The sequence below is a fragment of the Zalophus californianus genome, chromosome 13, assembly GCF_009762305.2.
Source record: "Zalophus californianus isolate mZalCal1 chromosome 13, mZalCal1.pri.v2, whole genome shotgun sequence".
Lineage (NCBI taxonomy): Eukaryota > Metazoa > Chordata > Mammalia > Carnivora > Otariidae > Zalophus > Zalophus californianus.
The window spans coordinates 45,401,144-45,473,232 of record NC_045607.1 but is presented as its reverse complement, the minus strand read 5'-3'; the positions used below and the strand labels follow the sequence as shown (position 1 = coordinate 45,473,232).

Below are 72,089 nucleotides of genomic sequence, written 5' to 3'. Positions count from 1 at the left end.
TAATCTAAATGAAGACTTGAATGGATTGAAAAGTAAAAGGATGGAAAGGATATATATAATGCTAATACTCATTAACAAGTTTTAGAGCACTATGCAAAGTACATTTTGCAACAAAGAATATTATTAAGGATAAAAAAATCTGTTCGATAGTGACAAAAAAGTTTAATTCATCAATAGGGCATAATGATAAGCATTTATTAACTTAATAACGAAGCTTTAAGTATATGAATCAAAAACAGATGCAGTTTTAAGGAGAAGTAGACAAGCCCAGTTTCAGTTGAAAACTAACACTTTGCTCTGAATAATTGAGAAAATAATTAAAAAATCAGTAAGAATGGAAAATTTGAAGCACACTACCAACTAACTTGATCTGACATTTATAGAACACTTCAACCAAGTGTGACAGAATGCACATTGTTTTCAAGATCGCAAGGAACATCTGCCTAGACAGAACATATTCTGGACTATAAAACAAGAATCAATAATTCCAAAGGATTCAAGTTGTATGAAGTACTTTCTTTGACCACAACGGAATTAAAGTAGAAGTCAGTAAGAGAGACATCACTAGGAAGTTTTCCAAATATTTGGGAACACAATTCTAAATAATATATGGGTCAATGATGCGAGCATGAGGATGTCCTAGATAGTAAAAACACAAAAGAAATGTATTAAATAACACCTGGGTGCCTCCATCGCTAAGGATCCAACACTCAGAATGACAGAACTCTACCCCATACCCTACGTTTTCTGCTACTGCAAATAGCAATACTCAGGTACCAGCAGAATGCTTTGCTCCCTCCTTTGTTCCATAGCATCAAAACAAAAGTCAGTTGCACTAAAATACCATGTAGGTTTGTAGTTTATACTACTATAGTTTATGTTGGAGAGGAATACTTCAAAGTGCCCCTTCCTTAAGATTGCATTATGAAGTATCATTTTTCAGTATTGCTGTGTATCCATTTTCCTGTTTTTTTTTTTTTTTTTCCCCTGTATTTCTATTCATTCATGATTCTGGAGCTACTTATGAATCAGCACAAAATTTGCAGTAGTTATTCTTGAGGGCTAAAGAACATTTTGCAATATTAAAAAGTTCATATTATTAATTTGGGACATTATAGGGATGGAGGTAATGTGTAAAATATAATACTAATTCTTCACTTGCACAGAATAAAGGACTCATGCAATTAATTACAGAATTGGAAAAAAAAAAAAACAACCCTGAATAAAGAGCAAACAATATGCAATAAAATAAAGACAAGTGAATAATACTTTAGGGACTTTAGCATGACTTTCTTACAAAAATAATATTGTGTGCTCAGTATTCACCAAACATGTTTTTATATTCACAGTGCTCACAGCAAAGCATTTCAAATTTATAGATAGAATAGATATGATTTGGTAGTTTGACATGTAAAAAAATAGAAATAATCACCAACAAGTGGGGCAAATTCAAAATAAATTTACTGATTTAATAGGTAATAAAATATGAAAAAAATACATAAAGTAAAAAGTATCCCTACTTTGACTGGATTGTACCAAAGACAAAAGTCTTTTAGCTAGAGGTTAAAAATATGTTGGAAATGTTTTTTTTTCTCCACTCTTCTAATTAAATAAATAGTAAACAAGTCAAAATTAATGAGTACTTTATTGGTCTTATACTTGTTTTTTAAAGTATAGGCTTAGACTAACATGAACACTGAAAAAAATTTCAGTTTGAAGTATTGATTTGAAGCATTGTCAAGGACAAGTTTATGGAGAAAACCAGGTTGGTAAAGAAAAAAGTTTATCAGAATTTTTTCCCCAAATCATAAGACCCTTATGTCTTTTGTAGAGCATTAATTAAATTTTTACTAAGAGACATGATGGTTTCAACTGTGCTGGTAGAAATTACATCCTTTGGACAAGAGAAAAATGGTAAATATTTAGTGATTCCTAGATCTTCCCAAATATGAACTAATTTGATGAAACCTATCAAATCTGACCTTACAACTACTCCTGGGCATGCTACGAATACTGTCAAAACAATTAGATTTATATTAGACTTTGTGAAGTATACTAGAAGGATTAAGAAAACAGTAAATTCTTCTTAAAAAGTAAATCATTTTCTTTGACAGAAAAACAATTTTTAATTTGCTCTATACATACTTACTTGGTATGAATTGTTGCTTCTAACTAATGCTATTGGTAAAACCTTTCAACAATGGTAAAAAAAAATCAAGTTTCATTATTTCACTTTTTAAAAGATTAAATGTTTAAACACACATAAATTTTAGAAAAACTTGTTAAATCAAAATATTTAGTATGAAATATAAAATAGGATATTTAATTTATATGAGGAAATTAAAACAAGGAACAAAAAGGTTTGCATAATTAAGGAGAGAATACCCAGGTAAAAATACTAAAATTATGCAATACCATTTCTGTCCATTGTAGATTGCAGGTATAGTTTAAATTGAGAAGACCTTTTAAACAAACTGAATGATATACTATTTTCAGTTTTCTTTATATTCCAGCTTTGAAAAATGGCAAAGAAAATTTAAGACATACTGCTTGTACCACTAGGTATTTCTTCAAGAGTTAGTGAAAAACCATAATATAGTTGATAGAGATTTTTTATTGATAACATTAAAATATTTTTAATATTTTTTGGAAATAATTTATGATTCTTCTATAATATTTGGACATTCTATGTAAAATTCTTGATTTATTCTGAAATTTTTAATATTTAATTTTTAATATTTAAATTTTTAATGTTTCAAGTTGCCACTGTCTCAGCTGGGTAAATTTTCTTTAAATTGAAATTAAGAGATAAATTAATATTGACAATTATACAAAAATTTTACCTAATTAGGCAAAAATGTGTCAAATTATGTGAAAATCTCGATTATAATGTCAATATTAGTGATTTTACTAAAGTGCAGGCACTTTTATCAATAAATATACAAGACTTTATTATATTTATATTTTCTTGTATTTCTCATGCAAACATCACTGGCTCATCAACAGATCCCCCAGATGAGACCAGTGATAAAGTTATTCTTAGATATTTAGCCCAAGTTTGTCAAATAAAACTATACATTTACTCGTAGTTTTCAATTTTATTATGAAGGTTTATTTGTCAAGGTAGGAGGAAAACACAGTCAACTGTTCATTATCTTAATTTATGTCTTTGAATATTTACATATAAGTATGTGAGCTCCATTTATACTCTTGCCCTCCTGGGTCCTGCAAATAACAGGAACCGGCTGCTCCTGGTGACCCATGTTGGACTTGGACCATTCATAGAGAAAAACACAGAACAAATATTAAGCCTCTGAGATTTCAGGGCTGTCCATACTGTCCGTTCTAATTAAAAGAGGACCAATAGTTTTCCATTTTAATTAATTTCATTATTACCTTTATGAAATGAGCATGATTGTGCCAAACAGGCACATGATACATACCCTCAGAACTTCCTGCAAGGCCTGTTTCCCATTTAGAGTCTTTGGAAACCTTTAAATCCCACACTAGTACTTGGCACGAACCAGACCCAGTCTGTAGCCCACCTGGTTTCTTTTTGCTGTGCCTTTGGTCTCTGACATTATGAGGGACACCTAGGGATACCCACTCCAACTTTGCATTTCCCTATGGAAAGGAAGACCAAGGAAAGGGCTCAGTTTGGGGATTCTGAGCCATTTTTGCTTCCATTGGGGGTTCTGGGCCATTTTTGCCAGGGGGTAAGGGGCCCAGGAAACCCCAAACAACAGCTGGAGAATGTGAGCTCAAGTGAGTAAGTCCTTTTCACACTGAGGACTCTGTCCTATTGATAGAAGGATCAGAGTTCCTCTGGAGCCCCAGGCTCAGATCCAGGCCCCCTCTTGCCTAGGTCTCAGTGGTTCTGGTGCCAGGCACTGTCCTAGAAAAGGAAATGCAGGGCTAAAATACACATTTCCAGATGTCAAAGAACTTAGATTGTAGTGTGGTTACTGTTTGGAATGTTTGCATGATTTCTATGTAATCCTTTTTGAACAATAACCATTGGAAATGAAAGAAGGAAAATGAAAACATTTTATTTTTTATTTTTTTAAAGATTTTATTTATTTATTTGACAGAGACACAGCAAGAGAGGGAATACAAGCAGGGGGAGTGGGAGAGGGAGAAGCAGGCTTCCTGCAGAGCAGGGAGCCTGATGCAGGGCTCAGTCCCAGGACTCTGGGATCATGACCTGAGCTGAAGGCAGATGCTTAACGACTGAGCCACCCAGGTGCCCCAAAAATATTTTAATAAGAAGATGATAGTTACATAAGTGCACATCATCATTTTTTTTTTTTCTGTTCTTAGGTCATTGATTTGTGTCTTTAATATTTCCTTTGGAATTATTCTCTGAATTAGAATTTTAGAAAAAATGTGGTAAAAGAGTGCCAGGTATGGTATACTCTCAGCTGCTTGATGGAGCTTAGTGCATAGAATTTCTTAGATCAAACTAGGTTTTGAATGAAGGTAGGTTTTGGAGTAATTAGTAATTATCAATTCTTGTATAAAAATATGAATTCAAATAGAAAGACATCTGTTTTCTGTTGAATGAAAGACCTTAACATTTTCCAGATAAATCCTGTCCTTTCCCTGGTTTGTTACTTATCTTTGCTCCATTTTTTTATACTCCTCTTTCCACCACCTCAAGCACATCTGTTTGATTTTCCATATCCAGCTACTTACTTAGTTTCATAATTCTGTTAACTTGCGTTAAGATGTTCCTTTAGAGTTGTACATTTGCTTGGATATATATTTATTCTTGTATTTAAAATTTTGAGGTAATAACTTTTAGGGAAACCCAGCTGAGATATCCTGCCCACTCTGTGTGATATTTGCATTTTATTCCAGGCATATCTATAATAATCTCTTCAGAAAGTGGAATCTATACTCCCACATGAGCAGAGAGTGCTAAATTTTTAATAACTTCCTAAGGGTTTTCATTTTTACTATGATACTTTCAAAGATTACAGTATAATTTAAGAATGAGAAAATGTTAGTGTTTTTACCAGGAAGTGTTAAGCTATCATTACATTCATTTGTCAGTCTTCTATACTTTGATTTCCATATTTAAATATAGGTAAGCTTGTAAAGCTACATGGAAGGGAAGATATCTAAATCTTGGTTTCTTCATTTATGTAATAAAGGATAATGATAGTACTGCTTATAATTTTGGGGTAAGGATTAAATAGAATTTTAGCCCCTGTCATGTAGTTGAGTTCCTGGGTCAGATCAACTATTCAGTACATTTTAGTTACTATTATTAGACAGTTACTCTAAACATAGACAATGATCTGTATTGTCCTTTAGATTGGCTATTTGGAGGTTGGTCACCAGTTAGTATGTCAGATCCCCTTACAGACAAATTGGTTGTTACCCTGAATTATGCCAATAAAGCAGTTAGTTAAAAGTGAAATTTGACAAATAGGACCATTGATAGATTGTTCAGTAATTAACTCTTTTTATGAATGAAAAATACAATCTAGCTATTTTAAGTCAATTAACTTAGGCCCTACTATTCAATATACAAAGCAATTTTATAAGGGAAATGAATGCCGTAGAATAATAAAATATCTAACCATAAAATACTACAACTCAAATGTTCATATTTTAAAAATATTTTTTGGTTCACCATTCTCATTCTTTTTTTTAATACAAATTTTCTTTTTCATTTATCTTATTTTTCTGGTGGATGATATTCCATCCGTTCCATTTTTGAGCCAGATCTTCAGGTTGCATATGAGTTTCTTAAATTTTAATTTTAGTTTCTATGTTGTCTTAATAATTTCTTAGGTCATCTTTTGTTATTTCACTTACACAAACATCTTAGAATTTTTAAAAATCCTTATAGAAAGATTTTCTAAGAATTATGAGATTCACAAACATAATTTTTATTGTGAAAATTATCAATTACACACAAAAGTAAAGAGAATTGGTTGATCAACTTTATATACCTAACACATGGCTATAACAACTGCCATTTTGTCTATTTCTTTCAAGAAATATATATTTTAAAGTATATACTGGTAATATAAATATATGATCAAATACATGAAATATAAACATATAGTGCATCTATGGCTCAGGAAAAATATTTAAAAAAATTCTCTGTGTATCTTTCTTATTTCTTCTAAGACCTCTGTAAAAATTGACTAGTGATGAGCTGACCAGTGAAGAAAAATAACACAACTAATAATTGCCCTATGGCGTTGTCCAGCTACAAATTATATAGTCATCTTCAAAAACTATTGAGCGTATGATTTGTAGGAGTCTTGAGTTAAAGTCTAATTTTCAACCCACTTCCTTGAGCTTGTAAAGAAAAAAAGTTCACCAAATGAAAAGGAAAAATAATCTCTCCATCTGTGTATAGAAGTTACACTCGTGTAAAGAGTCTCCAGTGGGGAAAATCTATTTTACTTTTACTGAATCATTAATGGTATATACCCAACCTAAATATTTATCACAAGAGCATAGTTCTCACTATTTTATTTTAAATGAGGTATAATTAATATACAGTGTTACATTAGTTTCAGGTGTACAATATTTCGTTCAACAGTTGTATACATTTTTGAGTGTTCATCAATCTAAATATACTCTTAATTGCCTTTATTTCACCAATTCCCTCACCCATCCCTCCCCTCTGGCAACTACCAGTTTGTTCTCTGTATTTAAGAGTTTGTTTTGTTTTCTTTGGTCCTTTTTTCAGGCTTTTTTTCTTAAATTCCACATATAAGTAAAATCATCACTTTTTAAAAATTTCTATATTGGATCAGATATCAAAAGAAATATCTCTCAGATATAATTTTTTATATATATTCCAATATAGTTATAATAAATATGGGTCAAATTTGGCATAGTTCTTCCTGGTATCTTTCCAGTGACTATTTTGTTTTTGATACTGGGATCAAACAGTTGATGTTATTATTGTTAGTCAACTTAGATCACTGGGGCTGACTTTTGCTAATTTTGGTGGTCGGCCATAGCAGTAAACAGCAGTATAATCTCCACGAGAAACCACATCTTTTCCCTGCTAGCATTTGTCTGGCACTAAAAGATTTTAACATGGGCCACATGATCTCTGACTGTAATCTTGTTCTCTAGTGATAACAAAAAGATAAATTCATTCAATTTCCTGAAGGACGGGGGTTCATTTGAAAAGTCAGAGTGATAATCACCCCATAAACACCTTAAAGGAAATAGAACTTTAAACACTGAGTGACATTTGTGGAATTTAAGAAATGAAACAGATGAACGTAGGGGGAAATAAAAAGAGAGAGTGAGGCAAATCATAAAATAGACTCTTAACTATAGAGAACACACTGAGGGTTGCTGGAGGGGAGGTGGGCAGTGATGGGGATTAAGGAGGGCCCTGGTGATGAACACTGGGGTGTTGTATGTAAGTGATGAATCACTAAATTCTCCTGAAACCAATTATACACTATATATTAACCAACTAGAATTTAAATAGAAACCTGAAACTAACTAAATACCTTAAACAAACAAAACAGTGAGTGAAATAAAAACTATTAAAATATATATGAGGGCACTTGGGTGGCTCAGTCAGTTTAGTGTCCTACTCTGTTTTTGGCTCAGGTCCTGATCTCAGGGTAATGGGATAAAGCCCTGAGTCAGGCTGCATGCTGAGCAGGGATTCTGCTTGGGATTCTATCCCCACTCTTCCTCTACGCCTCCTCCACTGCTCTCGCTCGTGCACTCTCTCTCCAAATAAATCACATATATATACATATATATATATATATATATATATACATATATATATATGTATATATATACATATATACACACATATATATATATAAAAGTTTTCTACCCCAAGATTGGAAATAAGGCAAGAATATCCATTCTCACCTCTCCTTTACTAGAAATTTTAGAACAATTAAGTAAGAAAATGTTTTTGTTTAAAGGCATATATAATAGAAGGGGAAGAAATAAAACTGTGCCTGTTCACAGATAACACAGTGTCTATGCAGAAAAGCCTAAGGACTCCAAAAACAAAAAAAGACCAAAAATACCAGAACTCTCAGAACTAAGAAATGAATTTATCAAATTTAGAGGGTACAGGTCAACACACAATCAAATTTCTATGTAATAGCAACAAACAACTGAAAAGAAAAACAGTTAAAATTCAATACCATTTACAATAGTGCCAACAAAAATGAAATATTTGAGTGTAAATTTAATGATATTTCAGAATCTCTCTGCTAAAGACTACAAAAAAAATATAAAAGAAGACCTAAATAAATGGAAAGACATATTTTCTAGATTGGAAAGCTCAACATAAAAAGTACTAATTCTCCCTAAATTAATGTGTAGATTTAATGCAATATCAATAAAAACCCAACAGGGATTTTGTAGATATAGACAAATGTGTTCTAAAAGTTGTATGGAAGTGCAAAGAAATGAGAATAAATAAAACAAAGTTAGAGGGCTCATACTATACAGTTTTAAGAATTAATAGAAAATGGGGCGCCTGGGTGGCTCAGTTGCTTAAGCGACTGCCTTCGGCTCAGGTCATGATCCTGGAGTCCCTGGATCGAGTCCCGCATTGGGCTCCCTGCTCAGTAGGGGGTCTGCTTCTCCCTCTGACCCTACCCCCTCTCATGTGTGCTCTCTCTCTCTCTCTCTCACTCTCTCTCTCAAATAAATAAATAAAATCTTTAAAAAAAAAAGAATTAATAGAAAATGATGAGAGGGTTTTGGTAAAGCTATAGAAACATAGATAAGTAGAAAAGAATAGTCTAGAAACACATATTCAAATATGGCCATTTGATCTTTGACAGAGTTGCAGAAGAAATCCCATGGATAAAGGAGAGATGATGTTGAAATAATTGGCTATCCATATGTAAAATAAAAAGGAAAGGGAAAAAAAATAAAAAACCCACCAGAATCTGAACCTAAACATTGTACTTTATACAAAAATCTACTCAAAATGGATCACAGATACAAAAGTAAAACATAACACTTTAAAACATTTAGAAGGACACGTAGAAGAAAATCTGGTGTTAGGCAGAGCTTTTAGGTATGACCCCAAAAGTACAATCCATAAAAATAAAAAAAAATTGCATATCAAAATTAAAAGAGTTTGCTTTCTGAAAGACACTATTAAGGGAATGAAAAGACAAGTTACAGACTAGGGAACATATTTGCAAATCAAAAATTTAGCAAAAGCCTATAATTTCAGAATACTGAAATCCCTTCATCTCAACAATGAGAAAACACAAAAATGGGTAAAAACTTGGACACTTCACAAGAGAGTATATAAGGATGTCAAGTATATGAAAAGGTAACATCATTAACCATTAGGAAAAAAGCAAATTAAAACCATAAATATAGTACTCGACAATCATTAAGATATTATAGAATACTAAATAATTGATTTAAAAGAAAACTTCTTTTCTAACAGAACTTCTCTCAGAATTCAAAAGAGATGATGAAGAGATGACTGCAATAAATAAAAAGATAAAATGATGGAGACAGCTGTATGTAAACTGACAACAGAGCAGATGGAAGTGAAATAGTAAATGAAATAATAAACTACTAAACTAAGATTACACTTGTCAGATGAAAATGACAAGAAAAAAATTAAAAGAGATGCATATCTAATCTTACACCTGTGACACTTTTGAATTTCAAGAATAATAAATCTTACAGTATATTTAGTGTTGGAGGAGTGAGTAGCCAACCTATAAGAAAAAAAAAATCTATGTTGTTACCTTTTACTTGTGATTTTGTTATGTGACAGTAACACATATTCCATTATTCTGGTTGGTCCAAATGTCTAACTGTATTGTGTAGAAGCATAGTCCTTCTCTCTGGTCCCCGTGATTGGTTCTTGAAGGAGGACTTAACCTAGACCAGAATCATTCAGAGAGAGCATGGTCCCTGGGAGCAGTGACTGACTTAGGCTTGTTGAACTCAGAAGAGAACAAACTCAAGACTTTTGATTTGAATGTGCCTAGTGCTGTGATGATGTGAGCCTCAAAATTTCTATTGCCACCTTGCCATCATGGTGTTAATCAGCCTGAGCCTTTCAAGGTGACACAGATCAAACAAAATCATGAAATGGACACTCTGACAGTGTTTAACCCAGAATTCACCTCTGAAGCCAGACTGCTCTTTGACTCTTGAGTTCCATAAGTCAATGAATTTGTTCTTGTGTTTAAGACAACCCAGGCTGGATTTTCTCTTACGCAGAATAAAATCCATCTTGCAGGATCAAACATTTTAGTTTTCATATCTGTATTTCCTTTATTCCTTACAATTAAAAAGAAGTTGATACTTCAAATAATTTTTACCTATTTTTAATAATTTTCAGTATCCATAATTAAGATTGTATTTGTTCAAGAAAACATGATTCTATATTCTGTAACTAAAGTTAGTATTATTTCTTTATAGTCAATATTAATACATCATAATCATTTCTGCTTCTTTACTCTGTGGCAAATATATGCTCTAAACATTAGACTATTTTTTATTCCTTTATGATATTTTGAAAATGAATTGGGGAGGCTTGGCTGAAAATATTCATGCAAATGTTGGTTTACATATACATGGATTCAATTTCCAGATGATTTATTGACTATGTATATTGTATGTCATAAGAATATGAATCACTAAATCTTTTGATATTTCCCCACCATACGGGAGGTCTAATGTGAATCCTTCAAAAGATTTATTTAATGTCTAAAAGTTTTCCTCATTTTAACTTGTTACTTTATGATCTTGTGGTTAAAAATCTATATACCTTCTTATGAGAATTTGCAATAAACCATTCAGTAATTTAAAAATTATATATGAGAAGACAATCTTATATTATTTATAACAAATTATTGCTTAAAATAATTTCATAAATCTATTGCAAGTTACATCAGTGTGTTCATTAGTGAGCAGATAAGCAACACTTTTAAAACATCAATAGTGATTTTTAAAATAAGAGTAATACAATATAGAGCAGACAGAAAATAGAAAGTAAATGTAAATTATTAGGTTAAGTGTCTTTACTCACCAAGCCATTCTGATCAATGGTATGATAATCAACAAAGAATCACTGTTCAGACCAGGTGCCTGGGTGGCTCAGATGGTTAAGTGTCTGCCTTCGGCTCAGGTCATGATCCCAGGGTCCTGGGATCACATCCTGCATCGGGCTCCCTGCTCCTTGGAAAGCTGCTTCTCCCTCTGCTTCTCTCTCTCTCTCCTCCTCTCTCTCATGAATAAATAAATTAAAAAAAAATCTAAAAAAAAAAAAAAGGAATCACTGTTCAGAAAAAACTGTCAGGATGCTGAAATCAAGATGAGAGACTTTGGTATCTAGAACAATGAATATTTTTTTAAATCAAGATTAAGCTACATAATCAGAATAACTTATATGTATAAAATTGAATGTGTATATGATTTTTTTCTAATAACTATTAACAAGAAGCCATCTGGGTATGTTATTTGACATCATAAACTACACGCCTACTTCACTGTCTTTACACAACAGACCACGATCACTCAAAAGTCAAATACCACACAGGGAAAAAAAACAGTAGATTCACCATAAGTGGTTGGTGTAATATTGTAAAAATCTTGATCGCTTACAGACCTATATTCTAGGATTAGAAAAAAAATTTTGTGAAAATATGCATGGATCTTTTTTTATTATTATGTTAATCACCATACATTACATCATTAGTTTTTGATGTAGTGTTCCATGATTCATTGTTTGCGTATAACACCCAGTGCTCCACGCAGAATGTGCCCTCTTTAATACCCATCACCAGGCTAACCCATCCCCCCACCCCCTCCCCTCTAGAACCCTCAGTTTGTTTTTCAGAGTCCATCGTCTCTCATGGTTCATCTCCCCATCTGATCCCCCCACCGTCATTCTTCCCCTCCTGCTATCTTCTTTTTTTTTTTTTTTAACACATAATGTATTATTTGTTTCAGAGGTACAGATTTGTGATTCAACAGTCTTGCACACTTCACAGCGCTCACCATAGCACACACCCTACACAATCTCTGTCACACAGCCACCCCATCCCTCCCACCCCCCACCACTACAGCAACCCTCCGTTTGTTTCCTGAGATTAAGAATTCCTCATATCATTAGGTCACATGATACATGTCTTACTTTGATTGACTTATTTTGCTCAGCATAACACTCTCCAGTTCCATCCACATCGTTGCAAATGGCAAGATTTCATTCCTTTGGTGGCTGCATAATATTCCATTGTGTGCGTGTGTGTATATATATATACACACACACACATATATATACCACCTCTTTATGCATTCATCTGTTGATGGACATCTTGACTCTTTCAACAGTTTGGCTATTGTGGACATTGCTGCTATAAACATCAGGGTGCACGTACTCCTTCAGATCACATTTGTATCTTTGAGGTAAATACCCAGTAGTGCAATTGCTGGATTGTATGGTAGCTCTATTTCCAACTTTTTGAGGAACATCCATACTTTTTCCAGAGTGGCTGCACCAGCTTGCATTCCCACCAACAGTGTAGGAGGGTTCCCCTTTCTCCGCATCCCCGCCAACATCTGTCATTTCCTGACTTGTTAATTTTAGTCATTCTGACTGATGTGGGGTGGTATCTCATGGAGGTTTTGATTTGGATTTCCCTGATGACGAGCAATGTTGAGCACTTTTTCATGTGTCTCTTGGCCCTTTAGATGTTTTCTTTGGAAAAATGTCTGTTCATGTCTTCTGCCCATTTCTTGATTGGATCATTTGTTCCTTGGGTGTTGAGTTTAAGAAGTCCTTTATTGATTTTGGATACTAGCCCTTTATCTGATATGTCATTTGCAAATATCTTCTCCCATTCTGTCGGTTATCTTTTGGTTTTGTTGACTGTTTCTTTTGCTGTACAAAAGCTTTTAATCTTGATGAAGTCCCAATAGTTCATTTTTGCCCTTGCTTCCCTTGCCTTTGGCAATGTTTCTAGGAAGAAGTTGCTGCGGCTGAGGTCAAAGAGGTTGCTGCCTGTGTTCCCCTTTAGGATTTTGATGGACTTCTGTCTCACATTGAGGTCTTTCAACCATTTGGAGTCTATTTTTGTGTATGGTGTAAGGAAATGGTCCAGTTTCATTCTTCTGCATGTGGCTGTCCAATTTTCCCAATACCATTTGTGGAAGAGACTGTCTTTTTTCCATTGGATATTCTTTCCTGCTTTGTCGAAGATTAGTTGACCATAGAGTTGAGGGTCCATTTCTGGGCTCTCTATTCTGTTCCATTGATCTGTGTGTCTGTTTTTGTGCCAGTACCATACTGTCTTGATGATGACAGGTTTGTAATAGAGCTGGAAGTCCGGAATTGTGATGCCGCCAGCTCTGCATTTCTTTTTCAACGTTCCTCTGGCTATTCGGGATCTTTTCTGGTTCCATACAAATTTTAGGATTATTTGTTTCATTTCTTTGAAAAAAGTGGATAGTATTTTGATGGGGATTGTATTGAATGTGTAGATTGCTCTAGGTAGCATTGACATCTTCACAATATTTGTTCTTCCAATCCATGAGCATGGAACGTTTTTCCATTTCTTTGTGTCTTCAATTTCTTTCATGAGTATTTTATAGTTTTCTGAGTACAGATCCTTTTCCTCTTGGGTTAGATTTATTCCTAGGTATCTTATGGTTTTGGGTGTAGTTGTAAAATGGAATTGACTCCTTAATTTCTCTTTCTTCTGTCCTGTTGTTGGTGTATGGGAATGCCACTGATTTCTGTGCATCGATTTTATATCCTGCCACTTTACTGCATTCCTGTATGAGTTCTAGCAGTTTTGGGGTGGAGTCTTTTGGGTTTTCCACATAAAGTATCATATCATCTGCAAAGAGAGAGAGTTTGACATCTTCTTTGTCGGTTCAGATGCCTTTTATTTCTTTTTGTTGTCTGAAATGCTGTGGCTACGACTTCTAATGCTATGTTGAATAGCAGTGGTGATAGTGGACATCCCTGCTGTGTTCCTGACCTTAGGGGGAAAGCTCTCAGTTTTTCCCCATTGAAAATGATATTCGCTGTGTGTGTTTCCTAGAAGGCTTTTATGATCTTGAGGTATGTACCCTCTATCCCTATACTCTGAAGAGTTTTGATCAAGAAGGGATGCTGTACTTTGTCAAATGCTTTTTTCTGCATCTATTGAGAGGATCATAAGGTTCTTGTTCTTTCTTTTGTTAATGTATCACGTTGATTGATTTTGCGGATGTTGAACCAACCTTGCAGCCCAGGAATAAATCCCACTTGGTCGTGGTGAATAATTCTTTTAATGTACTGTTGGGTCCTATTGGCTAGTATTTTGGTGAGAATTTTTGCATCCATGTTCATCAAGGATATTCGTCTGTAATTCTCCTTTTGGATGGGGTCTTTGTCTGGTTTTGGGATCAAGGTAATGGTGGCCTCATAAAATGAGTTTGGAAGTTTTCCTTCCATTTCTATTTTTTGGAACAGTTTCAGAATGATAGGTATTAATTCTTCTTGAGAAGTTTGGTAGAATTCCCCTGGGAAGCCATCAGCCCTGGGCTTTTGTTTGTTGGGAGATTTTTGATTATTGCTTCAATTTCCTTAGTGGTTATAGGTCTGTTCAGGTTTTCTATTTAATCCTGGTTCAGTTTTGGTAGTTGATACATCTCTAGGAATGCATCCATTTCTTCCGGGTTATCTAATTTGCTGGCATAGAGTTGCTCATAATATGTTCTTAGAATTGTTTGTATTTCTTTGGTATTGGTTGTGATCTCGCCTCTTTCATGATTTTGTTTATTTGGGTCATTTCTCTTTTCTTTTTGATAAGTCTGGCCAGGGGTCTATCATCTTGTTAAATCTTTCAAAGAACCAGCTCCTAGTTTCGTTGATCTGTTCTACTGTTCTTTTGGTTTCTGTTTCATTGATATCTGTTCTGATCTCTATTATTTCTCTTCTCCTGCTGGCTTTAGGCTTTATTTGCTCTTCTTTCTCCAGCTCCTTTAGGTGTAGGGTTACGTTGTGTATTTGAGACCTTTCTTGTTTCTTCAGAAAGGCTTGTATTGTTACTATATATTTTCCTCTTAGGACTGCCTTTGCTGTATCCCAAAGGTTTTGAACAGTTGTGTTTTCATTTTCATTGGTTTCTGTGAATGTTTTTTAATTCTTCTTTAATTTCCTGGCTGACCCATTCATTCTTTAGTCGGATGCTCTTTAGCCTCCATATATTTGAGTTCTTTCTGACTTTCCTCTTGTGATTGAGTTCTAATTTCAAAGCACTGTGGTCTGAAAATATGCAGGGAATGATCCCAAACTTTTGGTAACAGTTGAGACCTGATTTGTGACCTAGGATGTGATCTATTCTGGAGAATGTTCCATGGGCACTAGAGAAGAATGCCTATTCTGTTGCTTTGGGATGGAATGTTCTGAATATATCTGTGAAGTCCATTTGGTCCAGTGTGTCATTTTAAGTCTTTATTTCCTTGTGATTTTTGCTTAGATGATCTGTCCATTTCAGTGAGTGGGGTGTTAAAGTCCCTCACTATTATTGTATTGTTGTCGATGTGTTTCTTTGCTTTTGTTATTAATTGCCTTATATAATTGGTTGTGCCCATGTTAGGGGCATAGATATTTACAATTGTTAGATCTTCTTTTGGATAGACCCTTTAAGTGTGATATAGTGTCCTTCCTCATCTCTTATTACAGTCTTTGGTTTAAAGTCTAATTTGTCTGATAGAAGGATTGCCATCCCAACTTTTTTTTGATGTCCATTAGCATGGTAAATTGTTTTCCACCCCTTCACTGTCAATTTGGGGGTGTCTTTGGGTCTAAAATGAGTCTCTTGCAGACAGCATATTGATGGGTCTTGTTTTTTTCATCCAATCTGATATCCTGTGTCTTTTGATTGGGGCATTTAGCCCATTTACATTCAGGGTAACTATTGAAAGATATGAATTTAGTGCCATTGTATTGCCTGTAAGGTGACTGTTACTGTATATTGTCTGTGTTCCTTTCTGATCTATGCTACTTTTAGGCTCTCTTTGCATAGAGGACCCCTTTCAATATTTCTTGTAGTGCTGGTTTTGTGTTTGCAAATTCCTTTAGTTTTTGTTTGTCCTGGAAGCATTTTATCTCTCCTTCTATTTTCCATGACAGCCTAGCTGGATATAGTATTCTTGGCTGCATATTTTTCTCATTTAGTGCTCTGAAGATCTCATGCCAGTCCTTTGTGGCCTGCCAGGTCTCTGTGGATAGGTCTGTTGCCAATCTAATGTTTCTACCATTGTAGGTTACATATCTCTTCTCCCGAGCTGCTTTCAGGATTTTTTCTTTGTCTCTGAGACTCGTAAGTTATACTATTAGATATCGGGGTGTTGACCTATTTTTATTGATTGTGAGAGGGGTTCTCTGTGCCTCCTGGATTTTGATGCCTGTTTCCTTCCACAAATTAGTGAAGTTCTCTGCTATAATTTGCTCCAATATACCTTCTGCCCCTCTCTCTCTTCTTCTTGGGGTCCCAATTATTCTAATGTTGTTTCATCTTATGGTATCACTTATCTCTCGAATTCTGCTCTCGTGATCCAGTAGGTGTTTATTTCTCTTTATTTCTCAGTTTCTTTATTTTCCATCATTTGGTCTTCTATATCACTAATTCTCTCTTCTGCCTCATTTATCATAGCAGTTAGAGCCTCCATTTTTGATTGCACCTCATTAATAGCCTTTTTGATTTCGACTTGGTTAGATTTTAGTTCTTTTATTTCTCCAGAAAGAGTTTCTCTAACAACTTCCATGCTTTTTTCAAGCCCAGCTAGTATCTTTAAAATCATCATTCTGAACTCTGGTTCCCACATCATAGTAATGTCTGTATCGATTATGTTCTTGGCAGTCAGTTCTTGTCTTTTTGTTGAGGTGATTTTTTCCATCTTGTCATTTTGTCTTCCAGAAAGTGGTTGCTTTTCTGTTCAGGGAGTTGTTGCTATTCTTTTCTTCGAACTCCTGTTGAGTTTGTGGGTGTTCAGAATGGTTTGATCCCTATCCAGCTGCATTCCTGGGACCAGACGAAATCCAAGTCTCCTACACCTCCACCATCTTGCTCTGCCCAGAAAAAAAAATTTGATACGTTTTTGGTTTAACCCAGCTCTCGTCTGTTGGTTAAAGATTTTGTTTTTCATCTGTAAGTAAGTTATAAAATGGTTATAAAATAATGAGAAGATATGACTTCACTATCTTCAGATTCATGTTCATAATTTATTCTCATTAACCATTGTTGACTAAAGTTGAAATAAATGAAATGGCCATATAGGTATTATTGTAATTTATCTTAGAATTAATTTAAATACATTATTTCTATAAATTTTCAGAACCATAAAGGGGCATATTTGGGGGTACCTGGCTGCCTCAGTTAGTAGAGCATGTGACTCTTGATCTAGGGGTTGTAAGTTCACACCCCACGTTGGGAATAGAGATTACTTAAAAATAAAATCTTTAAAAAATAAATAAAGGGGCATGTTTGTATTCTTAGAAAGACAGTTCAATAAAAATCTAAATCAAGTTTTTTATTTTTATAAATATTATAAATATAAAATATAAATATATGGTGATAGTTTTATATATAAATGATATTTGTAGTTAGGCATAAAATCATTTTTATTTCCAGTACTCCTATATAATTTATATTTTGGAGAATAAAATTGTTTTCTTTAGAGAATAACATATTTTTCTGATTGAAAAATACATAGTATTGTGGATAACTTGGTAAACAAATTGTAATAAAGACAAATAAAACATAGCCCAAGTGTCCATTGACTGATGAGTGGATAAATAAATTAGATGAAGGGCTAATAAAACAAATACAATATGCACATGCACACACACACACACACACACACACAATGGAATATTACTCATCCATAGAAAGAATGAACTCTTACCATTTGCAATGACATGATGGATGGAGCTACAGTATTATACTAAGCAAAATAAGTCAGAAAAAGACAAATACTGTATGATTTCACTCAGATGTGGAATTTAAGAAGCAAAACAAATGAGCCAAGGAACCAAAAAAGAGCATGAAACCAGGAAACAGATTCTTAACTATAGAGAACAAACTGATGGTTACCAGAGTGGGTGGTGGGGAGATGGGTGAACTAGGTGATAGGGATTAAGAAGTGCACTTGTGATGAGCACCAGGTGTTGTATGGAAGTGTTGAATCAGTGTATTGTACACTTGAACCTAATACAACACTGTATGTTAACTGGAATTCAAATAAAAACTTAAAAAATCATTTATTCAATTAGCTACAGATAATATCAGTTCAGATTTTCGTTGATATTCTTAGAGTTTTTTAGAATCAAACTAATTCCTTAATTGAGAATACACCTTGTAGGCATAAAAATATAACTGTTTGTCAAGAGAGTGAGTTTGTTTCAAAGCTATTTGATTTAGTCAGAATGGTTGAAATGACATTAGTGAAAACTTAGAGAAAGCAGGAACAGGAGCCATTTCTTTGAAAACTTGTAAGTTAGAAGAATGATCATTTCTTTTAAGAGGACATTTTATGTGTACATATATGTATATATATACATAACTCAGGAGATTTGCATTTCTATTAATTTTAATCGTTCAATGGTACTGATGACTAGAATCACAAATATGAAAATCTGCATGGTTGGACACTTTCCTTTGTGATAGAGCCCAGACACTTGCATCTTAGCTAGTCAGTTTCTGTGATTTGCTAGCAATATTGGAGGTTAACAAGGTGGATGGTTGACTGGTGGTACTAATAAGAGACTGAGAGTTCATTTTATGTAGTTGTGTCTATTTTCAAATGTAGAACTATTCAGAGAGTTCAGCCTGCTGGGAGGAAAGCTTTTTGAACAATGCAGTTGTTGATTTTGTGCATGGTTGAGCATTATTAGGGCACTAGTTCTTTTTCATGTTGGGTTTACAAAGTTAGTCTCTTAGAAATTTCATTTGACTAGTTGGAGTGAGGAGTAAGGATTATTTCTGAAGAGTGTATTTTGGAAAAACAAAGTTATTTTTTCCTTTGTTTTGTTTTCTTAAATAATAACCTGGAAAAAACAGTTAACCATTGCCACCACAATAGGCTTATGAAAACTATAGGCAATAGGAAGATTGGAGAATGGAGGGGGCGCCTGGGTGGCTTAGTTGGTTAAGCAGCTGCCTTTGGCTCAGGTCATGATCCAGAGTCCTGGGATGGAGCCCCGAGTTGGGCTCCCTACTGGTGGGAGCTTCTCCCTCTTCTCCCTCTTCCTCTGCCTCTCCCCCTGCCCACTCATGCTCACTCACTCTCTCTCTCAAATAAATAAATAAAACCTTAAAAAAAATTGGAGAATGGAGTTCAGTGCAGTCTTTTGGGATTAAAGTAATGAATATTAATGCCAAATAATGCATGTGGGACAGTAAAGGAAGGCAGGGATACAGCATAAAACTATAGAAAATGAATAGACGAGAGAAAATAGATAGTAAATTGCAACCATAAGAGACATGATTACAGGAAGGAAGGAATATCAAATAAGACTGTTCAAAGCTGCTTTTCTCAGAAAGTTTCTCATTTAAAGGGTGAGAATGAGTTCTGTTTTCCACAGTCCATATCATACTAAAAACTTGAGGACTGTTTAATTCTAAGTATTGTTAAATGTTATTGAAAAGCTATCATATTAGGTTTTAAAGAAAAATAAATTAACAGGCTCCAGGAGCATCCTTTAGAAATCGGTGGGTCTCAACCTTGACTGCCCATTAGAATTACCTGGGAGATTCTGAAACTCTAGTGCCCAAGCCATACTCTGGTCTTTTTACATAAGAACCTTTAGGTTATTATGTGGGTGCAGCCTTCAGTGTTTTGTTTTTTTTTTTTTAAGTTCTCCACATGAATCCAGTGTGCAATTATAGTTGCAAATCAAGGCACTAAAGTGGTATTTCTCAAGGTGTGGTTCTTAGGCTTCTTACATCAGAATCAGCCCAGAACTTAATAAATACATTCCTGAACTGAATCCTAAATGTCTTGAATTAGAATAATGGGTAGTGAGGAGGTGGAGTCTGCATTTTTAATAAGCAGATCTTTTTAGTTATATCTATATTTGGGCAAATAAAATGACAATAAAAGGAACTGGGTAAATTGGATAAACTTAATCTTCTTAAAGAAATACTTTTCCAAAGAAAATATTACAAGTAATTTGTTATGGCAATAAAAATATTCTGTAAGGTAGAACTCTCTTTCTCAGATATGATTAACATGTATTTACATTATTAAGTTTCACAAGACCTCTATAAAATAGTTCCAAGCACCAATTAGACTCAGAGAATATCAATGCACAAAATTACAGAGTTAGATTATAGTAATGGATAATGGAACCAAAATCTGAATTTGTGTCTCTTTAAAGCTTAATCTTGTGCTTTATCCCATTAGGTGATTCTCCCTAGTTTCTCTGTGGTCACGATATCCTAGCATCTTCTTTATTTCTTCCTTATAATCTATATTCACTGTTATTTGGTGCAAACCACTCACCTTTGTCAGCACTCCAGTGTCTTTGTTTCATCTTATGATTTGCTGCCTATAATAATATCATCATCCATTTTGTTGTCTCTGGTAACCACCTGAGTTCAGAGTTGAGGCTAGAGAGAAATAAAGCCACAAAAGATCTCAGATATCCTATTTTCCCAACAATTCATTTTGCAGCCACTGAATTTACAGAAATTTAATTTCAGTGACTTTAATCACTACTTCACTTACAATCATGGTTAAAACTTAGGCTTCATCATTATTTAAAGTTCAGTGTTCATTGTCTTTCCCATTCATAAAACACACAATCAAGTCTTTTACTGTAAAATTATAGCCTTTTATATTACTGTTTTGTAATAGCTAAAATAATGCCTGCTTTATAGGACAGGAAATAATATTGGGCAATACCCGGGTTTTCTTTTTTCTTTTTCCTTTTTTTTTTTTTTTAAATCTCCATGCCTAAAATCTTTCTCATTTCTTTGGAACTTAAGCAATATTTTTATTGTGGCTTCTTATTACTCAGCAATCACATCCCATTCTACTAATCCATGACTCTGATTCTGGCTTCTGTTGATTCCCTAACCTGCTTAAACTTCATGGTTAATTTATCCAGCATTTTTCAACCAGCACCACTTACTTTACTCCTTGACTTGCCATCATTCTTTTCTTTCATCATCAGTCTCTAGCACATATAAACCCAGCTGCCAGATTTCCTCAGTCCTGGTTGAAAGCTCTCTGGTGTGCTTGGAGTGAAATAACCTAACTTTATGAAGTCTTTTCTCAGCTGGGTTGCTCCAAAACCTTCATTTTTATTGACAAGGTAAATTCATTCTCCTTTGAAATCAGTCTTACTATATACTTACCACATTCCTCCATTCTCTTTTCAAATTCCTTCAATTCTTTCATGTCCAGGAAGTTTTCTAGATGATTCCAACCAACCCTAAACTACTTCTCCTTATAAAATACTTTTTTTTTTTTTTAAATCTGGAGCCACTTCCTTTTAGATTCTTTTGTATTCTTATCTCTTGTATTAGAGTGTAAGTTCTCCCAAAGTAATGTCATTTCTGTTCATCCTTAATACATCCGCATGCAGAGCCCATACTTTCATAGATACTTCAGAACAAAATGGCCAAATGAATGAATGGGTTACAGCTAGGGGTTGAGAACTCCAATTCTCTTCTGTGGAAAGAACATAGAAACATAGTCTTTCACATCAACACCTGACTTCCACATTCTGACATAACTGACATAATTGATTAGTGAACATCCAACTTATTGCCAGCCAATTAGGTAAAAACATTTGTATGGACACAAATTCATGAATGGCAGTCTGAGGGAGCTTCATGGACCCTTTCTACAAAATAACCATGCTGGTGAAAATTATTACAACAGCAATTTAAAGTCTCTGGAAATTGTCTAAAGGTCATAAAATAAATAAGCAATGTTTATTCAAGGAAATTCAATAAATATTAATAAGAGCAGCGAGAGTCCATGGCTGTTGAAGCTACGACCTACTCCCTTAAGCAACTCCCATTCGTCTCCTGCCTGACTCAGCATGATGGAAGCTCACCCTTGGTGGATGCAGCCAAAAACAGTGTTCTCTCTCTTCCCAATTCTAAGTTGAGAGCTATGGTATCTCCCCATGAAGGCATACTGCTGACACTTCTTATATTCTCACTATTCCTTATGGCAAAACTCTCTTCCAGAGAGAAGCTGCTGAGAGGAGTGAGGCTTTCTTCCTTCACTCAACTTTAACTTGTAGGGTGAAATTTCTGTGCCAGCGGTCACATGTCAAAAACACTAAGGCCCCAATCACTCATTCTAAAGCTCATTGTAGGGAGGAGTTTCCACGTCTGGAGAATCAAGCAGAGGGCACTAAAGGCTACTGCTTCTACCCAGTGCTATGCTGATAGAGAAGAGGTGTCACTCCAAGAGAAGCAGACCACTCTTCCTGTTTCTAGCTCAGGAACAGTGGTAGAGGTTTTGAATGAAGGATGGAGACAGCCTTAAGAGCAGAGTTATGAAGTTTTTCCTAATGGAACAGACGTTATTTGGAACAGAGTGTGAGGAAGTTCAAGTTTAAGGGCTTCTTTGAAGAAAATTGAGATTTTAGTAGTAAGCAGTTAAGAGGAAAGTTTCTTCATGAGTGCAATAAGCTAATCCTTAGTTGAGCTAGAAGTTTACCAAAGAGAACCAGGGAAAAATAAGGCTAGGAAGAGCCCTCCTGCCATGAGAAAAATGTCTAAGACTGGCCTCAAACAAATTTAATAAAGACACAAATTTAATAGGATCAGGCTATAGAGCAATTTATGCCCCAGGGTATTGTCAAAAATAGTAATCAGCCAACAGTCAGTGGAGGCTAAGTGTGCCCTGTGATACCAACAGAGGCAGGTAGTGTAACAGAGAAATCAGAAAAGGGAATAGTCAAAGAGACACTAAAACCACGGCCATCATAAAGTGAATGTGTACATCTCCAAGATATTGGATATGATTCTAGATTTCCAGAAAAAAATTGATTTTGACAGTTTTTGCCAGCTTGTTCACTGCTTTATTAGAGGGACAGAGTCTTGGAGCTTCCTAGTCCACCATTTTCTTGTCAGAGACTATCAGTCAATTGATTTTTGACAAGGATGTCAAAACAGTTCAGTGGGAAAAAGAATAGTCTTTTCAAACACTGCTATTTTTAAAATCATATATAAATAATAAACTATACAGTTTTCAGAGGAAAATATAGGAGTAGATCTTAATGACCTGGGATTAGACAAAGCCTTCTTGGAGACAACATTAACAGTATAGGCAATCAGAGAAATAAAATCGGTAAATTGAACATCAAAATTAAAAACCTTTCTGCTTCAAAGAATACCATAAAGAAAGAAGACAACTCACAGGATGGGAGAAAAGATTTGCAAATCCTATATCTGATAAAGGATTTGCAAATCCTATATCTGATATCCAAAATGTATCAACAGCACTTCCAGTTTAATAATAACCCACTTATATAACGAACAAATGTTCTGAATAGATGTTTCTCCAAAGAAGATATACAAATGTCCAATAAACCCAGGAAAAAAGGATCAATATCATTAGCTACCAGAAAAATGCAAACCAAAACCACAGTGAGATACAACTTCACACCCAATAATTATAATAAAAATAGATAATAACAAGTGTTGGCAAGAATATGAAGAAGTTAGAACCCTCATACATTTCTGGCAGGCACGTAAAATGATGCAACCACTTTGGAAAACAGTCCAGCTGTGCCTCAAAAAGTTAAACACTGAGTTGCCTTAAGACTCAGCAATGCAATGCCTAGGTATATACCCAAAAGAAATGAAAATATAATATCCACACAAAAACCCATACATGAATGTTCATTGCAGCATGACTCATGGTAGCCAAAACAAGCCTCCTCGGAACATCTGTGCTATGTTTTCAGAGTTTTAAAAAATATCACTGGTGTCTTGGCTTTTATGGACCTAAAAGGAGCAAATGAGTTCTTTATTTTCTCTTTTTTTTTCTACCTCTCTTGTTCCTTCTCTTTCTTCCTCAAAGTTCATTAAGAACTCTAGATATGTAGTTATTGAAGAACTATTCAAATTGTTATTAAAGCATAGTGATTTAAGTAACTATTTTAAGGTAATCTGTAAACAAAGCCATGTTAGTAAATTGTTATAGAGCAATGCTGAGAAAATACAACATATATCAGAGCAGGATGATAGAGGACCCTGCATGCTTCCTCTAAGATCTGTTAATGTAGTTGCTGTTGTTGTTGAGTATGAAAGAAGCAATATGGATTCACAGTGAGAGAACATAATATATAGGGTTAGATGCATGAAGCAAGTCATGATATATGGCATTTTTGCCAAGAATTTTCTGGAGGATCCTAAAGAAAGTGGCAGGATTGGAACAGAATTGCTGAACTGAGGATTCCTAATGATAAATTTAACAGATTTTGAAAGGACATTTGAAGACATTTGTTAAATACTGGATGTAAAAATATAAAAAAATACCAGGATTGGTTTGCTAGGCTTTGTAAATGTATGTTTGGGAAATGATGCTTATTCCTAGCAAAAGATAACATTGTGATTATCAGTTTATTGGGAATTTGTAAAAATCCTATGTTAAGAAGTCTTTGTATTTAGCAGCAGTTTTACTCTATGGAGAAGCAGCTTATGCATGCTAGAGGGAGAATAAGCTGGTGATATTAGCAAGTATTTCAGACAGATATTTTTTGCCTCAACATCTGGTGGATAATAAAAATGATCTTGGTTTACAGTGCTTTACATTGTATGTTTTTTAAATGTAAGATGAAAGAAGCCAATGTTAGATGCAGGGGGAGAGTATGTTACCATATCCACTGGAAATTCAATAAAAGAATATGAGTTAGCATTGAAAGCAGTCAACACATGCATCTATTCATGCGCTATTAACATGATCTGATTTTGATGAACATTTTTTTAGATTTCCAGTCCAGTTTTCTTCTCTTACTGCTTAGGAGGTTTGGTGACCCTGGGATGATGGTTAGTTTTCTGTTTGCAATAGAAATAACCAGAAGCACTGAAGGCTTCCATGCAATTGCCTACGCACCCCCTATGGCCCAACTGCATTGGTTTGCTGTGCATTTGTCCTCTTGCCATAGATATCCTTAGGTCCAATCATTTTAACTGAGTAGGCCAAGGGGATATTATGATTTCTCTAATCATAGAGATATTTGGCAATGATCCGTACTAGTCTGAAAAAATTCAGACTAGTTGCTTCCCTGTAGACTGGCATCTTCCATGTGTCCAGCTTTGTATTTACGTTTGACTTAGAATGTTTGGAGGAAGAAATATACCACTTTCCCATGATTTCTCAATATCAATACTGCTGGTTTTGCTGCTGCCCTCCCTCGCTCTTGCTATGCCAATAATATTCAAATTACTACCAATTACCACCATAGTAATGCTGTGTGATGTTACAGTGATGAACACTTCTCTGTTCCTCCTTGGCCTCACAGTCACTAATGGTGCAACCATCTACTTCACTGAGGGCCACAGCTTTTTCTGCTCCTGAAGAAAAGGAAGTTGTTTCTTCTAGCACTTTCTGTCATTCTAGACATTCTTCCCTCGACGTGATTATACACTTTTAACCAGCTTTCTCATCAGCCTCCCAAATTATATACTTTTTAGTGGTCCCCTTTTCGAGAAAATTGCTCCTAATTTCTCAGAGCTTAAAATGGGAAGGGTTGGATTTAGTGGGAACTTGTCACAGGGATTATTTATTTTTTATAATAATCTCAACCTTGAAATAGGTTTTCTTTTCTTTGTATCAGAGTACACTTTCTCTTTTCTAAGTGGCACCTTTCTCAGCAATTGAATAATGTTTTGGAATAGTATTTTTTTTTTAATTTTTTATTGTTATGTTAATCACCATATATTACATTTGGAATAGTATTTTACTCACTAACTAAGGATAAGAACTTTAGTCTCAGTTTCCAAGAAGTATCATAGCCTCTACGCTAGCACCTAAGGGATCAAGGTATCCCCACACAAAGAGTCTTCCGTTTTTCGTATCCCACATATTTATTTGGAATGTACTACGTGCCAGCCACTATAACAGACACACTCAAAAGTGCTATCTGTGCTGTTTTGTGTGTGTGTGTGTGTGTGTGAATCAAATACTGTTTTTATCTTTTTATATTATGCTTTTTTATCCTGTTTTTTCTTTTCATTTGAGTATAGTCAACACACACAGTGGTATATTAGTTTCAGGTATACAACTTAGTGATTTGACAAGTTTATACATTATGCTATGTGCACCACATGTATAGTTACCATCTGTCCCATTACATCACTATGGCAATATCATTGTATTCTGTATGCTCTGCTTTTTATTCCTGTGACTTACTTATTCCATAACTGGAGGCCATTATCTCCCTCAGCCCCTCACTATTTTGCCCAACCCCCTAACCCCTCCCCTCTGGGAACCATCGGTTTGTTCTGTGTATTTATAGTTCTGATTCTGCTTTTTGTTTATTCATTTTTTAAGATTCCATTTATGAGTGGAATCATATGGTATTTGTCTTTCCCAGTATGACTTATTTCACTTAGCATAAAACCCTCATGATACCCTCTAGGTCCATCCATGTTGTCTCAAATGGCACACTCTCATTCTTTTTTATGGCTGTGTAATGTTCCATTATATATATATATACCAAATCTTCTTCATCCATTCATCTATTGATGGACACTTAGGTTTCTTCCATGTCTTGGCTATTGTAAATAATGCTGCAGTCAACATAGGGGTGCATATGTTTTTTCAACTTAGTGTTTTCTCTGGGTAAATACCCAATAGTGGAATTATTAGATCATACAGTATTTCTATTTTTAATTTTTTGAGGAAACTCCATACCTTTTCCCACAGTGGCTGTACCACTTTACATTCCCACAAACATCGTACAGAGTTCCTTTTTCTCCACATCCACTGGTTCCCTCTTGTGCTTTTTATTTTAGCCATTCTGATAGATGTGAGGTGATGATACCTCATTGTGGTTTTGAGTTGCATTTCCCTGATAATGAGTGATGTTGAACATTTTTTCATGTGTCTGTTGACCATTTGTGTGTCTTCTCTGGAAAAATGTCTGTCTACTCAGGTCCTCTGCCCATTTTTTAATCGGGTTGTTTTTTTGGTGTTGAGTCATATAAGTTCTTTATATATTTTGGTTGTTAAACCTTTATTGGATACATCATTTGCAAATATGTTTTCCCATTCAGTAAGCTGCCTTTTTCTTGACAGTTTCCTTTGCTGTGCAAAAGCTTTTTATTTCAATGTAGTCCCAATAGTTTATTTTTGCTTTTGTTTCTCCTGCCTATGGAGACATACCGAGAAAAAAATTCTGCTATGGCTGATATTAGAGAAATAACTGCCTATGTTCTCTTCTAGGATTTTTATGGTTTTAGGTCTCATGTTTAGGTCTTTAATCCATTTTAAGTTTATTTTGTTTATGGGGAGAAAGTGGTTCAGTTTCATTCTTTTGCATGTAGCTGTGCAGTTTTCCCAGAACCATTTATTGAAAAGATTCTCTTTTCCTTATTGTATGTTCTTGCCTCCTTTGTCATAGATTGACTGATAGATGTGGGTTTATTTCTGGGCTCTCTGTTCTGTTCCATTGATCTGTATGTCCGTTTTTGTGCCAGTACCATACCGTTTTGATCACTACAGATTTTTTTTTTTTTTAAGATTTTATTTATTTATTTGACAGAGAGAGAGAGCGAGAGCAGGAACACCAGCAGGGGGAGTGGGAAAGGGAGAAGCAGGCTTCCCGCTGAGCAGCGAGCCCGATGTGGGACTTGATCCCAGGACTGTGGGATCATGACCTGAGCCAAAGGCAGCCGCTTAACAACTGAGCCACCCAGGCGCCCGATCACTACAGCTTTGTAGTATATCTTGTTATCTGGGATCATGATGCCTCCTGTTTTGTTTCTTCTCAGGATTGCTTTGGTTCTTTGGGGTCCTCTGCAGTTCCATACACACAATCTATGCTTTTATTCTAGATCCTTATGGAGGATTTTGGCAAATTCCTCAGACAGTTATTTAAATCAGGCCCAATGTACTCTTGATTACAGAGAAAAGGGAAGAATGTTGGAGGCACTAACTTGGAGACAGTCTTCGTGACAAATAAGTAGATCATCTAAGGAAGATGAAGCCCAGACACCTTTGTGGAAGAGATAAAGGTTGGTTCTGGCCTAAAGTACATTTTTTTTGTTTTTGTTACCTGAAAAATGTAATGTCCCACCTAAATTTATGAGAAGTACTACTTGAGGCTGTCAGGAAGAATTGTTGAGGACTTGAAAATGGGCAAAGGAGACAAGAGGGCATTACTGAATTCTTTGAATGACTTTCTAATGTCTAGTCTGTTTTAAACTATTTGGGTATTAGAGGGTAAGTTGTGGAAAACTGATCACACTGCACATGATCCCTGACCATAGAAATTAAAAATGAGTTTTGTCCAGGACAGAATATTAATCCCTGCAAGTCAAATTCTTATTTGAACCAGTCTTAACAGCCTATTAGTTCTCATATTAATTAATAAGTTAAAGAAAATATTTGACATGGTTCATTTTATATTTGTACAATGGTCATGATTTCACTTCTTCCAAAATCATAATTCACAAGGGCTATGAATGAATTTTGATTCTTTTATTTTTTGACCCTTTGGACCGCTTTGAAACTGCCATACTTCATACAAAAAGACGGTGATTACATTCACAGCGATGGGCAACCATCCGAAAACTAAAAAAAAAATCAGTGGAAAATATTATTTTAAAAGTCTATTTTATACTTGAAACTTCCTACAAATAGCAAAAGTACATACATATAAAGAAGATTTTAAATTAGGTCTGCAAAATTATTTATAATTTTCAAACCATTTTTCTAGAATTATGGCTCTTCCAGTCTGCACAATTGATCATTTTTCAGAACGGTCTTTGAAAACATGAATAAATATTTTGATTTAATGAAAGGTGATCAGTAAAGTGTTATTGTCCACTCTAACTCACGTAATAGTTATTCTTAATGTTATTTTTTATTGCAAAGGAGGCACATTTTCATAACTTATAAAATACTAAAATCTTTAAAGAAGAGAATAAAATTTCTCAACCAGGGATAGTGAACAAATTAATCATTTTTAAAAGATTGTTTTTCATACTCCTTCCATAGGATATATATACCCACATATCTGCAACTTATCTGGCTTTTCATTTAGCTAGTGTACGAATTTTTCTGTATGCAATAAACAGTTTGAAAATACAATTTTTAATGATAGCATAATATTCTAAAGGTTAAATTTAATTCTTCCTTTGTTAAATATTTTGAATATTTTCAGAATTATAATGATAAATTATGCTGTGATGAACATCTTAGCCTAAAGATCATTCATGATTTTTCAGGATATTTACTTAGACTTCCAAAACAGAATTGCCTCTTCAAAAAATGTTTGCGTTTAAGGCTCTTGATACATATTTTCAAATTATTTGAAGAGAATGCACCGATTTACAATCCTAAAACAGACTACATGTCTCATAAGCATAAGCCAGATTTTTAGGGATGGTTAGTGTATTCTGTAAACACATAAGCCCACATACATGCATACACATTAATAATTATCTTGGTGATCAGTAAGTTACTATTTAGAAGTCCAATAAATATTCTTAAATTGCTTATATTACATAGCTTCTCTGACATTGTGCTATTTTTTTTTTTAGTGCCTTTAAGCATGGAAGAAATTGGGCAAAAGCTAGGCTGGAATAAAACCAAATTTACAAAATGCATATAACTGACACTACCTTTAAATAATTCTTAGTATCTTCTTAACTCATCCTAGGTAAACATTTCTAAATTCTGGGTAAAGCCTTGCCTTTCCGATAAATGTCACTTAATACATAAAAGGTTCTTGGACTTGGTCAGATTTAGGATGAAATATGCTACATATAATTCCTAAAGTGCTGGCTGTTTCATATCTACATGCCTAAATCATTTTATTATCCGCTTAATAGCAGAACAAATTAGTCATCGTCTCTGATTCTGGTGCACATTATGCTGAGACATGCCCACCCTAATATGCTTTCTGATAAAGTAAATGCTCACCCTGTCAGAGCACAAATCTTATTTGGGCTTCAGGAAAGTCAAAGGAGAGAGAGCTGAGTCTGCAGTAGGATTGCTTACTTGAGGAGAACTGAGATTTATTAGCCGACTTCATTAAATATATGGAAGACCCCAGCACTCAAGGTTAGAAAATTAGGATGCAAACACGAAATCTCTGTATGAAATGAAACAGGTAGCAAAAACAAGAAAGATAGATCTTTGCACTTTACACAAGTAAGGAAGGTGGGCTTATATTAAAGCAAATACTCTAGCTAGCTAAATGAAATGGTATACTTTTCAGTTATTTGCCTGGTTCAGTAATCTGTGACTATAAGATAAGTAACAACACTAATTAAATCTCAGAGAGATGTATGGTTGTTGATAAATATATGAAATGAAGTCTCAACCCCAATTGCATATAGCTTTATTTGTATACAATTTTTAAAAAATTATTTAGAGTATGTAGTTTAACAAGTAAAATTTAGCATTCATAATATTTCTATGCAAAGGATTTATCTACACAATGGTAGATGCATGCTACATTTTAATGTAATGTTACTGAAATGAACATTTATAGAAATTGTGTTTTGGTATTTTCAAAAGAGAGTTTCATTAAGAAGTTAAATAATAATAGGCAGGTGGTTAAAATGATGTTTATGTTTTCTTTTTTGTTTCCCAATTCTACCCCTTTATATTATTTATGGCGATGAGTCAATTTTTCATAATTTTTGAAAACACGATTTTTTCTATCACCTAAAAATGCTGTCATTACCTGCCTCCTTCTCAGTCTCTTAATACTACAGTTCGGGCATGTAAGAAGAATTGTGTTGGTAGCTATAATATTAATTTGCTTTTGACTTGGAAAAATGATTAAAAGGGAGTTTGAGAACAGGGCAACTAGAATGTAGAGAGAAAATATCAGCATTGTAGGCTTTAATAGATGGAGTTCTAAAATAGAAGTAAAGTAACTTTTCCAGAGAAATTATGGTATCACCAAATGTTGAACTCCAAATCTATATTCTTTTCGATATATGCTTTTTAGTGAACATTTAGAGAAGAGGTCAAAAACAGGGAGGTCAAAAACAGGGACCAAACAATAGGACTGAAAAGAAAAAAAAATCCAAGAGGAATAGGCATTGAGGTAAGAGTTTATAGACACAGCTAAATTCATGTAAAATAGCAAGTGATCATGATTACATTCTTTACATCTCCCCTATGTATAGTTTGCTTTCTGGTTTAGAAGAACCTTGTCCACAATGTATGAAATATACAGTTTCTTCCCTTTGGCAACCTAGTTCATTACACATAGAGATAATGAAAAGCCTTATAAGGAGGAGGCTGTAGAAGCCAGTTGAGAAGAGTTTTAGAAGGAGATTTTTTTTGGTGCTGTGTTTATTTTCGGTTCTCACAATAGTTTGGGTGGAAGAAGTTATGTCCATCTCACCTCAAACTATGTTAGAAGGTCTTTGAGGAGATAAATTATAGAACCTCTCAATTGCTTCTAAGTTTGAAAGATATAGTCATTGATATTTCATAGTTAACTGTAAAATATGTTACATATCTTGATAAATATGAAATGAAGTCTCAGCCCCAATTGCATATAGCTTTATTTGTGGACTAAAGACATATTATGGAAACACTATCAAGGAAAACTTCACTTGAACCAAATTTGAGCCACACAAAAAGGATCTGGCTTACATTATCCTAGGATGAATTTTGCTAAAGATAACTGTCTGAAAGGGTAAAGAATATTCCAAAGACTGGTGGAACATTAAAATCTTGAGTCTAAGGAAGAGTCATACATGGCCATTCAGCAGAGAGGCTGTGCTTTGCTTTGGGGGAGCGTCAGTAGATTTTGGCTGAAGGAGAAAAATGTTCCACTAGACTTAAATAATGGCAGTTGTCTATTGACAACCAGAAGGCTCCAATAACAGAACTGTACCAGCCATGTGGCAGTGTCTTCTGAATCTCTAATGCTTTCTTCCCTTGAGTCTAATCTTGGAAGAATCAAGGAAGAGTATGTAGAATAAGGTAGTCAGTTGAAAAGGATGGAGAAGAGGTTTGAAGTAAACAATGCTTTCAAAGGGAGAGTTGGCTTCATTTTTTATTACAATTTCTCAACTCCATTATTCCGTAATACAACTTTCATAAGTTTAATATCTAATTTAAAGTGAAATTTCTCTCTTCAGTTTCCCTTGAAGGAGATTCCTCTTCCTCTGCCTGATCTTCATAATAATTATTATCCTTCTTACATTCATCTTTTAGGCAAGAAGAAAAGAAATAAGGCTACCAATAGGAGGCAATTTCAGAAGTCCCTGTAGAGGACAGTAACCTCAGATTTCAGCTGAAAATGCAAGTTAAAACTACCAGAATTTGCTTATGGCTAAATATGTAGATGAGGGAAAAGAAGAAAGAGCAGATGACTTTATGATAATTCTAGGAGGCAGTACGTATGTTATTTCTAAGAACGCAAGCTCTATCACCAAACTAATGGATTTAAGTTCCAATTCTAACACCTCCTAGCCATGAGACCTTGAAAAAGTTACTAAACTTCTCAGAGCTTTGCTTTTCTCGTATGTAGATAAGGAATAATTTTAGTAATTAACTTTTAGGTTTCTTGTGAAGATTAATGAGATAATTCACATTATACACTTAGAAAAGGAACTGGAACATAATAAGCAGTTAATAAATAGAAGGTATTATCATCATCCACGACTACTACCACCACCACCGCCACCACCATAATCATAAAAATTCTTCCATGGCTTAAGTTGCAGATTTGACTGACGCCAAGTGAATTTTCCATATTACATCAAAATTTCCAATGTAATCTAGGCAAGCAAATTGATTAATATGAGACCATTCTCTAACAGTCCAACTGACCAAATGTTACCCCTTCCTGATTCCTACCAGTTGTAGAGTAATCTTAGAAGGGATCCTGTCTAGCTTTACATTCCTTTTTCAGTAATGCAAGATAATCATGTCATTGAAGCTGTTATACATCTCCCATTAATTATGTTAATTTAATTGGAGATTTACTTGATGTCAGTAATCATACTATATGTTTTACAAATGCCATGTTTAATAGGTTAAGTTCCCCTTTCAAGATAGATACTATTCTCTCTATTTTTCAGTTAAGGAAACTGAAGCTCAGAGAGATTATGTTTCTTATGTAAAGTTTCATACATTAAAACCAAGAGTGACAGGATTTAAACATACCTTCTCATTCCAAAGATCATCATTTACCTTGAATTGGTGTATTTTATTGGGACTTGTTTGACATAGTCTATATGGTTAGCTATAGATCACTAAGTGTCTACTCCCATGTGTTGTTCTTTTTCTTTTTTTTAAATTTTTTTATTATGTTAATCACCATATATTACATCATTAGATTTGATGTAGTGTTCCATGATTCATTGTTTGTGCATAACACCCAGTGCGCCACGCAGAATGTGCCCTCTTTAATACCCATCACCAGGCTAACCCATCCCCTCACCCTCCTCCCCTCTAGAACCCTCAGTTTGTTTTTCAAAGTCCATCGTCTCTCATGGTTCGTCTCCCCCTCTGACTTACTCCCCTTCATTCTTCCCTCCTGCTATCTTCTTCTTTTTCTTTTTTCTTAACATATGTTGCATTATTTGTTTCAGAAGTACAGATCTGTGATTCAACAGTCTTGCAATTCACAGCGCTCACCATAGCACATACCCTCCCCAATGTCTATCACCCAGCCACCCCATCCCTCCCACCCCCCACCACTCCAGCAACCCTCAGTTTGTTTCCTGAGATTCAGAATTCCTTATATCAGTGAGGTCATATGATACAGGTCTTTCTCTGATTGACTTATTTCACTCAGCATAACACCCTCTAGTTCCATCCACGTCGTTGCAAATGGCAAGAGCTCATTCCTTTTGATGGCTGCATAATATTCCATTGTGTATATATACCACTTCTTCTTTATCCATTCATCTGTTGATGGACATCTTGGCTCTTTCCACAGTCTGGCTATTGTGGACATTGCTGCTATAAACATTGGGGTGCACGTACCCCTTCGGATCCCTACATTTGTATCGTTGGGGTAAATACCCAGTAGTGCAATTGCTGGATCGTACGGTAGCTCTATTTTCAACTGTTTGAGGAACCTCCATACTGTTTTCATGAGGGATTGCACCAACTGACATTCCCACCAACAGTGTAGGAGGATTCCCCTTTCTCCACATCCCCGCCAACATCTGTCGTTTCCTGACTTGTTAATTTTAGCCATTCTGACGGGTGTGAGGTGGTATCTCATTGAGGTTTTGATTTGGATTTCCCTGATGCCGAGTGATGTTAAGCACTTTTTCATGTGTCTGTTGGCCATTTGGATGTCTTCTTTGGAAAAATGTCTGTTCATGTCTTCTGCCCATTTCTTGATTGGATTATTTGTTCTTTGGGTGTTGAGTTTGATAAGTTCTTATAGATTTTGGATACTAGCCCTTTATCTGATATGTCATTTGCAAATATTTTCTCCCATTCTGTTGGTTGTCTTTTGGTTTTGTGGACTGTTTCTTTTGCTGTGCAAAAGCTCTTTATCTTGATGAGGTCCCAATAGTTCATTTTTGCCCTTGCTTCCCTTGCCTTTGGCGATGTTTCTAGGAAGAAGTTGCTGCGGCTGAGGTCAAAGAGGTTGCTGCCTGTGTTCTCCTTTAGGATTTTGATGGACTCCTGCCTCACGTTTAGGTCTTTCAACCATTTGGAGTCTATTTTTGTGTGTGGTATAAGGAAATTGTCCAGTTTCATTCTTCTACATGTGGCTGTCCAGTTTTCCCAACACCATTTGTGGAAGAGACTGTCTTTTTTCCATTGGACATTCTTCCCTGCTTTGTCAAAGATGAGTTGACCATAGAGTTGTGGGTCCATTTCTAGGCTCTCTATTCTGTTCCATTGATCTGTGTGTCTGTTTTTGTGCCAGTACCATACTGTCTTGATGATGACAGCTTTGTAATAGAGCTGGAAGTCCGGAATTGTGATGCCGCCAGCTTTGCTTCTCTTTTTCAAGATTCCTCTGGCTATTCGGGGTCTCTTCTGGTTCCATACAAATTTTAGGATTATTTGTTCCATTTCTTTGAAAAAAGTGGATGGTATTTTGATGGGGATTGCATTGAATGTGTAGATTGCTCTAGGTAGCATTGACATCTTCACAGTATTTGTTCTTCCAATCCATGAGCATGGAACGTTTTTCCATTTCTTTGTGTCTTCTTCAATTTCTTTCATGAGTATTTTATAGTTTTCTGAGTACAGATCCTTTGCCTCTTTGGTTAGATTTATTCCTAGGTTTCTTATGGTTTTGGGTGCAGTTGTAAATGGGATCGACTCCTTGATTTGTCTCTCTTCTGTCTTGTTGTTGGTGTATAGGAATGCCACTGATTTCTGTGCATTGATTTTATATCCTGCCATTTTGCTGAATTCCTGTATGAGTTCTCACAGTTTTAGGTGGAGTCTTTTGGGTTTTCCACATACAATATCATATCATCTGCAAAGAGAGAGAGTTTGACTTCCTCTTTGCCGATTTGGATGCCTTGGATTTCTTTTTGTTGTCTGATTGCTGTGGCTAGGACTTCTAATAAAATGTTGAAGAGCAGTGGTGAGAGTGGACCTCCCTGCCGCATTCCTGATCTTAGGGGAAAAGCTCTCAGCTTTTCCCCATTGAGAATGATATTCGCTGTAGGTTTTTCCTAGATGGCTTTTATGATATTGAGGTATGTACCTTCTATCCCTATACTCTGAAGAGTTTTGATCAAGAAAGGATGCTGTACTTTGTCAAATGCTTTTTCTGCATCTATTGAGAGGATCATATGATTCTTGTTCTTTCGTTTGTTAATGATTGATTTGCGGATGTTGAACCAACCTTGCAGCTCAGGGATAAATCCCACTTGGTCGTGGTGAATAATCCTTTTAATGTACTGTTGGATCCTATTGGCTAGTATTTTGGTGAGAATTTTTGCATCCATGTTCATCAAGGATATTGATCTGTAATTCTCCTTTTGGATGGGGTCTTTGTCTGGTTTGGGATCAAGGTAATGGTGGCCTCATAAATGAGTTTGGAAGTTTTCCTTCCATTTCTATTTTTTGGAACAGTTTCAGGAGAATAGGTATTAATTCTTCTTTAAATGTCTGATAGAATTCCCCTGGGAAGCCATCTGGACCTGGGCTTTTGTTTGTTTTGGAGATTTTTGATTAGTGCTTCAATTTCCTTAGTGGTTATAGATCTGTTCAGGTTTTCTATTTCTTCCTGGTTCAGTTTTGGTAGTTGATACATCTCTAGGAATGCATCCATTTCTTCCAGGTTATCTAATTTGCTGGCATATAGTTGCTCATAATATGTTCTTATTATTGTTTGTATTTCTTTGGTGTTGGTTGTGATCTCTCCTCTTACATTCCTGATTTTGTTGATTTGGGTCATTTCTCTTTTCTTTTTGATAAGTCTGGCCAGGGGTTTATCAATCTTGTTAATTCTTTCAAAGAACCAGCTCCTAGTTTCATTGATCTTTTCTACTGTTCTTTTGGTTTCCAGTTCATTGATTTCTGCTCTGATCTTTATTATTTCTCTTCTCCTGCTGGGTTTAGGCTTTCTTTGCTCTTCTTTCTCCAGCTCCTATAGGTGTAGGGTTAGGTTGTGTATTTGAGACCTTTCTTGTTTCTTGAGAAAGGCTTGTATTGCTATATACTTTCCTCTCAGGACTGCCTTTGCTGTATCCCAAAGATTTTGAACAGTTGTGTTTTCATTTTCATGGGTTTCCATGATTTTTTTTTAATTCTTCTTTAATTTCCTGGTTGACCCATTCATTCTTTAGTAGGATGCTCTTTAGCCTCCATGTATTTGAGTTCTTTCCGACTTTCCTCTTGTGATTGAGTTCTAGTTTCAAAGCATTGTGGTCTGAAAATATGCAGGGAATAATCCCAATCTTTTGGTACCGGTTGAGACCTGATTTGTGACCTAGGATGTGATCAATTCTGGAGAATGTTCCATGGGCACTAGAGAAGAATGTGTATTCCGTTGCTTTGGGATGGAATGTTCTGAATATGTCTGTGAAGTCCATTGGTCCATTGCGTCATTTAAAGTCTTTATTTCCTTTTTGATCTTTTGCTTAGATGATCTGTCCATTTCAGTGAGTGGGGTGTTAAAGTCCCCCACTATTATTGTATTGTTGTCAATGTGTTTCTTTGCTTTTGTTATTAATTGCCTTATATAAATGGCTGCTCCCATGTTAGGGACATAGATATTTACAATTGTTAGATCTTCTTGTTGGATAGACACTTTAAGTAGGATATAGTGTCTTTCTTCATCTCTTATTACACTCTTTGTTTTAAAATCTAATTTGTCTGATATAAGGATTGCCACCCCAGCTCTGTTTTGGTGTTCATTAGCATGGTAAATTGTTTTCCACCCCCTCACTTTCAATGTGGGGGTGTCTTTGGGTCTAAAATGAGTCTCTTGCGGACAGCATATTGATGGGTCTTGTTTTTAAATCCAATCTGATAGCCTGTGTCTTTTGATTGGGGCATTTAGCCCATTTACATTCAGGGTAACTATTGAAAGGTATGAATTTAGTGCTATTGTATTGCCTGTAGGTGACTGTTACTGTATATTGTCTGTGTTCCTTTCTGATCTATGCTGCTTTTAGGCTCTCTCTTTGCTTAGAGGACCCCTTTGAATATTTCTTGGAGGGCTGGTTTCGTGTTTGCAAATTCCTTTAGTTTTTGTTTGTCCTCGAAGATTTTTATCTCTCCTTCAATTTTCAATGAGAGCCTAGCTGGATATATAGTATTCTTGGCTGCATATTTTTCTCGTTTAGTGCTCTGAAGATTTCATGCCTGTCCTTTCTGGCCCGCCAGGTCTCTGTGGATAGGTCTGTTGCCAATCTAATGTTTCTACCATTGTAGGTTACGTATCTATTCTCCCGAGCTGCTTTCAGGATTTTCTCTTTGTCCCTGAGACTCGTAAGTTTTACTATTAGATGTCGGGGTGTTGACCTATTTTTATTGATTTTGAGAGGGGTTCTCTGTGCCTCCTGGATTTTGATGCCTGTTTCCTTCCTCACATTAGGGAAGTTCTCTGCTATTATTTGCTCTAATATGCCTTCTGCCCCTCTTTCTCTTTCTTCTTCTTCTGGGATCCCAATTATTCTAACGCTGTTTCGTCTTATCGTATCGCTTATCTTTCGAAATCTGCCCTCGTGATCCTGTAGTTGTTTCTCTCTCTTTTTCTCAGCCTCTTTATTTTCCATCATTTGGTCTTCTATATCGCTGATTCTCTCTTCTGCCTCATTTATCCTAGCAGTTAGTGCCCCCATTTTTGATTGCTTCTCATTAATAGTGTTTTTGATTTTGACGTGGTTAGATTTTAGTTCTTTTATTTCTCCAGAAAGGGTTTCTCTAATAACTTCCATGCTTTTTTCAAGCCCAGCTAGTATCTTTAAAGTCATGATTTTGAACTCTAGGTCCAACATCTTACTAATATCCGTATTGAGTAGGTCCCTGGCTGACGGTACTACCTCTTGTTCTTTTTGCTCAGGTGATTTTTTCCGTCTTGTCATTTTGTCCAGAGGAGAATAGATGAATGACAGAACAAAATGCTAACAGGTTAACAATGTTCCCAGCAAATATAGTCTATAGAAATCAGAAAAGACCTGAAACCAGGGGAAAAGAAAGGGAAAGAAAGAAAAAAGAAAGAGGAAAAAAAAAACACAAAAAGAAAAAGATAAAAACAAAAGCAGAACAATATAAAAAAAAAAAAACAGAATATGATCAAATATGATCAGGCTAGTGCATAGATCAGTGCCACACACTAGATTTTGGGCGTATTTTGGTCTGTTAGAAAAAAGTGCCTCCAAAATTTTAAAGGAAGAAAGACATATATGTACAAAATAAGGGTTGATAGAATGAAGGGATGGAAGTTGACTGTAAAGATAAAAATTATAAAAGATTTTATAAAAGGAATTGATAAGATAAGTTGTTTGAAAAAAGAAAGAAGATTAAAAAAAAGGGAGAGAATGTGATCAGGCAGGAGACTAGAACAAAGCCATACACTAGTGATTTAGGGTATGTTTTGATCTGTTCGAAGAAACTGTATCTTAAAATTTTGAAGAGAGAACAAATTATATATATATATATATGCCAAAAATAAGGGTAACTACTATGAAGGGATAAAATATGACTCTAAAAATGAAAAATAAAAATTTTTTTTTAAAAAAGGGATTGATAAGATGTTGGTTGAAAAAGGGAAAAGGAAAAATTCAAAAAAAACAGTTAAAAAAATTAACTTTGAAAAACTAATGAATCATAGTAAAAAAAGCCATGAATTCTATGTGCCGTATTCCCCTAGTGCTGGAGTTCTGTTCTCCTTGATCAGTAAACTTGGTCTTGGCTTGCTGGCTGCTCCTGCTGATCTTCTGGGGGAGGGGCCTGTTGCCATGGTTCCCAAATGTCTTTGCCAGAGGCAGAATTGCCCCGCCCTTGTCGGTCCGGGCTAAGCAAGCTGCTCAGGGTCGCTCTCAGGAGCTTTTGTTCCTTGCAAGCTCTTGGTACAGCTTTGGAGGACCAGGGTGAAAATGGTGGCCTCCCAATCTCCACCCGGAGGAGCTGAGAACTCGGGGCCCCGCTCCTCAGTGCGCCCCCAGAGAAAAGCAGTCACTCCCATCTCTCTGGTCTCTGGCCGCACTCCGTGCTCACCTGGCCTGTGACCAAGCATTTCTATCTTTGGAACCCGACCCCATGTGGAGTCTCCCAACCCAGCAGATGCCTGCAGTGCACTCCTGCGCCGCTCCTCTTGGGGGAGGAAGGGGAGTCTCCCCGGATCTGCTGCTTGTTGGGTCCCTGCTGGAGGAGCAGTGGCCCGACTGGTCCGCGGATCACAGTTTATGGCAACACCGAGCCGAGAGCCCGTGCCTCGGCTCTGTCTCTGCAGCTGGCTTCCCTGCTCCGATACCTGGGAGCTCTGCTGCACTCAGGCACCCCTGGTTTTTCTGTGACCCCAAGGGTCCTGAGATCACACTGTCCTGCAAGGGTTCCATCCCCTGCTTAGCCACTGGAGCGACGTCCCTCAGCGGAGCCGGCTTCTAAAAGTTCCAATTTTGTGCCCCGCTGCTCTATCACTTGCCAGAAGCGGCCAACGGAGGCCCCGCCCCCGCCGTCTATCCTCCCGAATATCGCGGCGGATTCACTTCTCCGCATGTCCTACCTTCCAGTAAGTGGTCGCTTCTCTCTTCAGAGAGTTGTTGCCATTCTCTTCTTCGATCTCCTGTTGAGTTCGTAGGTGTTCAGAATGGTTTGATCCCTATTGAGCTGAATTCCTGAGACCAGAAGAAATCCAGGTCTCCTACTCTTCCGCCATCTTGCTCCACCCCCTCTTTGTTGTTCTTTTTCAATAATGTGCATAAGATACTCTTTGCCCATCCCTGGCAATCTCACCTAGCTGTCACCTCAAGTTTTACTTAGTTATTAACTTTCTGGCATCTTTTAACTTCCCAAATTCCTTACACTGACACCATCATCTATTTTGAACATTATTAGGTTTGTGACTAAAAAAAGATGGAAGTTTAATGATTTTTTTTTGATACATCAGCCTATATGTGGTTACAAAACGACTAAGCCAAAATGTTAGTCATAAAATGTGGTATAAAGGCATCCACGCCAAAATTCAGTGTTCACTTTATTTTGTTTTTTTTTTTTTTTTTTAAAGATTTTATTTATTTGACAGAGAGATAGCGAGAAAGGGAGCACAAGCAGGGGGAGTGGGAGAGGGAGAAGCAGGCCTCCCACTGAGAAGGGAGCTCAATGCAGTGCTCAATCCCAGGACCCTGGGATCATGACCTGAGCTGAAGGCAGACGCTTAACAACTGAGCCACCCAGGCGCCCCTTCAGTGTTCACTTTAACTGCTATTTCATAACTGGCTCTCCCTGATTATTTTAGCCATGACCTCAAGGTGGCCTTAGTCAATTGTCTTTTGTGGACTAAACCTCCAGAATTGTCCATATCAAGGACCAGTTGTTCTTAGCACACAGAGTTAGTCTATGGTCAATGATTTCAATCTGATTTTTGATGCCTGCTCTCAACTGTGTTTGTTTAGTCAAAAGCAATCTATGAAGATATCATAGACTCTATTCAGAATTTGTCCTTACACCAGATAAAAACATATAAAAAATCTTTATATGCCAAGGGAAAAGAGTACTTCAAAGCAAAGTAACCTGTGATTAAGGAATCTTGCAAAAATAAATGATATTCCTCAGGTATCTCTAATGTGTGATATATCTTCTTCATTTTTTCCACTCAAGGAGAGGGCTATTAATAAACCAGCCTTCAGGGCACCTGGGTGGCTCAGTCGGTTAAACGCCTGCCTTCAGCTCAGGTCATGATTCGGGGTCCTGGGATCGAGCCCCACATCAGGCTTCCTTCTCAATGGGGAGTCTGCTTCTCCCTCTCCCTCCGCCCCTCCCCTGCTCCCTGCTTGTGCTCTCTCTCTCTCTCTCTCAAATAAAGAAATGAAATTCTTTAAAAAAATTAAAATCAGCCTTCATCTTTCCCCTGGTTCTCTTTCAATAGAGCTATTTCATGAAAACAGTTTTGCTTCCCTTATATAGATGTTTCACTTTCTCTTCAAGAAGTCTGACAAATAGGGGGTGGGAGGATGGGTTAGCCTGGTGATGGGTATTAAAGAGGGCACGTTCTGCGTGGAGCACTGGGTGTTATACACAAACAATGAGTCATGGAATACTACATCAAAAACTAATGATGTAATGTATGGTGATTAACATAACAATAAAAAATTCAAAGGAAAAAAAAAGTCTGACAAATAATGTTCTAAGAAAAAAAAAATTTGCTGAGCTTAACTGAGGACTGGCTCAGGGCTCTGTTATCATTAACTTTAATAACAGTTTAGAAAGTCTGCCCTAATCTGGAACCAGTCCATTCCTTGCCCGCACGTTTCTTTTGAGATTCCTATCAAATGCAGACTCCCACACATTGCTTTACTAAAAACGGGCTTCATTCTAAAATAAAACTGCCCTGAGGAAGTACCACTGATGGTACACTTTTGGATATATCAATAAATTTTGCTTCAGAAAATTAAACTATGTTCTAAAAATAATTGCTGGTGATTTGAGATGAGATTTTATGGCCACTTGATTGATAATAATGCTGTCACTCCTACATTCCCTGATCCTAGTGCCTTCCTCTTCCTGCTGTTCCGAGTAGGAAGAATAGATGCAGTGTCACCAATGCAAAGGCAGAGTTCTAGCAAAAAGTATGCAGACAATAATCAAGAAGTAGTTGACTCATGGGAGGATTTTGTCCCTTGCTGGATTCTATTCTTTTGACTTCTACTATAGAGCCAGATTAGGTTTAAGGACGTTCACACCAGAAAAACTTTTGTTCATTAACCCTAGACTCTGTTCTCCTTTTAGAAACAGTATTGCAGAGACATTAAGTCTCCAAATAGTTTCTCATTCTGACCTGTTACTTACCAGTATTTACAAGTCCCTCTGGGACTTAGATTGTTCATCAGTAAACGTGGAGATAATAATGTATATTTCATAGGGTTGTTATATTATGAAGTATCTGACACATAATCTTTGCTTCATAAATGCTAGCAGCCTCATGTGTCTTTGAGTGACTATATTCTTGCTTACCAATTATGCTTCTAAGAAAACGATGTATGCTGGAATTAAAACGGGTAAGAAGAAGTACATAGGAAAGAATAAAGGATATGAATGATCCATCCCCTATTTACTATTAACTTAATCAAATTTAAAAAGCTCCTGGAGATGAAGAGGCAAAGTCTGCGTGCCCTAGAACAGGTTACATTATGTGACAGAGGCCCAGGGAAGGTTAAAAGCAGACCGGTGGCCTCTTCCTTCATCTTTGGGAGAATCGAGATCTATGGAACAAGTAAGTGTTTTTGCTCAGTTAAGGATGTCACAGTATCTTTTTTTAGGTGGGTTTTAAAATTACTAGGTCATGCAGTATTAGAGCTGAAAGGGCCTTGGTGATCACCTCACCAATGTCTGAATTTTATAGGTGAAAGAACTGGGGCCAGAGTCAAAGAATGATTTGTTCAGGGTCACTCGACTGGTCAGTAGCAGAGATAAAAAAAGAATTCTGGTAGCCTCATAGCCAGTGTATATATGAAAGTTTTATATCTGCAGACCTTACAAACAGAGTTTCAATAAGAAGCAGCTGGAGGCAGGAGTGTATTTTATTGTATTCTGCAAGAAAAATGAATCTGCAGATAGTTTTATAGCAAGAGAACAATATTCCACCCAAATTGGGTTTAAGGGCTGTCAACAATAAAATAATTCTATCAGCTGTTTAAAGTACAATTATTACTGTGAAGTACTTGGTAGTCCAAGGATGTCTTTATATCAAACCAGCACATCTGGACATTTCAATCAACCGGATGTATTTACATTTTATAGACACAGCCCAAATGATATAGCAAATTTAGTTTTTTTTTTTTTTTTTTTTTAACCACAGGATTAAGCGCTCTAAATGTCTGAAACAAGCTGAGTTGTAACAGAGACAGTACTCGGTTAATACTGGATTTGTTTACCACAGCCCTAATCTATTATGTTTTAACTCTCAGAGGCCAAACTTATTTCCTTCATTTGGAAGTTTGCCACTTTGGGAGTGGAAGGAATGGGGTATATGGATGTAATCTGTATACTTTGTCAGTAAAGATAAATTATTTAAATTTGTCAGAGAAGCATAACTTGATATTGTCCTAATACTGTGGTTGGTTTGGGATGTATTTCTGGAGAAATAGTCATCTTTCAAAAAATGAAGCTCAGAAATTCCTTCTCTTTGTGAAATTAAGATTTAATTGATTCATTAAATATTTGTTATGGTTGAGCTATTTGCCAGGCAGTGTGCTAGTTGTTGGGTATATAACAGCGAATAGGTTAATGGCCCTTAGCTTGAGAGATCTTGGCATTTGAAATGGAACACAGAGAGATAATTACAAAGTGTGTGGTGAGAGCCATCACAGAACAGAGGAACAGAGAAGAACATTGCTGAGGGACACGAGGAGAGGCATCTAACATAGCTTTGAGTGTCCTGGATGAAGTCATGTCAAAAGTAAAGGATAGAATGAAAAAGAAAGGAAAGGAAGAAAGGAAGTAAGGAAGGATGTAAAGAAAGTAGATGATAAAAATCAACTTAAAAATGGGGGGGGGTATGGTAATTTTGAAAATTCTTTTGGCACTTACCCAAGTAAAAAGTTCAAAGACCACTGTTTAGCCTGACAGTTGGTTTAGTTTTACTGTATATGTGGGAATCAAACTGTAATGCTGAAATAGGTAGAAAAACAAACAGAAGTTTTTACAGAAACAAACTCGCAGAGGGAAAAATAAAGGACAGAGTGAGACAGCTAAGGAGAACTTGTCAGAGCCGTGGGCATCAGAAGGCAGGCAAGATATAACTGGTTGGGAAGTTGGCAAGCTCTCCTAGGCAGATAACTCTCAGCGTCCTGGTCTCGTGATTCAAAAATACCCCTATACTGTTTACAGTGTATGCCGAGGAACGGAATCTAGGTTGTTCATTCAGGATGGAGGCACTCATTCCTTCATCTGTCACTCTAGGAAATTGACTGGCTAAATCGAGCTGCTTGCCTGCGGTCAGACTCCCCTGTTTCCTGTGTGGGCCTGCATCTAAGGACTGATGGATACAGTGATACAACTTCATGGGCACCCCTCTTTCCTTAATTTGAACAATGCCCAAAAGGTCTTCTCAGCCTCAGAACTCTTATTGGGGTCAGTTGAAGCCTTTACTGCATCTCCGAGGCAAATTCTCCCTTTGCCCGATCCTGTGTCTTTCACTCTTTCCCAGTTGTTTTAACTAAGGGCCTTCCCTGATGAAATTTGTACATGCATATTTCAATTTCAGAATCTGTTTCCTAGGAAACCTGGCCTATAACATCTTTTTGGAAAGGTATTAACATTATCAAAATTTGGTCACAGAGGCAGCTACATCTAATTCTAATGATCCTAAAAGGATATTAAATGCTATTTGATAAACAAGAATGTAAGGTAAAATTCTGCATTTTCTGCTTGACAGTTATGTGTGATGTCATGTTTGACAGATAATAGTATCATCTTCATGGGAGCTATGCAGTCAGTCAGTGTTATCCAATGGTAAAAATCTATCGAAAAAAGGATAAAATGAAATTACCACTGGTCTTAAAATGTTGGGGTAATCTCAAATTTATTGGAAATGGGACTTGGAAGACTTTTTTCTATCTTTAAAAAAAGAGATGCTTGTTGGAATTAGAAATTCAAAGCAAAAGTTTTCTGAAGAATCCTCCCTTCTTGATATCCCTTAGAAAATTCCAGTCTACATGAATTTGCTTAGTATTTCACTATAGACTAGAGACTTAAAAATTGACATCAAGTGCTTTAAAAATGCAATAGAAAAAGTAGAGTAAAATCAATAATAGTGTGAGGAATGACTTGAACAGCTTGTATTTTCACAGTGGTCATCAAAAAGTAATTTTATATCCAATAATTTGTATCGATTGTTTGTGAAACTGTAATGCATTATGCCATAAGCCTGGTTGTGCAGTTATAAATATATGTACCGTTTTGTTGGTCTTGTTTTCTTTTTTTTTTCCTTATTGAGTTTCATTTTCTCTCAAACGAATCTTATTTTGTAGTGTTTCTATGTGGAGGCAAGATTCAGAACCACGACTATTAATTCAAAATAGCTTCAGCCACACAATGTATACTCTGTTTTCTGGGTAGTGAAAAACAAGGGCAAATGTGTGAAATATTATACTATTCAAGATAAAATACTTTTGGAATCATCTATAGTGTGATTATCAACTACTGTGCCATTTCCTGGGGCCCATATAAAAAGATTTCATTAAAAGCCTGATTGTGCCATTTAAAAGCCAAAAAGATGCATACCCTAGGATATATTCAGCATAAAATCTCCCAATATATCTAGAATTTCTATCGTGGATAGAGAAGATATTGCCTCACAAAACTTTGTATTGCCCCCTGGTTTCTATATTATGGGCTTAGCCAAAGTAGGACTCCTTTTCTCTTTTGTTGTTTCAGTCAGCACTCTCTGGAAAGGGAATGCTACAATAAAGAAGTTTAATTGATTTACTTATTAAGGTGCCAAAGCAGGACATACCTGAAAGAAAACACACTTTTTCCTTATAATCCTCACATGGATTTGAATTGGGAGCAGAAATCCTGGTTTTAGGAGTGTTCTTTGATGATTCTATGGTAGATATATGTATCAATTTGGAGGGAGAAGCTACAGTGGTCCAAATTACTGTGAATAATAATAATAATAATAATAAAAGTAATACAAAATAGAAGGAGCAGGGTAGAGGAGGTGGACCAGCAGGAGGAGGGAGAAATTGCATCAAGTAAAAAAAGAGACAATAGCCTAGGAGAATTTTTAATTAGTTTATTACAGGATGCGTGAGAAAAAGTTCTCTATTTCTTTTTCAATTGAGCACATTTTCAATAATGGTACGAGATGAAAGTGGATGCTTTCTAGGGAACAAGAAAAGGAGCTGAGTTCTGATTTACAGAAGGAGGGAAGCTTTTGAAAGCATAGAAGTTAACTCTGCAGCCTCTAAAGCTTAATCAGATAGGGCTTTTAACTACAGCTCTGGCATTTACTGTTTGTGTGACCTTGAACAGTTTACTTAACTTCTTTGAACCTAATTTTCCTTATCTAGAAATAAAGAATACCAATACTTATTTGAAGGTGGTTTTTAGGATTTAATGAAAACATTCATTTATTCAAGAACTATGTGCCTAGAATTGTTCCTAGTTACATAATAGTGTCCTAGTTATAGAATAGTGCACAAAACAGAGATTTCCTGACCTTCACAAGAAAGTTAATAAATCAACCAACAAATAAGATAATTACAGATTAAAATGATAAAGATCTGATGAGTGATAGATGAAAGATAATATGATAAAGGGTCATTGTTTTAGAGAAGTCTGTTTTATTTTATTATTTATTTTTAAGAAGAAATATGTTTTAAATGGGTTGATCAAATGAGCCTTTTCAGAGGCGATGACATTTGGTTAAAAGTGACTAGTAAAAGCCAGCCACGGAACAGTCTGGAGAAAATCACTTGAGGCAGAGTGACCAGCAAATGCAAAGGCCCTAAAATGCAAATAAGCTGGACATAGAGGAATAAAATAGCTAAAGCAAGTTGGGAGAGGCAGAATGTGGGCTGAGATGAATCTTTTAGTCAGCACACAGCAACAGTGGCCATTGAAATGTTATGCAATTCATTAAAGTTTTAAGACTGTTTCTATTACAGTTGTATTGGAGAATTGATCTAACGGTGGCGGGATATTATTGTATCTAGTAGTTAGTGGTTTAATGAATAAATTGCTAAACTAGCAGAACACTATATCAAGTTTTAATTCACAAACTTACTACTGAATTCTTATACGAACTTGTGAAAGTTATATAATCTCAGCCTCAAAATCGATGATTCCCTACCTATCACCTCTAAGATTCTTATAAGGCTACTCTAAGAAATCAAATTATAAAAATTGTAACTAGTAAGTTCCGTATAGTAGATGTAAGTTATATATCTTAATCATGACATGGGTTGTGACTATCAGTGTAAACATTTGTAAATTTGTAATTAATTGAATTGTTTATAAAATTAAGACTAATTTATCATTTTACTCTAATTATTTAATTTGTAATTCCAAAATTGTTTATACTTTCCAAATTTTTTGTTTGTTTTTCAAAGTAGTTTTGATACAACAATCTCTACTGTGGTGGAATTGCTATCAATATGTAAAGTATCTGTATAACACACAAAAAAACTAATGAAAATGGAGAGAAGTATCAGATGTTTTCAAATACAAGGTGTCAAGAACTGTGAGATTTTACCCTTTGTTATAAACTGAATTGTGTCCCCTCCCCCATTCATATGTTGAAGCCCTATCCCCCACTGTGACTGTATTTGCAGACAGGGCCTATGAGGAGGTAATTAAAGCCAATGAGGTCATAAGGGTAGGGCCCTAATTCAGTAGGACTGGTGTCTCTATAAGAAGAGGAAGAGACACCAGAAGTGCAATGGATAGAGAAAAGGCCATGTAAAGACATAGCAAGAAGGTGGTCATCTACAAGCCAAGGAGAGAGCCTTCACCAGAAACCAATCCTGCTGGCATCTTGAACTTAGACTTGTGGCTTCCAGACTGTGAGAAAATATATTTATGTTGTTTAACTACCAAGTCTGGTATTATTTTTATGGTAGCCTGAGAGATAAATACACCCTGCTAACAAGTTAGCCTACCACACACACTGTTTCATGGATGTTGGCAGGAGCCCCAAGATTCTTTGGTCAGGGTCAAAGGCCTATATGACTCACAGTTAATAGCAGTGGAGAAACTATTGGCATATTGTCTTGTGTTGGTTCTCTAAGTCTCATTTCCCAAAGGATGAGACAAAGAGGACCGAGTGATATCTGCCCATGCATAAGTCACATTATACAGCACAGGAACCTAGAGCTGAAAGAAACAAATGGGAGCAAACATGCCTTCCATTGCTCTGAAGGCTCTAATTAAACCTGACCTCTCTTCTGAACGGAGACACTATTTCTATCTTCCAAGCTTATTCACTGCTACACAAACATCCTTTATTTATTTATTTTCAAACATCTTTCAAAAGATAGTCTGAAACAAATAATATCAAGGCCTTAATTTGCAAGATGTGCAAAAATGTGAGAGTCCAATGGAGAATTGTCTCTCAACACACAGTTGCTCTTTCAAAGAAAAACAGTGTCTCAGGAGAATTATGTTCAAAGAGAAGCTTCATTTAAGAATCTCATACTTCTTATATGAAGGGAACCAACAGCTTCTGTCTCAAAAGTCTGGTTGTACAATTTTATATTTTATTGAATGGATTAGTTTGGGGGTTTTTTTGTTTATTTTTTTGTTTTTCTTAGTTAAAATGCTCCTTCTCAAGTACAATAACCTTGGGCAACACAACCAATTAGTTGGGTGAACATTATTGATAAATTTAACTTCAGTCTCTTGGTCAGATAAGTCGAGAGAGGGCAGTAATTAAGAAATGGATCTTCCGACTAGCATAAGTTTACAGCTTTGAAGATGGAGCCCTGATATTTTTTTTTTTACCTCTGTTAGAATTATTTCTGACCATTTTCAGTGATTTCAAGGAGTTAGAATTCATAAGACTTCTTTCCTCTTTCTACCTCCCTGCATAGTTTTTCCAGAAATAGATTAAATATATTGATTCAGCCCTTCTGGGCATGTTCCATACTTGTTCCATACACATGGATTCCTTTAAAGCAAATGATGCACCTTCTCTTGTATTTGTTTCTGAAGTGCTGCTGGTCGAAAGCCAAATCTATCATGTAAAATGATTTTTAAAAAATCCTAAATGAATTGGCAGCAAGCTTTAAGATCAGACCTGGCAGAGTTCTGAGATACTTCACTCTTCAATGCGTGGTTATTCCACATCGCTTAGGAAGCTGTATTATTGTGATAATTCGATGACTTTACATGAGATCCTGCTTTCAGGAAAGCTCTGGGACACAGTTTTAACTTCAGAAATATAACATTTGTTTCCTTCTGAAGTCAGCCAACCTTTGATTTGTGGCGCAGGTTCATTAATGTCACTATTAACCAGGAGGCAGAGCGGGGCTATGTCGTTCAAGATCCTCAAACCACTATTCTGTTTATTGAGGCAACAAACCTACTAGCATCAAATTTCACATTTAATTGTAAAGCACAAAATATCTCAGCAAGAACAGAGAAGAAAAGCCACTCGTAAGTACACTTTGGCATGTTACTTCCAACTTGTATTTGTTAACTTAACAGCCCTCCCCGCTACCCCCACTTCCACTGACAGCAATGCATCGTTTTCACATCAACACCTTAGCTCTCATGAAATTATGATCAAGGTTCAGAGTAAAACTTAAATTATGCTATTATTGTCCACTAATTCTTTGAATGTTCTTAGTCTGTCAGTGTAAAGCATTTCTGAGTACTGGAAAGCCTTAAGCTTCTCTGGCATTTCTATTGATTTCTCTGAGAAGGATCTTAAACTTATTATTTATGAAGTGTTTTTTTTTATATCACTTGTGCCATTTCAATTAATCGGTCTAGTAATCAAATATCTTAAAGCAGTTTATATCATCTGAACAGTTTAAATATCAAACAGATGAAGGCCAACTTCAACCAAAAGAAGAACTTCCTTTAGAGTCATTAATACCCTACTACTTCAAAAGAACATGTATTAAGGAAATCATTCTTAGTAATAAATATAAAATGATAGCTATATTTAGGGCCAGCTACATGGGTATGCAAGCAGTGCAATTACACAGCGCCCTATGCTTAGAAGGGACCCATGCTTGGTTTAATATTTGGCTGTTACTATCTTGAAATTTGTGATTTTTGCATAAAAGTCCCATGTTTTCATTTTGTACTGGAAATCACAAATTATGTAGCTAGCCCTGGTTATATTTTATGATGTGTTTGTGATTTTATTTTCATTTTAATTTATCTGCCAAGTAGCCAGCATGCTCCAGCTCACACAGCTAACTTACAGAGGGACAGAGGAGTGAAGTGTTTTGTTTGTTTGTTTGTTTTTAGTATGGATGATAAAGACATTATTTCATGTTCTCTGAGTTTTATATTCAAATATATATAGAGGGAGAACCAAATTGATTTTTGGATGAAGAAATTTTTTTAAAAAGTATTTCTTTAATAATAGAAAAAATATATAATGCTAAACTGTATCATGAAGACGTCTATAGTAAATAGGATTTATGTAGTTCTTATAAATAAGAATTGGAAAATATGAAAAAGAAAAAGCGAAAATAAGTAAGTATATGGCCTAAACTGCCTTAGAATGCATTGTCACAGTTTGATGCAACATCACATACATGAGAGAAATCAATATAGAAGTTAAAATATTCAGGAAATACAGATAAAGACCAGGCAGGGAAGTGACCTTAAAATGCAATATGAGATTCTGATTAGGCATGCAGCTAATGTCTGTACAGCATGGGCATCTCTCTCTGTCTCTCTCTCTTTTAATTCTGCAGCTGGAATATTCTAGTAGGCAATGGCTTCCATAGTAGGACTGCAAGCATTCTGCTCTCCCCCAGGTAAAGGATGGTTGCTGAACTGCCAAGCTCCTATCACAACTTTTCATGTTTCTTTATATTGCTCTCTATATGTCTAAATCAGCTCAACACATCCCTTTAGCATTCTGTCACAGTCAGCATCCACAGCAAAATCAGAATGAAAGGAACTAAAATGTAAAGAGTTAGAGATGATTAAACTTTAACGTTCACTGCTTAATTCTCATTAGTCCTGTCTTGAATTCATTAAGGTGTCAGCACATGGGCCAATACTTGTTTATGTAATGGTTAAGATATTCTCCCTTTTGAAGATTCAAGAATAGATCAGAAAAGCCCCCAAGGCCCCTTCTAGGCCTACTGTAGTATTTGCTATTGAATTCATAAAATGGTGCCCTTTGGGGTAAAATCACCTCCTAGCAGGGAGAGAAGTTGAAACATTTATTTAAAATGTATAAGATGGCACGACGTCAGGTAGCAGCATATATTAAAATATATGGAATTTTTAGATCTGTCAGCAGGGTACTTTGTTCTTTTTTAAGTGTCATGATAGCCTATAGGAAAAAAAGATTGCAAAGATTATACAACTCTCAGACATTCAGGGCTTTAATGAACAAACATCTTTATTTCCATTGGATAAAAATTAGACAGTATTAAAAGTATCTCTACCACTAGTTTGTATGCACACTTTGAGGCAGAATTTGCTTACACCTCATTTTATCAACACTATAAGCATTTGGGAGATGTGTTAATTGGAGCACTTCTTAAAGAATGAAATCCTTTTGAGTAATTGAGGACATTATGCACATAGTGTTTACAGTAAGAATTAAAAATCCTTTTATTGTAAAATGTTAAATTCTTAAATAATAAATGGGTAGCAATGCGTAGGGCACCGTGCAAAGAATCTTTGCCACTAGCCATTTATTTAAGCTTTCTAGGTCTCCCTTTCTCAGTTTGTAAAATTACAGGTTAGTCAAGAGCTGAGGTTCATCTGAGCTGTTATGTTAATCCATCTTTATAAGACCTGCAGAAAGATTTAATTGTTCATTGTCTTTGAGGTTCACAATTATTCAGTCATTTGTGTATTTATCCAACAAGTTTTGCTTAACTGCTGCCAAGCACTGTCCTTAGCTCTGGAGACTCGATGAGGGTGGGGCAGGGGTGGGGGGCGGTTGGGAGGAGGGGAGGTGGCCCTCATTCAGCTTACAGCCCAGTGAGTGAGGCAGACAATAATAAAAGAATGACCAAAGTAAACATAACCTTGAAACTATGGTGAATCCCATCATGAAGGATTATATGGAGCTGGGAGTTGCATATTATCTAGTCAAGAACAAGGACAGTCCCCTGGAGGTTCTCCTAATAAAGCTGAGAGCTAGGAGGCAATTAATGACAGGAGGATGATACAGTCAGGACTGGAAGAGGGAAGAGCAAAATCTTGGTTGATAATGATATGATTTAATAAGAGACAAATCTGTTGATTCAAAAATGGAATCTTGTGATCTTACTGACCCTAAACAATGGTTTATGGACATATTTCAATGTGCCTAAAAGTGAAAAAGTTACTCTGCTCATTTTTGTTTCTTTTCCTAATTGAATTATTATTTTTTTAGCATGTTGAAGGGTTGATACTCAGCTGAAACACTGCTTGTTTTAAGTAGTAACCAAGGATGAACTAATGCTACTATTTTACATTGATGATTATTTGATCAGCCTTTTTGTGACATTTTCTGTATTTGTGCCTGTATTTGCTGCAAAGGTAAAAAGAGAAGTTGATCAATTGATTTTCTTGTCTGTAGGCCTGACAGAGCAGACTTACACCTGATGTGTTCGTCAACACTCTAAATAGTCGGAGATACATTAATTGGAATCTTTCTTAAAGAATGAACTTTCTGGGTAACTGAAGGCATATGTGTATGCAGTGTTTATCATGTGAATCAATAAATGCTTTCATAGTAAATCCTCACTTTCTAATAGCACCACAGAGAGAGAACTTGTGGTGAATTTGCTCATCTCTTTTTCATTTAGGAGCTGATCTAATGATTTAGAGTCACTGCTCTGTCCTTATAAAAGTTAACAGATACTGCCTTGTACTCTTAAAGAAGTTTTAGCAGTAGCAGATTTCCAGTTTCACTATTCAAATTCAGAGTTGAATAGTCATCATGATACTTAATTAACTCCAATGAAGAATAAGTACACAGGAAACTTTTCTTTATGAAAATTAGGACCACATAGCAAGCTTTATGTATTTAAAAAAAAAAGCTTATAAAACAAACTCTGAGAGATTCTGATTATGTAAGGAGATAATGATGATACAATAATGCATTTCCCAGAATGATAGCTAGTGATATCTGTAAATGGCCTTTGGTAGAAGAAAGAAAACACACTGCTCCAATCAATACACAGATAGTCCTTAATGTAAAGATTAGGATCAGAATATTTAAAAATTTAATACTTTTCCACTCCATATAGCACTTTGGAAGTCAATATCTTTGGAAACCTGGTCCATTTCCCTTCTTTGAGAGCATTATATATTTAAGGTTTTTAAATTATTTATCTAGTCCATGTGATTAAAAATGAAAAAAGTTAGCCCATCCATTATCTTCTGCAGCTGCTGTCTGGATATTAGTTCCCCCGCCCTTAAATCCGTGATATTTTTTTCTTTTTACACTGTAAAGAAAACTCGATAGATACATTAAGAGAACAAAAGAAAAAACCTTATCTACTTGCTAATATCAGAGTATGTTGCTGTTTAAGCAGTGAGCAAGGGTGGCTGTGTATGAACAATGTACTCAAACATTGTTACTCAATTGTATTACTTTCAGATCTGATAGTCAAAAATGCGATGTAGTTAAATGGCAAGAAAGCATATTATGTCTCTTTTCCTAGCCAACTGTATTTGGAAGCTTTACTTACCTTTTAAAAAGTTTATTCTCAAAGTTACTTCAAAGTCAACTCTTGGAGAATAAGGACATTTTAAAAAAATTATTAAATTCTTTAAGTCCTTGCTCCCCTTACTGTCATGAAGGTAAGGCTTGTATTTAAATAAAATGGGGAATTGTTTTAAAAATAGTCACCGGGGTCCCTGGGTGGCTCAGTAGGTTGAGCATCTGACTCGTGATTTTGGCTCACGTCCTGATCTCAGGGTCATGGGATCCAGGAGGCCTCAGACTGCCCACTCAGCAGGGAGTCTGTCTCCCTCTCCCTCTACCCTCCTCTGACTCATGCACACACTCTCTCTCTCTCTGGAATAAATAAATCTTAAAAAAAAAAAATAGTCAACAAACTCAATGTAATTTCTCATACCAGTTTAATTTTATGGTTTTTAATTTTCTTGCTTTTAAAGATTTTATTTTCTTAAATATGTGCTTTAGGGTTTACTGAGATCAGAATTGGTGGTTTTCCAAACATGCTATTCAGTTTGGATTATAAAATATGATTTTTATTATTTCCTTTGAGACTTTCTACTATTAAGAGTGAAATGAAGGGCGCCTAGGTGGCTCAGATGGTTGGGCATCTGCCTTTGGCTCAGGTCATGATCCCAGGGTCCTGGGATCGAGTCCCGCATCGGGCTCCCTGCTCCTTGGGAGCCTGCTTCTCCCTCTGCTTCTCTCTCTCTCTGTGTGTCTCTCATGAATAAATAAATAAAATCTTTAAAAAAAAAAGTGAAATGAGTTTACTATCTTTTTTTTTTAAAGATTTTATTTATTTATTTGAGAGAGAGAGAATGAGAGATAGAGAGCATGAGAGGGAAGAGGGTCAGAGGGAGAAGCAGACTCCCTGCTGAGCAGGGAGCCCTATGCGGGACTCGATCCCAGGACTCCCGGATCATGACCTGAGCGGGAGGCAGTCGCTTAACCAACTGAGCCACCCAGGTGCCCGGTTTACTTTACTATCTTAACACACATCTTTTTTTTTCCTCCACACACACTCACACACTTTTTGTTCTCATTTTAACATAGAAATATTTAAAATACCTAAAGAAGAGAATATTGGAAAATATGATGTATCTAAAATATTAAAGAAACCTAGCAGTATTCAAAGATGAGAGAGGGAATGTTTTATATTCCTCTATGTAAGCTAAAAAACTTTGGAAAAAATTCCTTAGATTATTCCATAGAAATTCTCCTTTTGTTCCATGGAGATCCTATCATGCCACTTGGCTCTCAGGGAACATTGATTATTAGAGCTTCAATGCACTGGCCACAGTGAAGAGCAATTCTTTCCTCAGTTTAAGACACAAGTAGCTCCAAGATTCACGTGTTTCTTCTGCTTTATGTGAAGTAGAGTAAGCAAGAGATTAGGAAGAGGATCCAAGCTAAGATTCTGGGTGTTTCCATTGGTTATGAACAGAGTACTAAAGAGCGACAGTGAGCTATGCGTTTTACTTCTTTGGAGCATTGTGCTCAAATATATATATATAGTGGAGCTGAGTTTTTGGCACAAAACGGACTGAGAGAATTCTAATGATGTGAGGCCAATAGGGAGAATCTTTGGAGGATTTTATTATTTCTTTTATCCTAAATATCATTTTGTTATAAATGAACAGTTGATCTTCTGTTGTTCTTGAGATCAGATTTTGGCTGAGACTAGGAGGGATAAATGTGGTGCTTCCAACATTGACATTTTATGATTTATAAAATGATGGAATGTATGATAACAGAAATTTATATTCTTCAGTCCTACTACTTCAGTTGTGTAATCCTCCATTTGCTCTCATACCTTTCCGAAATGGGTTCTTTTCACGGATCTTTACCCTGCAATAAGAGGTTATGTTGAGGGTGGTATTTTTGAAGGATAATATTAAGAATTAGAAAGAAGTGAATGAATGTATAGTGGCATGAATACAGGACGTATACTCTTTCTATACAGTGAACATGACAATTGTAGGTCAAAAATTTTAATACTTAGAAAGATTTAGATATAAGCTTACAATTTTTTTTTTTAAGATTTTATTTGTTTGACAGACAGAGAGAGACAGTGAGAGAAGGAACACAAGCAGGGGGAGTGGGAGAGGGAGAAGCAGGCTTCCTGCCAAGCAGGGAACCCGATGCGAGGCTCAATTCCAGGACCATGGGATCATGACCTGAGCCCGAAGGCAGATGCTTAATGACTGAGCCACTCAGGTGCCTCAAGCTTACAATTTTTTAAGGGTAGAAAAAATATCCATAGTCAACCTGAATACTTCACTTTTGGTCCTATTCAGTTTTACTTCTTTTTGACCTGTCTCAATTTTCTAGATCTTTTCTAATATGTATCACCCTGTTCTTGTCCAATCCGGATTGCATTAGAGCATTGAAGTCTCATATCTGGATCATAATTCTTCTTTATTAAATATCCTTAGTTAAGGCAGACTAAGCATCCAGCATCTATATCTATCTTAGCATTAAGGCAACCCAGTTATCTCCAGGATCCACCTGCCTCTATATACAATAAGATCACGGTATCAGTATTGAATGTGTGATGGTTTCTTCAGTGCACTGTAGATTATCTGTCACCTTTCAGAATCTTCCCAAGTCATTAAAAATAATAAGGGCTAGCATTTATCAAGTTATTTTAGTATGTGCATGACACTGTGCTAAATGCTTTATGTATACTTTCAAATTTCATATCTTAAATCTAAGAGGTAGGCAGTGTCATTATCCTCTCTTTGGAAATAAGCAAAAGCATAGAGAATTTAAGTAACCTGCATAAATTTTGTAAAATTCTGGTAAGTGAGACAAAGGATTTGAACACAGTTCTTCATAACCCAGGAGCCTGTGCTTTCTAACTCTTAATATGTCACTTCCTGGAAATATTTCACATTTACTTTCAAATAGTCTTCTCAAGTTCCTCGTCATGCTCTTCTTTTTTATGTCTATTTTTGAAACATCACTTGCAGGTAGATGGTAAGAGCTACCTTGCTGCTCTTTATCAGTGTCCTCCCTGAGAAGCCTGCCTTAGCATTTTGGTGACATAGAGCTCCAGGACTCTTGTATTGCCCTAAGACACTGGATTCCTTTATTTCCTCTTTAATTCTGTAGCTTTTTTAGTTGCTTTATAATTTGAGTATTTTCTATTTGCCTACTAGCTCATTCTGTGTTCCTGTGATCAGCCTTTTGTTCTGCTCTTATCACTGGAGGGCTATTTTATTAGTTGAAGACTTTTGTTAGAGTATTAAAGTACAATTTTCAAAAAGTTAAAAACATGACTCTCATAACAATATAAAATGAACATGTCAATTTTTATTTAACTCTAATGAAAAATCAGTAAGATATTAAACCTTGTTTGAAGAAGATTTTTAGGAATTGGGATTTTATAGTTTGTCAGTTAAAGAAATGCAGAAATAAATTTGCTGATTAGTACATGACTGGTTAATGGTTAGTGTCTACTAGACGAGAAACAGTAACCTTTGGATTACTTTTCCTCCTGACCAGAAATCATTTGAATTTGCTAATGTTGAAGAATCATTTACAACTCTCTTAGACAGGAATCATATACATGACTATCAGTTTGGTAAAAATTAATGTCTAATATTACAGAATTGTGAAATGTCTTAATAGTACATTTGCGGTCAAACAAAGCTATACACCCTAGAAAATTAGATAATCCTCAGGAAGTGTGAGCTACTCCCGACACTATATTGAAAATATTCCCAATAATTTATTTGCCTGTTTCCAAGTTTTGGATAAATTTTCATGACAATGGAATTGCCAGAGTGAAATATGGCTGAAAAATGCACCCTCTATTGTATAGAAACATGGATGCCATGACAAATTTATAAATCTAGTAAGCACTCTCCTGTCTGATGCAGGTCAGGCTTGCTTTTTTTTTTTTTTTTTACCCCTCATGTTTTGCCATCTTATGTTTACTGGCCTATAGTCTACAGTGGTGCTCTATAAACTAAGAGTTAACTGAGATAAGAACATTTCTCCACTATTCCGGGTGACAAGGGACCTTTCTCTGACCAAAATTTGGAAGCACATGACAAAGATAGGAAGTAGCTGGACAGAATTTTGAGTCATTTATTCTAATTTTGTTGTTGTTGTTCTTGTTAGTTTTGACATAGGCTCCCAAAAACTAAAAGGAGTCAACTTTGGGGGAAAAAGGAGAGCCTAACGATCCTCAACATCAAGTCAATTGAAGAAATATATTCAGAATAAAGCTAATAAACTGAGATTCTGAAGATAAATGAACAACTCTTTTGATTAGAATATCTATTGAACCAAAGAAAAGGTCATTTTTTATTTAATTCAAACTGGCTAGTCAAGACCTGCATACACATTTTTCTAAGTAGAAATGTTTTACTCTTGTTTCTTGGTAACACAATAGGAGCTCAAAAGTATTTGTTGAATTTTAATGCTAATAAAAACCAAAGAACCTTTAGGAAATACCATTCCTTATTTTCAGTGAAAACTTTATCAACTATATTGTTTAGAATTATATTTGGTTTTGCTGTTTCTATCCATTCTTTTTGTCCCCCTCTCTTCTACTAGCTGCCACCATATTGGAGTATAATACTCTTAGGATCCTTTAGAATTTCATCAAAAATTCTGAGTTATAAAAACACATTTAACAATGAGAAAAGTATATAATAGTTAAATATTATGGATTTAGTTAATGCATATTTATGTAGCTATTCAAAGTATCTGTCATGTGTGAATTGTAGGAAGTTAAAAAATTTCCCATCTTCTTTCTTCCTTTTTTTTTTTTTAAGATTTTATTTATTTATTTGACGGAGAGATACAGCGAGAGAGGGAACACAAGCAGGGCGAGTGGGCGAGGGAGAAGCAGGCTTCCCGCGGAGCAGGGAACCCGAAGCGGGGCTCAATCCCAGGATCCTGGGATCATGACCTGAGCGGAAGGCAGACACTTAACAACTGAGCCGCCCAGGCTCCCCTCCCTTCTTCTTTATTGATGTATGCTACACGATGTCAGTGTTGGAAATAATCAAGATTTCTGTCTTCATTGATGATAACAAATTTTTTTTTCTGATTAAACCTTGAGAAAATTCACATATTTTGCTTTCTTTCTACACATATAAACTCTCATGGATTTAATTTGTAATGTGCGTTTAGATGTTTTTCCTTCAAATCATTTTTTTGAGGCATGGAGGGAGGAACTGGGAAACTTGGATGTTACCAACTTTAAGTGAGCCACCCAATTTACTTTCTCTCTGGTAACATGCACACTAGGGGTAATTCTACTTAGCCAATGACACGTAAGTTTTTTTCTTTCATATATCTTGAAGGATCCTGTCATCCTAATAGAGTCTGCTGAATATTTTAATCGAAAAAGAAAAGGTTTATATGATAGGATTTTAGGATTTCCAGGTGTCTCAGAAAAAGAGTAAGATAGCGACAGCTTTCCCCTTCTAGTCAGTGGCTGGGAATAACAGAAAATGGCAAGTGCGGGCACCTACATGACTCAGTTGGTTAAGCATTTGCCTTTGGCTCAGGTCATGATCCCAGGGTCCTGAGATCTAGCCCCGCATCGGGCTCCCAGCTCCGTGGGGAGCCTGCTTCTCCCTCTCCCTCTGCCTGCCACTCCCCCCTGCTTGTGCTCTCTCTCTCTGTCTGTCAAATAAATAAAATCTTTAAAATAAAAAAAAAAGTGGCATGTGGAAAATGATGAAGAAATAAAAAATTTAACCCAATGCTGGACAGGACCATGGAGGAACAAGCAAGAAGACAGAGTATAGGGAAGTGACAATGGCTATCAGACATTCTAGTATGATAAGCTCTAAATTTCTATAAAAGAACAGAAAAACCCCAAAACATTGTCTAAAATTTGTAAGGAACAAGAGTCAACATGTTGAGAAGTGATACACATTTAAGAGATAGTCTGTTTTTGAAGTAATTTTTCATATTTCCTTAAACAGGTTTTCATACATGTGGGACATTGATTTTGATTTTTGTCACTTGTATTCTTGAGTTAGAGAGGGAACAGTGAAGAATTAAAAAAAATTTAAAAAAATATTTGGATACCTTTAATATTGCTGTGATAGAAACTTTTGAACGGAGAATATAGAAGATAAGATTTTCTCACACACACTCCTGGTATCCCCATCTGCCAACCACGCCCCCCCCCCCCCGCCAAGGCACATTGAGTATTTTCATGACGACTTTATGATAGAAACATTTTATGAAATACTTGATGTCAAAGATTTATTACAGCTATAATTTAAACTTTGGCAAATGACTACGAACAGAAACATGTATGAATAGTAAAAACTAATAAAACAATATTAAGCTGAAAGCTTGACACCCACCCAGTGGTTGCTCCATCTGCAGTTCAAGTGTGAAAAGCACAGCACACTCGAGGCAGTTACATTTTCAGAATGAAAGGAGTTCTAATTCCCAATCCTCGTGCTCATTCATTTCAAAGCTTGCTCAGTTGTAAAATGTAACCAGAGATTTAATAACTAGTGTTCCCCTGGGAGGATGCTTTAGGAATAAATTTAGATTAAAAAATATATATATTCGCATCCTCCTCATAACTGGCAGATTTCTGTCTTGCTTACTCACCTTTCTCTACTGTACAGGCACTTAAACATTTTCAGCATAGCTCTTTCAGCCATCCTCTAAAATAGCTCTTCTCCAAACCAACTTTTGTTTTTTCTTACCAACTGTTTCAAGTTACCTGAGTGTCAGGAATTTGATAAATGTATGCGTAGAAAACCCAGTAATGGGTGAGCAAGACATGGAGGATTCAGAATCTGATTTCACAGGATGAAAACGAAGAATAATATTTATTTTATTTTTTATTTTTTAAAGATTTTATTAGAGAGAATGAGAGAGAAGGAGCATGGGGGGGGAGGGTCAGAGGGAGAAGCAGACTCCCTGCTGAGCAGGGAGTTCCCCAAGCGGGACTTGATCCCGGGACTCCAGGATCATGACCTGAGCCAAAGGCAGTCGCTTAACCAACTGAGGCACCCAGGCGCCCTGAAAATGAAGAATAATATTTAATTTGAAAATACATGGATGTTCCCTTAGTTCATTATGAAGAGATGGAACAAAAAGATGTATTTTGAGTTTATGTAAGCTTTTTGAAGACACTGTCTGCATCAGTAAAATGATATAAGTAGCTCTTAATTTAATTCTGGGCCCTGGATTGTCATCACCTTCTTCTTTTCTTCTGCCCCTTGTTCTTCCCCCCTCCCTCTCCTCTTTCTCTTCTTCCTCCTCCCCCTCATCTTTGCCCTCCTTCCCATCCCTTCATCCCTTCCTTCCTCCTTCACCTACACATGTTCTAAAGGCTCCCTTGCTTACTCTTCCTTTCTCCCCTCTAGTCTCTATAGTTCTTTCCCCATTAAATCTCCTGCACATCTAATCCTGTCTGATTTCTTCTCTGAGGACCTGAACTCAGGCATATTTCTAATTTCCAGCCCAGATGGCCAAAGCCTGAGAGCCCATATGTAAGAGAGGTGCTGGGAGTGTCATCGATATTCATTTTATGCCTCGCTCTCCATTTCGTCTTACCTCCACCCTTACCATCACTGTCAATACTGCCTTTTTGTCTCTAAAAGTGGACTACTTTGGTTCAGCTCTTCAGAAAGCACACACTCACAGACACACATACACAGAAACAGGTTTCAACCTATTTATTCTACTGAAACTATTGCCACCAATCCACCCACTTTCTCTCTCTGAAAATTCTATTTGTTTCATTTTTCCTTTAGTCATCCAGTCTTTTATTCCAGCAAACATTTACTGATAACCCACTATGGACTAATATTTGAGCTCAGAGCTGAGGATACACATGGGCAAAACCAGAACCAATCTGTCTTCTCCATGGAATTTATAATCTAAATGATAGATAAATGGTGATTGAACAAACAAAATCATGGTGGTTGATGTGTTTTACAAGCTGTAGATGCACAGATCTATGGCCTTTTGAGACTATATAACACAAAATTTGACTAAGGAGGTCAGGGAAGTATCGAGTGAGTGAGTTGGTGTGTAAAGGAAGATTAGACTTAAGAGTGTTTCAGAAAGGAAAAGGCAGATGCCAAAGGTCGGTAGCAGTAATCTACTGATTGCAATTCCAGGGAGGACCTAAGAAGTGAGGAGGAGGGAGAGGGTTAAACGGGGGGGACACCTACCCTACTATCAAATTAGTTGGAGCATTTATGTGATGACTGCTATTGAAAATATGGGTGTTGAAGGAATCCAGACCATCCTCACATCACTCTTATGGAAAGGTTTCTTAGGAAAGATTATTGGGATCTTCAATTGTCCCATTCATTTCAGTGTTATTTGTCCTTAGACCACCACATCCAGGATTCTGCTAGTTTTGAACAGGGGTTCTTTTCTGTAAAGTCAACTTAGCAAGTTCTATCTTAGATGTTGTGGAGTTATTTAAAATTTTATATATAGGTGGTCTTAAAGTGGAGGTAAAACCATGGCTGCGGGGCCCCCAGCCTGATTCTGGTTGTCACTGCAGCCAGCGCCACAGCAGAGAGAACCATGATCCAAAGGAACCAGAGTAGCAAGAAAATGGTGTATTGGTTGTTTGAACTTTGAAACTACAGATGATAGTTTAAGAAAACATTTTGAAAAATGGGGCACACTTACTGGTTGTGTGGTGATGAGAGACCCCCAAACAAAATGTTCCAGGGATTTTGGTTTCGTGACTTACTCTTGTGTGGAAGAGATAGATGCAATGATGTGTGCTCGACCACACAACACAAGTTTGATGGGCGTTTGCTTAGTGGAACCAAAGAAGGCTGTTTCTAGAGAGGATTTTGTAAAGCTTGGTGCCCATCTAACAGTGAAGAAAATTTTTGTTGGTGGTATTAAAGAAGATACAGAAGAATACAATTTGAGAGACAGTTTTGAAAAGTATGGCAAGTTTAAAACCATAGAAGTTATGGAAGACAGGTAGAGTGGAAAAAAGAGAGGATTTGCTTTTGTAACTTTTGATGATCATGATAGTTGATACAATTTTTGTTCAGAAATACCAGCTATTAATGGGCGTAATTGTGAAGTGTGAAATAGACCCTTTCTAAAGAAGAAATGCTGTCTGCTGGATCACAAAGAGGTCATGGAGGTGGATCAGGCAACTTTATGGGTCATGTTGGTTTCTTTGGTAGAAGAGAAGGCTATAGTGGTGACAGCAGAGGTGGTTATCAGGGAGGGGAGGGTATCTATAAGGGATTTGGAGGCGATGGTGGCAATGATGGGGGTGGTCCTGGTTATAGCAATAGAGGTGGCGATGGTGGGGCTGGGCCAGAGTATAGACACCCAGGAGGCGGATATGGTGGTGGTGGTGGAGGATATGATGGTTACAATGAAAGAGGAAATTTAGGAGGTAACAATAGTGGTGGTGGGAACTATAATGATTTGGGGAATTATAGTGGACAACAGTAATCAAATTATGGACCCATGAAGGGGGCAGTTTGGGTAGAAGAGGCTCCGACAGTCCCTGTGGTGGTAGTTATGGATCTGGTGGTAGAAGTGGTGGATATGGTAGCAGAAATTTCTAAAAAAAAAAAAAAAAAAAAACCTCAGAAGAAAAGGGTTACAGTCCTGCAGAAAGCTGCAGGTTACTTTGAGACAGTGATCCCAAATGCATTAGAGGAATTGTAGAAATCTGCCACAGAAGGAACGATGATCCATAGTAAGAAAAGTTACTGCAGCTTAAATAGGAACCCCTTTCTGGTCAGGACTGTCACAGCCACAGTTTGCAAAATGTGTAGCTATTGATTAAAGCAATGTAGCATCATTTAGATGTACATTCCTGAGGTCTTTTATCTACTGTACCTTTTCCTTTTTCTTTTCATTACATCAGGTATATTACCCTGTAAATTGTGGTAGGGTACCAGGAATAAAAAAGGAATTTTTAACTTTTCAAAAAAATAACATAAAATTTTATAGGTAGGATGTTTGGCATAATAAAAAGTCTTTGGACTTAAAGAAATGCTTGTCTTCTTAAATAATTGAAACATTCTATGTAGAAGAGTTTGTTGGTTATAGAGCTCAGAAACAGAACTACTGAAGCTCGTCTGGTTTACTCCCAGCATAAACAGGAGCAAAACAAAGAAACGGGAATACCTTACCATTGACTCTTAAAATGGAATTGACTGGCTCAGAATAAATTTCCCATAAATGGAAATATCAGGGTAAACAGTCATTTCATGGGGTATATTTTATGCATTTTGTGTGTGGTCCTGAAGGAGGAAATATTAATACAATAGATAAAAGTTGAACCAGTTAAACTCAAAGATTACCCACTTCTTTGATTCCGTGAATCTAACCTACTTTGGTGCCCTAGTTCAGTTCTTGACCGCGACTTAAAAATCATCACCTTTCTTTGGTAGCAGTTTAGGCAGTTCCTTTGCCTGAGGCTTAAGATCTGAATGAACTGGTTGTTGTTCTTTTTTTTTTTAATGCAAAATATGTTTTTGATTTGTAAATGAACTCAGAGGCACAGCAATGGACATTGAAATTATTTTTTAAATGAAATGAAAATGGAGCTGACAGCTAAAGAACTTTCACAGCAGTTATTATTATGTGTTATTATTAGCAGCAGCATGTGGTGACATTTTAGGCTCCAAATCCGCAGAAATATATCCTAGATCATGTATATTCCAGATGCTAGGGGGAAGAAAACAGAAATGCTGCTGTCTGGCTTCATATGAGAGAAATATTTAAAAATGAAATAGGAAGTCTGATAGTTTTGTACTAGGTAGTGGAAACGGATTTATCTCTATCCCTAGGGGCTGAAAGGTTAACACTGGGACTTTTCTACAAATGTAGATACCTGCCACCAGGAGCACCACTCAGAATGCTGAGGAATGTATTTGGCTCTTTAAGCTGTATGAAATCTGTCACATTATTAGTGACTTAATGGAAGAATGTTTTATATTCTATGGATTTAGTTGGCATGGACCCCCTAAAACACAGCTTTGAGTACAAGTAAAAACTTGATGTGGTATGGCTTCATTCCCAACCAGAAGAGGCTCCTCTGTATATAGAAATAAACTTCTAGACTTTCTTAATGAAGTTTTCTGGTTTTGGTACTCAAATTTCTCTTAGCAGAAATTTGACATTAACATTCTATATGTGGAATCAAGGTGGTGTAGTGTAGTCTCTAGAAATGTGGATTTAGAATCAAATTCTGCTGCATCTGAGTCTATAAAATTCTGCTCCTCCCTAGATGTGTGCTCCTGGGAAGTTTCTTCAGCTCTTTAAACTTTGCTTTCCTCATCTGAAAAATGTAATAATAGTCACCCTTACCTCATAGAGGTGTTGTAAGGATTTAATTAGGTAATGTCAAATCAAGCACTTGGAAATATGTCTGGCAATGTCACCTAGCTGGCAAATGAAAAAACCAAGACTTACACAACACTGGACACTAAATCATGGGAAAAGCTCATGCTCTGGGTCAGATACACCCACCTAAATTTGAATTCTAGCTTCATCTGTAATTTTGTTACTAAGGCATGTTCTTAGCATAGTAGCTGACCCAGAGCACATCAGCGTATCATCTATTTTTATTTAAAAAACTGTTAAACCAATTAGTGCTATGCAAGATGAATTATGAAGTCCTTTAAAGAAATTGAATAAAAGGAAATTAGTTATATCAGATGAAAATTTTGTTTGGCTGTTACAGAAATTCCCCAAAGAGTGACTTAAACAATTAGTATCTTTACTTTTTTTGTCACAAAATGAAGATTTGAAGGTAGGGTGTGAAGGGGTAGTACAGTGGCTCCATGATGCAGTCAGGGCTTAGGATCCTTCTGTCATCCCATCAACCATCTTTAGCATGTAGTTGTGCCCCTGGTCGTCACAGGTGGCTGCTCTAGCTTCATGTTCAGATGCCACGCAAGAAGGAGGGAAGAGCAAAGGAAAAAAGGCATATGCTGTGTCTCACATCCATGTAAATCCTACAAGACAACTTGCTTTTACTTCTCATTGGTCAAAGCCATGTCCGTCACCTCCTGTTTATCTGCAGTCGGGGAAACAGACGATGTCACCACTATCAAATTAGATTCTTCTGTTGATATGGATGATACAGAAGGGGCAAGTGGACATTGGGAAGGTATCTAGTATTCTTAGACAAGGTAAATAAAAATAGATTTGCTGCTAAATACCTCCTTCCACACACATCACATTTAATCTTCAAAACAAATCTAAACAAAACAAACCTTCTAGTAGCCATGACATAAAGCCTTATTTTTAGATGTGGCCATGAAATTTAGTATTTGCTGATGCTGGGAATAGAATCCACCTGTGTCTGCCTTCAAGGCCTGTGGTCTTTGCACTCTACTACATTGTCTCCCTTGCAATACTGTCTCTGATCTGGTGGCAGATCACTAAATTCCTGGACTTGATCCTCATTATTTTTGTCTTCTTAGAAATGGTAGATAACTGGTTAACTGTGGTTCTGTTACTGAACTTAAAGAAAGCTAGGTGTACATCATAAAAGATGATTATGTCATGGGACAGGGTTATCCAGCAAACAAAGCATTTAACTCAGAGAGGGACACCTAGGGTCTTAGACTTTGTTCTATCTCTGCTGACAATGCCAGTTAACGTTTCTGGTCCTGAACTGTCCTCATTCGTGAAACGGAAAAAGTGATCTGTCTCTCATATTTGACCCCGTTCTTGGAAGGATAAGATTAGACAATAAATGTACAAGTACTTTTTGCAAGTGTAAGTTTTTGCTATACAAATACAAGGAATTATTATTATTGATCCAGTAGCCCAAAGTGGCAATCTACTTGATACTCTATCAGAGGCTTAATTGAGCAGTTTCATTGCAACCATTGAAGCTGACAACAGCTGAAGACTGATTCTCCAATTTGACAGAGTGTAGGATCCAGATGAATACATTCTTTCTTTTTGGTGCATGCCTGTAAAGATGGATTACCAGCACCCTCCAGAAAAAAAGTAAAAAATTAGTCTAGAAAATGAAATGAGTTAATAACTTTGTTGCAGACTTTACTCACTGAAGGTTATTTGTGTAAAGAGTGTTTGGGGCATAGTTTTTTTTCTTTATGCTTTTATCTAAATAAAAACAGATATTTCAATTTATTATGTCAACAATTATTTATTAAGTGGTTACTATGTCTCAGACATTGTATACTTATGTCTGAGAACACAGCAGAAATAAGAAAAATATCATTCCTACCTTCATGGATTTTCTAATCTGTCATGGAAGAATAATATTAAACAGTTAATGAAACATGTCATGTTTCATTAGGTAACTCAGTGTGTCAGGAATCTTCACAAAATGGTGTAAGAACATGAAAGAAAGAAAAACACAATGGAAACTCTCTATTGGATGGCATAATACATACATGTACACATACACACGGGACTTGACACAATCATGAGGAATGTACCCTAAGAATTCTTAAATTTATAAATCCATAAAATAAACTTTAACACATGTAATTTTACCCCCAATTCAGGAAAATATGCATAAAAATATGACCGATTCAGAAACTTAATGATTTTATAAAAAACATATTGAATAAATTCATAAAACAATATAATACAATAAAATAATCTGTATTACATTATATCTTGTTAACATTAAGCAGAACAGTGATATCTGCAGATCTGAAGGTATGATAAGTATGAAGGCATATATCAAACTCAGGTACTATATGGACAACAGTAAACATAAAATCAGTCGATCAGAAACAGGAGCCTTCTGGCCATCTTGAGGTCAGTTCCCTTTGAGTTGAACACTTGCTTTGGCTGGTAATTCTTCTGCAAAGTATTTCAGTTCTGAAGGCAAAGCTTCTGAATCATTTTCAAGTGAAGACGCTCTCTTATTTGACAACAATAAACATCACTAAAAAGTCTCAAATGAATTTTTCCCCAATCGTTAGTATATAACCACATGTAATCTGTCTTCTAAATATCTATTCATTTATGTATTATGCATGTATTTTTCTTTCTCTCTTAGCATAGACCAAATACTTTCATGTTACTTATTCTATCTTGACATTTTAATATAAGGAAGTTTAATTTCAGGATATCATGCTATAAAATATAAGGAAGCATGGATATGCTAATAAAGAGAAAGCCTTATAATGATTCCCAGACTATCCTCAAATATACTGAGGATGGCCTCTGCCCCATGACCCCATCTATGTCAAGACTGTGGGTTTCTGACTTACATTTGAGATTTGGTTCTAAAACTGGCATTGATTCCTTCATGCTGACTCCAGATGTTGACCATGCTTATATGATATTATGAATGAAAAGTCTTATGTGAGTTAGGTATAGTGTGTTCTGAATAAAACCACATGTAATGTTCTGGATGAAAACTCTATTGTATGAAATAATTTTTGGTGGATTGCTCATCAAGTTGAACATTTTATGAAATGGTATGAGGCAAGGTTCATAAAACTACATCCTGTGGCCAAATCTGGCCCACTGATAATTTTTGTAAATTAAGTTTTAAGGAAACACAGCCATGTTCATTTATGGCTTCTTTTATGCTATAACAGCAGTTTAGTAATTGTGTCAAAGATCATCTGCCCCACAAAGTTGAAAATATTTGCTCTATGTCCCTTTACAGAAAAATTTTTTCTTACTCATGATATAAGGTATATACCTTGGGCCCAGTGAAAGAACTAAGTCATATCACTGTCTTTGATCTCTAAAAATAAAGCATGGTACTGTGGAGTCATACTGTATATATTTGGATCCAGGCCCAACTGTTTACGATTTGTAGGATAGTAAGTTATTTAACATCTCTGAGTTTCTGTTCTTACTACGGAAAATGGGCTAATGGTACCTAGCTCACAGGGATGTTGTATTATATAAAACCATGTGTGCACAATGCTTGGCATATGCAGTAACATAATTCTCCATGTTATTATGAAATGTAAAGGAAAGAAATATCTTTAGGATATTGAGTACATGAGATCTGATATGGATCTTGGAGTTAAGGTCAGAATTAGGTGATTGTTTAGGTGGGTCACCAAAATTTAGTAAGGGTGGAGAGAAACAGAGCTGCAGGATAACTGAAATAAATTATGTTCTAGCCTCAGAATCTCAGAAAAGGGATGATCTTGGCCTACAGATCTTTCTCACCCAATCATTAACTTTGAAAAGTGGATAAATAAGAGCAAAGTCCAGATTATAGTATCTAGATATTGCTTCCATCACAGCCCTCCCCCATTTACATGTTCATGTTCCATGGTGGATTTGGCCACTTTTATATACAACAATTCCTGTTTTTCTCAAATAAAAGAAAACTTCAGGTTTCCCTGAGATCTTCCTTCATTTAAATAATCTTGGAGAGGTTTCTTGATGGTAAACCGGGACTTCTAGAATAAGCAGTAATGGTTTCAACTCTTTCTTCCTTATCCAGCTATAGTATGAAAGTTATAGAGGCTATCTATATAATCCCACTGTCTGTGATACCAAAAATATGTCTTTTGAGAGTGATTAATTCCATGACTTGCCCTTTGGATGTCGCCATTTGACATTGCAATCAATAGCATAGCAATCCTTATGAGTCATGCTAAGCTTCCATTGGCTGATCCTGTAACAGGGAAATGTTTGTTTCATAATAATATTGCCAAAATATATTAACAACCATTGGTTACTTAAGTGTATTAATTTATATCACCTCTGATAAATGTATATGAGAGGAGATTAAGATGAATATGGATGTTGAATTTTTTCATAGTTTGTCTGTTTTCACCATCTTTTATTTTGCTAGACTCAAGGACACCTAGAACATTCTCATAACCTCTTAATGATTCTGAGTACCAGATGCCTATTGCTAATCAACATGATCACCGTTGCCTTTGCCATTTATAACTAGGGAGTATGATGAATATGCAGGGCCATTTGCACTGAGCTTTGAATCTGCTTCAGTCTTTACATGATATAAAGAAGCATCTGCTTGCCTTAGTCACCCAAACAAATTCCAAAAATGAAAGGTGAAAATATCCAAAAGCTGCTGGATTTTGCTTTTCTAAAATTTACCAGTGTTACATTTCAAGGAGATTTAATAACAATTGCTTGTGAGGGAAATTATAAAAGAGAACCAAAGATAATGGTAAAAAAAATTACGTCAAGAGATTCATCTGAAAATAACTTTTTTTTTATTCCTAAGAAAAGCAAATGATTTCTTATACCCAGTTTATATGTAGCTATTTTTCTCAAGGAAAATTTCTGTATCCTAAGTCATTTAGGCCATAATATCTTTTAATTGGGATGATTAAAACAAAGAATACCCCAGCCTTTTTTTCCCACACATAGATATTCTAACCCTCTCTTTCAAATAAATAGCCAACTCTCTTGTTTTGTGTGTGTGTCTCTCTCTCCCACCCCACATCCTCTCCTTCTCCCTTCCCCCTCCCTTTCTTCCTTTCTTTCTCCAAAGAAACTGTATATTGTTTTTTTGTGTGCAATATGAAGACACATATTTAAAAGAGAGGGCTGATGTTCCGGAAATCTCAATCATTGCCTTTAAATACTGAAAGGACTATTGTAAGAGGGATTAAACTTGGGAAATACAGTCTTTACTGAATAAAACTAGGTTAAAACTCTGAGGAGAGAAATTTTGACTTGATAGGCAATTGATCCTTCTATGTCAGAAATAATTAATATTGGAATGAATTGTCTTAGTGATGTATTGAGCTTTCATTGATTAGAGATGTTAAAACATAAATGCACAATCACTTAGAAGACATTTTGTTGAAGTTAAGAATAGATCTGAGTGTCTTTTGAGGTCCCTTTCAGCTTTGAAATTTTATGGTATCTACAATATATACTCACATGCACACATGCACTTACAAATGGAGTGTGTATGTTCAACGAGGTGACTATGGATACCCGTGATTTACTGATGCTGGACTATTTAATGTTTAGCTTGTTAGAACCAAACGATGAGGCTTACATTGCACTACTCTCCACTGGAAAAAAATGTCACTACAATTCTGAGTTTTTCTGGAAAGAAGTTAATTACACGAAGAAGAAACAGAGAGAAGTGACTGTAGGAGCAAATATCTTCATCCCTTTTTTTTTTTTTTTTTTTTTTTGCTTGGAGAATTGAGTCTAGAATCTGAAGTATGGATAAGACTTGAATGGTTCTGGGTGCACTGTTGACCTACCCCTGGAAGATTTTTATAGAAATATAGTCTACAGTATAAATACATGTAAAAGGAATGTCTATCTGAAGATGGGAAGATGGATCAAATTATTTTCCCAGAGGAAATAATGTCTAAACTGGTATTTAAATGATTTAAAGATGGTATGTAAAAAAGGGATTTTAGGAAGAAAGGATAATCATGAATAAATGGAGACTATAATTTTTTTGGGTTTTTTTTTCCCCGCATGGAAAGTTTAATAATGCATAAGACTGGAGAGAGAAACTGGAGTCAGATAATAAGTAGTTACAATATGTAAGTTATGTTAAAGAGTTTAGGAAGAAAGAAATGGAAAGCCTTTTTAATATTTCAAGCAGAGCAGTGAAATAATCAGACATTTTAAAAGCTTCTTAAGGCATTTTTTAGAGACTGGATTAGAACAGGATGAAACTGGACATAGGAAGACCGCTTAGAAGGTTGTGTTAGTAATCTGTGCAGGCAATAGAAGACCTCTTTGTCGCCAATTTTCCAATCATGTTCATTCCAAATTCTTGAACATCCCGCCTAAATTGAACCACCAGCTGTAAATCAATGTAGATCTGTGCCTTTGGTCATCTCTCTTTTTCAGGTAAAAATGAAAAACTAGGTACTCTGCTTAAAGTTCTGCCCTTTGGGAGAATTTTCTTTCTCCATCCTCCTGGGCCACCAACGACTGAGACTATCGTGCTGCAGGTGGGCAGAATTCCCACACATCATACAGTTTCGCCCATAAAACTGAGCCCAAAATATTTCTTTCTTAG

At 36.0% G+C, this 72,089-nt stretch overlaps 1 pseudogene; it reads left to right on the top strand.

Moving 5' to 3' along the window:
* The first annotated feature begins 42,805 nt into the window (after positions 1 to 42,805).
* On the top strand, positions 42,806 to 63,708 carry LOC113934123 (annotated as a pseudogene).
* Positions 63,709 to 72,089: the final 8,381 nt, after the last annotated feature.